We start from the raw sequence: 72,089 nt of genomic DNA on the forward strand, positions 1-72,089 counted from the left end.
GCTTCCAGTTCTCTGAGAAGGCTGAACGCTCAAGACCGCCATAGCCGAATCATCTGCGGCGATGGAGGGTGAGGAAGCCACCCCGTCAACACTCCAGCGACCAGCTCCTCCCCAGGCTGGAACTCCTCAGGGTTGGGGAGAGCACTGGTTGGTGCAGAGGAGATGTGATGACATCTGGCAGATGTGGTTGACTCTAGGTCCTCACTGTGCAGTGGAATGGTGGTAGGCGTATGGGCTGGCCATCGATTGTCTGGTTCGGATTGGGAAGGTGGTCCGACATTCGGACTGGGTAAGCCAAGGTCTTCGGAGGTGAAGGCCAGATACAGCAGGTCAGGTCGACCAGCAGGTCCTCCTGCTGGTGGTTGGTGTCCTCCAGTCGGTTGACCCCCTCCGGCATGTTCCTCTCCAGGAAGGATGAGACAAGCTGGGCTTCTTCCAGTCTCTGTCTGGCTTCCGCTGTTGGGACAGGTGCTTTGCAATGTACTCTTGCTCCCGTAGAGCCAGTCGAGTCCGCTCATCCAAGAGGCGATGTCTCTCGTCTGCGGCTCGGTCCTCTTCGATCTGCCGTTCGATCTCCTGTAGAGCCATTAATCGCTGCCTCTCTCTGAGTACAGCGACTTGTGCTTGACTGAGGCTAATGACTGACGGCTGCGACCACTTTCATGGCTCTCATAGAAAGTAGAAACCCTCAGTCGGTCTGGAGGTTCTCGAGAGGTGACTGGAGGTTCTCGAGAGGTGGCTTGGCAGGTGGACCATGTGCAGGCAGTTGTAGTTGAGGGTGCTGCCGCTGCTTAACCTCCCCTTTCACCTTGGGTACTGCATTCTCCAGTATAGGGAATTCTCTGGTCTCCTCTTCACCTGCCATTGGTTCAGTCACATCCGTGACATCACGTTTAAGTTTGGGAGGCAGGCAGCAGTGGTGATCTGGGCATGCAGAAATGAGTGCAGCTAGGCCACTTTTATAGCCTCCCACACCTGTGCGTGGGCCAGTGAACAACCTGCTATTGAATCAGGCTGGATTGGATTGATTTGGTGTCGGTGCATATCCATGAGCCTTTTGACATTACTCATTATAATGTTTATTGTTATATTCATAGTAGTAGGCTAGTGGTGGTGGTGGTCTAGGGACTGTGCTAATTAATTAATTAATTAATGTCCAATCCAATAATGGTTACACTGCTCTTCTCTTCAGGTGCTCCTCTAATATTTGAGAACATCGAACTTATAAGAAAACAATAAATAAAAATCACACCTGTGTGAAGTGAGGGGTGCTAATATATTAAAGTCTAACTCATGTTGATTAGGTGATGTAATGGTGGGGGACCGCATGTAATTCCGACGGAGAATTAGTCCAACATGCGTCTGCCCGTAATGGTGATGTAAAACAAACTTAAATTCCACTAAGAATAAAGAGACAATGTGACGTAATGAGTTACAAAATTACGTAAGTTTTCCCTTCATTGTCAATGGCGTTTATTAAACAAACATTGAACTAAAGAAAAACATTAAACCTATATAGGAGGGGCTAGTGCCCCTCAAAAATAAAATAATATCTTAAAAGCCTTTTGATATATAATAAAATCACACCCGTGTGAAGTGATGGGCGCTCAAATCATTGTAGGCTATATACATCATCAACATCGTCATCACAATTTTGCTGTATATATGGAACATAGCCTCAATTCCACCTTCTTAAACTAAATTGTGTTGTGTATATGGAACATAACCTACTGTGAAGCTGTTCACAAAAAGTTTACCTATATCTTTGCTACTACAGGGAAAACATGCACATGTACATACCGGTATGTTACTTTTTTAGGGGCGCTAGCCCCTCCTATATACAGGTTTAATGTTTGTCTTTAGTTCAATGTTTGTTTTGTAAATGCCATTGACAATGAAGGGAAAATCATAATGCAAACAGTGCCTCATTACGTCACGTTTAATGTTTGTGTTGGCACCATTTGTTTTACATCACCATTACATCACCTAATCAACATGAGTTAGACTTTAATTTATTGTTAATGGCATTTAATGTTTGTGTTGGCACCTTTTGTTTTACATCAACATCATATTATTATTATTATTTTTTCCCCAGATAAAGTGTGTGTCTCACTCGGACTGTACTTCGACACAGCGGTGTGACGCTAGACCCTCGGAGCTTCTACATGGGAACGACGCGGCTCCAATGTGGATCTTACTTGGACTTCATGTGATCAGCCTGTTACATCAGTCATCTATGACACAATGATATTTATGACGTATATGACTCCAAAATTGATCAGATTTACTTCTGTATAATTAAATTCAAATATAATATAAACATTAAACTCAATGTTACTCATTGAAAACACATGTCCCTGCTTCTGATGAATGCTATTGTCCTAACGAATGGGGAGACCTTCATTATTTTATTTCATGCACAGACTTCATGGATTTTATGCATGAACTTACATGACTCCTTGGTACAATATTACATTATTATAACTAATCGAAAAATGAAGGTCTCCTTCTCACCATTCATTAGAAGGATAATCAGTCACCAGAAGTAGTAGGTATAAAGTAACCCAAAGGTCATAGTCAAGGTCATAGTCATTATGTAATGACCTCATCGTGAAATTACATCACAAGATTGTTTTATATGCAGCTGTTCACCTGATAACCCCATAATAGGTGTTCTGCATTGGGAAACTGCTTAGAACAGGAATGGATGACAGTTCTCGAACTCCACTGTTTACATTTGGGGTTGTATCAGACATTCAGTACGCTGACATAGATGACGGGTGCGTCCATTCAAACCAGCGATACTACAGAAACAGCTTACAGCTCCTACGAAATGCACTGGACACATGGTCCACGTCAGCTGTCAAACCGAAATTCATCCTTCAGCTCGGAGATATAATCGACGCTGTCAACAAGAAAAATGAGACATCGGCACAAGCCCTGGACACATTGATGAGCGAATTCAGCTCCAGTCCTATTGAAGTTCATCATGTGTGGGGAAACCACGAGTTCTATAATTTCAGCCGGACCGCATTGTTCAGCTCAAAGCTCAACAGCTCGACCCACTGTAATGAGAACAATGGTCCCCAAACAGGTGATATCTACGCCTACCACTTCAGCCCCGTCCCTAAGTTCCGATTTGTTGTCCTCGACCCCTATGATATGAGCCTTATTGGGAGAGAGGAGACGAGTGTAGAGTACAGTAATGCACTGACACTTTTAAAGCAACACAATGACAACGAGGACACTAACCTTCCTCCAGAAACCGAAGGTCTGGAGAGAAGGTTTGTGAGGTTCAACGGAGGGTTCAGTAAGGAGCAACTGGATTGGCTGGACAGTGTTCTGACCTTGGCCGATGAGAGGAGTGAAAGGGTCACTGTCGCTAGTCATATCCCCGTACACCCCAGCTCCACTACGCCACTCTCTCTAGCCTGGAACTATGATGAACTGTTGACCATTCTACACTCCCATGGCAGCGTGGTCTGTTACATGTGTGGACACGATCACAACGGTGGATACCACAGGGACAAGGATTCAGGAGTGCACTACCTCATTTTAGAGGGCATGGTTGAGACTCCCCCCGGCAGCGATGCTTTTGGCACGGTCTCTGTTTATGACGACAAAATGGTTCTGAAAGGCAATGGAAGAATCGCTGATAGAGAGATGCTGTTTCCATGATGCCAGAACACTTGGTGGATTTCCGTAGCCTCTGTCAAAAACACATTGCAATGTCCAGTACATTCCTACCTATTATCATGATATTTGGAAGTCAGACTATGACATCAGTACTACAACGTCACAGTGTGACATCATGGATCTCCATAATGTCACAGTATTAGTGGATTTTTGTGGATTTATAGATATTTCTGGACAACCTTCCCTTCGGCCTGGAGAGGGGCATACTTTTTTACCCGCATGTATTCAATAGCAATACCAACGGCAGAAGCAACCAGCCACGTGTACCTGTTCTTTAGGAGCAGCTAGCGCTTCAGTCTATTGCTCAGGGAGCAACACGAAACCAGGAATAGCCAGGGATCTAACCTGGAACCTTCCGCTTTGGCCTCTCGATCTACTCTACCTCCTAAGCTGGTGGACCTGCGCTGGGGTGACCTTGATTCTGAAGTGCTAATTTTCAAACTACAATGACAGGCCAAAGTCTGTTAGTCTTGGCCAGCAAATGAATGGCAACTATTTGTTTAAGTTAATTTCATGAGTTGTTATTAATTATTAATAATGCCATTGTCTTGGAAACAGTATTAATTTACAAGTGTTGCAGAGAGGTTGTGGGTGTTGTTTAGTACTTCGGATAGACATACTGGGAATTCAGTTACTACTACTAAATATTTTGAGAATGTAGTTTGATCCCCAAATCTAGAGGGACTGAGGTTACTGCCTGCACAGAAAGCAAATGTTTTCTGTCATAAATAGACAGGTTCATAATTTGATTCTGTTGCAAATATTCTGTTTCACTTGTAGCCCCCAGCCAAGACCCAGCCCGCAACAGCCCTGCCAATCGGGCTCAGCCCTATTGGCACGACAGGTTGCACGTTGGTCTGGCGAGTGGGTCAATCCCTGCTTCTGCGCAATGCTACACACTGTTTAAAGACTATATATTGTTGTTAAAAAAGGAAATGATCTACTTAGAAGTTGCAAGCACAGTTTTCAGCTGGGACATCTCTGTCCAATGTCAATCAATCAGTTATTCAACCTTGGTGTTTTTTTGTCTTTGTTTACAAGCTGTGAAGCAGTTTGTTTGATTCATGAATGAAAGATATGATTAATTCAAATGTACGTGGTCACAGCTCTGTACCTAGGCTACAACAAAAAATCACACTCGTGTGCATTGAGGGGCGCCCACTATGGCTGCCATGCGATTGCAGATTCACTGGCACTATGAGACATGAATGCAGTGTGCAGTGTATAAAACAAATGTTGGTCACATTAGTGCCCAATCAGGGTCATTTAGTGCCCTAAAGTTTAGGGCACTAAATGACTGTCTGGCAGCCAAGGTGGACATTTAAAATGTTTGTTTAGGGCCTAAACAAACATTTTAAATGTCCACCTTGGCTGCCGTATGACGTTATTTCAAAATACATTGGAAGGGCACAGCGCCCCTCAAAATGGGAGACCAGACTAGTTTACAGATTGAAATATATTTGGCATATTCGCAAATGATGAAATATACAGAATAACATATATTCATCTGAGCATGTCTGTTGAGCATGTCTGTTTTTTATTACTTTGGTCACAAACAAGCCTATTTCATCACTTAATGGCTGGATTGCCACTAACCTTTCCTCTAGTCTGTACTTGCACACATTCTCAACCAAGATATATAGTAAAAAGGGTTCCTCCATCACTCAAAAAAACGGAACTCAAATGCCCAGCTCACACTGCACCTCCCATACAGCATTGGCTATCACAACCATCATTTTGAGTCAACATTAAAACAATTCAAATTGCCATGTACAAATTTAGAACAATATAATGTAATTAAAAAAGGCAGACCAGACAATTTTACCGGTTTAAATAAGCATATTTAATCACAAATGAACAACAAAGAATATTATTAATGGAAACATACTTTTTTGTGTTATCCTTTTATCCAAAATGGCTGACCGTACCTCGTGCTATTTACATACATTTCGGTCTAATTAAGTATTCAATCAACCGATAAATTATTTTCATCTAATGTTGGCTGTCCGTCCATTACTTTGGTCACAACCAACATCAATTATTGGCTGGACTGACATGCAATTTGCTATGCAAGGATGTCTCCTTGGTGTGGGTGACCCTGCAGTGTCCTTTCCTCTGCCACCATTAGGCCAACATGTATCCACCTGCACACATTCTACTCTCAACAAAGTTACCTTGAAAACTATACAGGCAAATGTGCTGTCTACATGGTTCACCTCCATGTGCCCCTTAGGATGGTTCCCCCAAGGACTGGTTCTCAATGTTGGGTTCAGAAACCACCAAATGGGCCTTTACGGGTCTGCAACTCAAAACCAAGTTTAAATAAGCACTAAGGGTTTTACAGTGTATATTGGAGTTCCAGTAGTTTACTTGAGTGATTCTCAAACTTTTTAATTTCAAGGACCCCCAGTTTGATATGCATTAGTTCACAGACCCCATTTGATAAAGTTAATGTAACTCTAACACACGCACGCACACACGCACACGCGCATGCACGCACGCACACACACACACACACACACACACACACACACACACACACACACACACACACACACACACACCGTTTAGAGTTACCAAATTGTACTAGTTCACACAGTAATGTATCGCCATCTAGTGTTCGCAGCATGCAAATGTAGTCGGCATGATATGCGGGGATAGCCTCTTGCAGTAAATGTTTGTGTCCGCGGGAGACCCTGCGGATAGAATCCCGGGTGAAGAATACCCGTCAAAATGGCTGCGAGAAAGGTATTTTTTTCCTTCTCCCCCCCTCATTTTATTTGTGCACAAACAATAGCATCATCCAATATAGTTTACAAAATATCAACAAAAACAAAATTATCCTGCAGCAGAACTCACCGGCATAAACTGTCCAGTGACCAGCTTTGGAAACAAAGGAACTCAAATTCCCATCTGGCACTGCGCCTCTAAGAAAAATAATACATACAAATTTGAAATTTGAAAAACAAAACAACAACACACCAAACGATTAGATTTTCCTCCTACAATTGGTTTATTGCAAGTAATGATTATTATCACAACTGTAGTGTAAAACAAAGACCTACTGTATGAGTCATACTCTCGCGTGATCTCGCTCTTCCGGAAGTGAGAGCATAAAGCGAAAAGGAGCTGTCCAGGGTGCTGATGGGGTGCTGATTCGGTAAGTAGTGGCTCTCTATAATTTATTTCACATTTCAAACATTTCAAGATTTAATTCTGTCAGTGTTTGTATCTACTGTAGTTTATAAGAGCGTGCAATTAGAGTAAAAGCCTTCCTAGACAACTAAGGCTAGACAAGAACATGCATAGGCTATCCTTTCAAATTGTCTCTAGCCCAAAGCAATGAGTGATGAAATAGTCAGCATTACCCCAATATATAGAATGAAGTTACCAATATTAATTTGTTAAATTTCCTCTTGTGAGCTCTTTCTCTCTCTCTCTCTCTCTCTCTCTCTCTCTCTCTCTCTCTCTCTCTCTCTCTCTCTCTCTCTCTCTCTCTCTCTCGCTCTCTCTTTCTCTCTCTCTCTCTCTCTCTCTCTCTCTCTCTCTCTCTCTCTCTCTCTCTCTCTCTCTCTCTCTCTCTCTCTCTCTCTCTCCCTCTCCCCCCCAGTATTGCTCTGTTCCATTTCTCTCCTCTCTCCATGCATGTTCTCCTTCATTGTATCTAATCTGCATCTCATTCAGTCTATATCGGGCGAGTGTACACTCAGACCGACAGTGATTTTTAAAATCCAACTAATATTAAATGCTAATGCCTTAAAACCATGTGAACCATAGCATCCCTATTCTAGTGCAAACATTCTGGCAAAATTACAGATCTACATTTTGGTCTGGAGGGGTAAAAAAAAAGGGATGGGGGCCTACTTTAGATCCCATGGGTGAACGGGTTTAAGTGGTTAACCTTTATCGATCACCCGCTTCTTGTCAGACACCGGCAAGATGGATACACGTCTGGAGTTGTCCAAGTTCCTACCCACCGATGCCCAGAACGACAGCAGCAGCAGCCTTCCAAATGGAGACACCAGCGGGGCGCCACAGTGCAACGGCGTCCCAGAACACAGGACCCACCTCCGGGTGTCAGAGGCCCACGGGCTGCAGCTCCTGAGCGTGCTGCGTTCATTCAGGGAGAGAGGGCTCCTGTTCGACTTCACCATCAAGGCCCAGGAGCACAGCTTCCCCTGCCACCGCTGTGTTCTGGCATCATGCAGCGACTTCTTTAGGTGTGTGTGTGTGTGTGTGTGTGTGTGTGTGTGTGTGTGTGTGTGTGTGTGTGTGTGTGTGTGTGTGTGTGTGTGTGTGTGTGTGTGTGTGTGTGTGTGTGTCTATTTAGTAAAATAAATAGTGTGATATTTGATTCGATCCATATCGCTCAGCCATAATGTATGCATGTGTAAGTACATGAGAGGGAGGGAGGGAGAGAGAGGGAGAGACAGCTGCAGCGATGAGGTGTTTTGTAATTTGCTGCATCACGCATCAAAGTGACTTGCGACATGCAACAGATAAGCCATCACCAATATGAGAATCTGTATGTTGTGTCTGTATAATGTAGGTTGCGAGTTTGTGTGTAATTTCATTATACTTTTCTTTTTTTTCCATTTCCATTTTTTTCCATTTCCGGTCTGCATCATTGCCACATAGTAATGCACTGACTGCCTACCCTTTCCTCATCCTCAGTGAATGCCACAGACGAATAACAGTCTAAGTCCACACTATTGATCCTTAATGTATAAATGATAGATAAGGGTTCAGGACAACGAGGCCTTTTCGTGGAGGGGTCAGAATGAAATTTGGACTTAGACTGTTTTTCGTCTGTGGTACTTAACACTACTCAAAACAGGCACTGCAGGTTGGAAGCTTAGAGTATACTCTAAGGTTGGAAGTGGTTTAATACAGTGGTTCCCAAAGTGGGGTCCGGGGACCCTCAGGGCTCCTTGAGGGAGTTCCAGGGGGTATTTGTACACTCTCAGAGTTAAATGAACATTAATTTTACAATATAAATTGGGGTCCCAGAGATAGAAATGCCATTAAATGGGGGTCTGTAGACTATTTTGCATGTCAAACTGGGGGTCCTTGAAATTAGAATCACTGCTAGAGCCGTAAAAATATTCTCTTATGTCCCTGGCATATCTTTTCAAATGGGGGTCCGTGGGCTAATTAGTGTCAATTTGGGGGTCCTTGACATGAAAAAGTTTGTCATTGTTCCACATTTAGGGCCATGTTTGAGGTGGACATGCGTGAGCGTGACGATGGCTCCGTGACTCTGGGGAACCAGCCTCCCTCGGCAGTGGATTTCTTTCTGGACTTTGCCTACTCTGGAGAGGCCATCATCACTGACAGCAACGTGGACATGCTGTTCCAGCTCGCCTCCTTCCTTCAGGTAAAGAAAGATAGGCCTGCAAACATTGATTATTTTCTTAGCCATTATTCTACCAATTACATTTTCGATTATTTAGAACAATCAAGAAGCAATGTTTTGTTTTGACTGGTCCTTACCCGTTCAAATATATGAACACCAAAGTATGTACAGTGTGGGTACAGCGATGTAATAGATCCTATTATTGATATTATTGATGTATTTTGAGTTGTAATCAGTCTGGTGTCAGAGGCACTTGCCCGTGGGGTGCATATGTTGGTTAGACATACCAACCATGCATACAGTAGGCCTACGTTGCTTAGACATACCAACCATGCATACAGTAGGCCTACGTTGGTTAGACATACGGGTTACACCTGACATGTGCTGCGGGTTAAAAGTAACCTGTGGCGGGTTAAATATCACTGTGCCGTCCGTGTGCGGTTAGGGTTAGGTTAGGGTTTTGGGTAGGGTGACAGGGTCTCGGACTCAGACTGTAGGTATGTATGGCTATAACCAAACACATGGACCCGCAAGTATTACAGGAAAGGTGCAATTCTGGGGAAATTGCCAATTGTGGTTGGCTCGATGGCACAGACGCCTTGGGAAATGTAGGGCCCTACCACTGATTTAGCTAGCTAATGACAATGTCAAGTCACCCCTGTGAACATGTGTAAGTAATTAGGAGGGGATTTTTCCCTATGGATGAAAATGGAATTGCTTTGGGCTCTCTGTTGATTAAACCACCCTCGACATGTGAATTGGACATTCCGTTGGAAGGCGTTTTCAGCCGATTCACTAATAAATTAATTATTAATCAATACTTTGTTAAATGGAAAACAAGGGTGTTTCAGACATTCATTCATTTATTCATTCATTCATTCAGACATTGAGTGAATTATAGTTAGATAGTGGTCTTATCAACCACTTAAGCTTTTTTTTTTCTTCTTTTTTTACATTTAACTTTTTTGGGGGCCCTTTTTCTCCCCGATTGAATCTTTAGGCCAATGACTTCCTCCCAACATACACTTGGATTATTTCAATAAACTACTGCACCACTAAAAAAACCAAATCAAATCATGCATGTGAATCTCGGGGTTCAGTGACAAGCCTGTGACATCTTTCACTACGACCTCAGTCATCTATGACACAACATAATACATTTGGGCAAGGACCCGACCAGAGCCCATTTGACTTCTGTTACAAAGATAATAAGTACAATATTTTCTAAAGTAAATTATTAGAGGGCACGGTAGCGCTGGCACAGTCAGTAGAGCTGTTGCCTCACAGTTAGAAGGTCCCAGATTCGATTCCCGCCGGTGACGACGCTGTAGGGTGTATGCGCTGGGGGTGTGTTCTCTCCTCCGCTTATCAGTGCCCAAACCCTATTGGTGGGGTTGGCGAAAGGCCCTCACAAAAAACATGCAGTAATCCTGGTCTCTATAATGCCTCCCTCTGGTCAGTCGGGGCGCCTGATGGACGGGAAAGGAACTGGTTGGAATAACATGTTCCTACCCGGGAAACCAGGTGATACGAAGGAGCCTGCTCATTGAAGGAGGCATGAGCTCAATTCGGGACTCTCCCCAGGTTGGCAGAGGGAGGGAACGTAACGCCCAGGACTACAGTTTAGGCATTTGCCACCAGGTGAAAAAATGGGTTACAAAAATCGTGGGATAAAGACATTTTTTTGTATTAATTACTCCTCTGAAGCGATGTTGCTTAATATGTGGGTTTAGTCTTTCCATTGTGTCTGCACTCAGGTTTCAGTTCTCTCCAAAGCCTGCAGTGAATTCCTCATCGGAACCCTGGACCTTTCTAACTGTCTGGCACTGCTGGGTTTGGCTGAGGTATACGGCTCTGCATCCCTCCTCCAGAGAGCCAACGAGTTTGTGGTACAAAACTTCCACGAGCTCTCCGCAACCCAGGACTTCCTGGATATGCAGGTGTGTGTTGAAAATGTCATAATAAAAAAGCAGGGGGAAAAAGAGAAATATTTAATGCAATTATACATTTGAGTTCTGTCCTGGCCATACACATACATTGTGTTGTTTGTAGAGATTTCATTTATTTGTAGCCACTTATTAGTAGCCACTTATTAGTTATTAGACACTTATTATGTCATAAGCACTTTTATAGTAATTTATTTAGTCAAGAACTCAAGGCAAATACAAGCCCATGTTTTTCATGTTGAAAAACATTAATGCGTTTAAGGCCCAGATTTCTAATCTCTGCCTCTCTTGACAACATATTCCAAATATGATTCCAATCCGGGAGTTGAAAAGTTCCATTTGACTTAGAACAAGATCAGTCATTGTGGTTAGCTTAATGGTGCATTCATATAGTGCCTTTATCTACAGTGCTTTACAATGGGATTTACATTCACACATACAGTTGGAGGCCATCGATATTGTCCTTTTCTTTTTGCTGAGGTTTGCGTGATCTGCGCAAAAGGACAGTTAACCCATTTTGGGCGGGAACCCCTTTTGGTGTTTTAAACATTGTTATAATTTAGCTATTGAAAAATAGCAGATCTACAAGCTCATAGCGCGCCACTGAGTGGCGCGCTACGAGCTTGTAGGTCTGCTATTTTTGAAAAATCGTGAAAATATTTATTTCAGAAAACTGGAGGATTTAGAAGGATTTTTTTTTAAATTTGAGGTCAGGCCTAAATGGGTCAAATGATAAGGGACAATATCGGTGGCACCCAACTGTACACACTCAGTGGGGGAATCCATGCAAGGCACCAACCCACTCATCATTTGTTCTGTAAGAACAATATTTTGTTTTCAGAGCAACCCCTACTGTAACTGCTTCAGTGTCTTGCTCAAGCACACTTCGACACGAAGCAGGGATGGATTCCCTCTTCCTTGAGCCACTGCCACCCACCAGATGGCTTGTTCCATCTGGTGTAAAGTGCTTTATCTTTGCAAAGCCATACATCTTTAACGGCCCAACTGTCTTAGAGAACAAAATATTACAATACCCTCCTTTTTATTGCGTCACAAACGGCTGGACTTTGTTGTGCACACTGCTAGTACGCTAATAACGTAGTATGTACCCCCACTTTATCACGTATGGTTTATACTTGTTTTTATATATTATATTTATATTAAGTCAAAGGGTCTCTTTTTTCCTTTCTTTTTCCCATTTCTTCTTCATCATTATAGCAATTGATTACTCCCCATACACATTTCTGTGTATTGTCACTGCTGTTGTATCCTACTGGCTCATGCAGTGAGGAACCCCCACCGGGAGGACATAGAGCCTTTGTTCTACTCCACCTGCCTAACACTCCCTTGCTGACAGGTGCCATGCCAGGCCGTGGGAGTAGCCTGCAGTACGTGCAGTGACAAATATCACCCTCCCTGGCCTGGGTGTGGTCCAGTGGTCCAGGCACCTAGGCACATAAGCGGCATGGCAGTGCATTGCGGGTTTGAGTCCGGTTCCCGGCGATCGTTGTCTTTCCCCATTTACTATCTATCTGCACTTAATTTATAAATAAAGGCAGAAAAGCCCGAAAAAATTCATTAAAAAATCACCCAAATTTGTTCATATAGCGGATGCACCTCGGTGGTTTACCACTGCGTCACACGCACCGATCAGGTTGATTGTTGTTGTCATAGATGTTCTTTTCTTTATTTCTTTTTTGGACAGTTTGGCATCTGCACTGTTTACAGCTGAAAGTCAGTGAATTCGAAATCAATGTTTTTGCCTTCTGTGAGATTCTTGTAGACAGCTTTGAAGGTCTCAACTTTGGGTTCTACATTGCTCTGTTGAGCCTTGTCCAGAGAGACCTTGATGACCGTGAGGTGACCGCCGTGGTCTATCTTCTTAATCCTGAACGACTTCCCCATGATCTCGCTGGGAAACACCAGGTCCTCCAGAATGGCGCTGTGCACGGACGTCAGTGTACGGCTCCTGGGGCACTTCTGTTGATTATTTGTGCGACTTGTCCTGGTTTGTTTGGGCAGCATCGTCCTCTTTGCGATGAAGACCACATACCTTCCACTGAACTTCTTCTCCAGCTCTCTCACCAGACGAACCTGAATCTTCTGGAAGGACTTCAGCTGAGGCACAGGAACAAAGATGATTATTGCTTTCCTGTTACCACCAACTTCAATTTCCTTTGCACCTTGGATGTACAGTTCTCTGAGCTGAGCCTTCATATCAGAGTTCATCTCCAACTCCTGGAGAGCCTGGGCGACCCCAGACTCAAACTCGTCTGGCTTTTCGCCACTCGGCTTCACAATTTTGGGTTTGGCACTAGACATTGGCTCTTTCTGTCAACGGAAAAGGAAGTGGAAGACCCTCGCGAGCTTTGCATTTATTCACACTGATGCAATAGGTGACCTATAGGTGTCATTACTTACCTGTAGATGACATATATGGGCATGATTATATCAGGGATCTCCATATGCATATGGGCATAAAAGGGACAAGGAATGACACATACGGAGATCTCCATATATGGGCATATCGGTCGGATCGGAGGTGCGACACAGGTGTGAGGGCTGTGTGCGGCCCAAACTCTAGTAAAAAAAAAAAAAGTCAGGTAATACTTGATTTAACTATGAGAATAAATGTAACTGTTAGGGGTTCAGTGTCTTGCTCAAGCACACTTCGACACGAAGCAGGGATGGATTCCCAGCCACTCTTCCTTGAGCCACTGCCACCCACCAGATGGCTTGTTCCATCTGGTGTAAAGTGCTTTATCTTTGCAAAGCCATACATCTGACCCAACTGTCTTAGAGAACAAAATATTACAATACCCTCCTTTTTATTGCGTCACAAACAGCTGGACTTTGTTGTGCACACTGCTAGTACGCTAATAACGTAGTATGTACCCCCACTTTATCACGTATGGTTTATACTTGTTTTTATATATTATATTTATATTAAGTCAAAGGGCCTCTTTTTTCCTTTCTTTTTCACTTTTCTTCTTCATCATTATAGCAATTGATTACTTCCCATACACATTTATGTGTATTGTCACTGCTGTTGTATATCCTACTGGCTCATGCAGTGAGGAACCCCCACCGGGAGGACATAGAGTCTTTGTTCTACTTCACCCGCCTAACACTCCCTTGCTGACAGGTGCCACGCCAGGCCGTGGGAGTAGCCTACAGTACGACACAGGTGTGAGGGCTGTGTGCGGCCCAAACTCTAGTAAAAAAAATGAGAATAAATGTCTTACTACAGGTGAATGTGTTGGACGGGTGCCTGAGGTCGGATGCACTGAGCATGCCCGGCGAAGAGGCAGTGGTGATGTCACTACTGCGTTGGATACGTCATGATGTCATAGGGAGACGGAAGCTGTTGCCACGACTACTGTCTCTGACTCGACCGCATCAACTACCTGCACCTGCACTAAAGGTACATGTCAACATACAAAGTGTGTGTGTGTGTGTGTGTGTGTGGGGGGGGGGGGGGGGGGGGTAAGTAGGGAATTCAGGTAAGTGGTATAGCATAGGCAACAGTCTTTTCTCTTTGCAGGGGGGCAGGGGGACCAGCGAGGAGGAGGAGACCAGGATGATCCAGGGTGGTAAGTGGTTAACTTAGGTTCTCGTCAATAAAGCCAAATAATGAGTTTAACTCAGGTTTCTTCTGTATTCAAATGTAAACTCAAATTAATCAATTCCTTTCTCAAACAGGGGTGGTGGGCAGGTTCTACCTTTTATTTATTCATGAAGGTGAATAAAGCCTGGGTAAAGGTGTTTACCCAGGCTAGGATGGGACTGCAAGGTTCGCTGTTCATCTCAGTTTGAGATGACTAAAACATGACTAAAACTAAATGAAAATGTATTACTAAAACTAAATACAAAAATCACATCCGTGTGAAGTGAGGGGCGCTAATATATTAAAGTCTAACTCATGTTGATTAGGTGATGTAATGTTGATGTAAAACAAACAACACAAACATTAAACGCCATTAACAATAAAGAGACAATATGACGTAATGAGGCACATTATGACGTAAATGTTCCCTTCATTGTCAATGGCGTTTACAAAACAAACATTGAACTAAAGACAAACATTAAACCTGTGTATAGGAGGGGCTAGCGCCCCTCAAAAGTTCAGTCAAAATCAACAATGTCTCCATCTCCCTGCAAGGCCCTGCGCGACTCAGACGCTCTCCTGCGCGGCGACGAGTCGTGTCTCGCCCTCCTGTCGGAGGCCCAGGACAGACAGAGTCAGCACGCCGGGCTGCTCTCCGACGCACGCCCCGCCACCACACAGACGTACATCTACGTCCACAAGACGGAGGAGAATGGCGAGATCCGCCACACCTTCTGCTACTGCCTGGAAACGGACCACTGGAGGGACCTGGGGACAGGCCAGCAGCAGGGCCCGGGGGGACAGGGACAGGGGACAGGCCAGCAGCAGGGCCCGGGGGGACAGGGACAGGGCACAGTGATGGTTCCCGACCCGTCCGGCTCTTACCTCACCAGCTATGCTGAGAAGGTAGGTGAACCTTATTGACAGTTTGACACAGCACGTTGACAAGCACGTTTTTGCGAAAGCTCCATCATTTCTGTTGTTTTCAAGACACAAATTAACAGTGACTAACTATTGTCCTATAGTGAACCTTACTATAGGTTCAGGTCGCTATGCGGCCACTCAAAATAGTCTGATGTAGAAGCTTGTTGAGGGTTTGTAGATTTACATCATGAACTCTGCACTCAACAGCACCACACTACATGACATCATGCACACCTCATATAGGACCGCAATGGAAACAAGATGTAAGCTTTTTTGTGTTATCCTTTTGAGAGAGAGAGAGAGAGAGAGAGAGAGAGCAGAGATCAATAGGAACAGAGAGAGTGTGCGTGCGTGCGTGCGTGCGTGCGTGCGTGCGTGCGTGCGTGCGTGCGTGCGTGCGTGCGTGCGTGCGTGCGTGCGTTCGTCCGTCCGTCCGTCCGTCCGTCCGAGTGCGTGTGTGAACGAGAGAGTAAGAGAAAGCAGGTCAGGGCTTTAGAACGGCTATTTTCGGCGAAGAGGTTTGGCGTATATAGGCACAAAAGAGCAGACCAAGTACAGAGTCAAAGGTCATCAATTAACTAAGTATAGAGGGCCTCCATGGATGAATTAAAAAATAACTGATGAAGGCTGGATAGCTGAAACGTTTGTCCTTATTTGTTCAAATATGAAATAAACTATTTGAACCGCAGTCAAATAGTCAGGTGTGTGCGACCCACTACCTTTATTTTGATATGTTTTGAACGGGTAGCGCACCTATAGTCAGAGCGTGGTGGTCATATGAAGAGGAATTAAAACATAAAAAATAACTAATAAAAAGAATACGACTTCCAAGATCCCACAAGCTATACTAATGACTACTAATCTCCTATCCCCTAAGATGTTTGTGACGGGTGGTTGCCGGGGTAACTGCTGCCGGGCGGTGCGCCTCCATGTGGCCGAGCCGTTCCATGACGCCACGGACGAGGTGTGGTGCTACTGTCCCGTCAGTGGGACTGTCACCTCCGTCCCTGCCATGTCCAAGCCCCGCACCATGCACACCGCTGTCACATGCCTGGACAGAGTGTACGTCATCGGGGGACGGACCGGGGGCTCCAGAGGAGGGGCTCTAAGCTTACTAGAGGTAACACATACTATCGTCTCTGTCGGATGGAAGCCTCATATGTCCAAAACTGTTACTTTTCAGGATTCAAAAGTAGCAAAAGGAGCTGATCTGCAAGCTCAAAACACGTTGCTTCGTGCTGCGTTTTGAGCTTGTGAATCTGCTACTTTTAATGCATTTGTGTGACGCTGTAGTATGAACAGAAGAAAAAGAAAAAGAAAAAGAAAAAGAAAAGAAAAAGAAAAAGAAAAAGAAAAGAAAAAGAAAAAGAAAAAGAAAAAGAAAAAGAAAAAGAAAAATATGGAGATGCAACATTTCTTTAAATTATCTCCGACAACATATAATTATACTGTAGGAGCAAATCATGAGAACACAATAAAGATCATATAATCCGTTCTGTTCTTCTGTTCTCATTTAGGTGGAGTATTATGACCCTCTGTCTCAGACCTGGCACTCTGCAAGGTAATTATACTTTAGATTTTTTCATTACTATCATAATTATATTAAAATCGCCTAGTGAGTGGACATCCTGTTAATCCATATCTGTCCGTTTGCCTTCTCCTACCACACCATGTGCATTTGCCTCCACACTATAATAATGTGTTTGGAAATCTACTAAACTACATTTCATGCTTGCCAATTTCAGATTTACCGTACACTGTGTATGTGTACATTATTGTGCAATAATAGCCTTATACTGCTACATTATTGGGGGTCCATATACGATCATTGGTCCGACATGCGGAAAACGACCGGATTAAGGTTGGCGAACATGCGTTAAGGTTGGCGACCGGATTAAGGTTGGCGAACATGCGCTGCTCCGTGCTTGCGGTTACTCCAATATGTGGCTTTATATGGCTGTCCACCCACCCAGATTGCAGATGGCAGACATCATCAGATATCATCATCATCATCATCATGCAGGCACCACTCACTTCACATGAGTGTGATTATTTTTAGTTTAGTTTAGTTTAGTTTAGTTTAGTTTAGTTTAGTTTAGTTTAGTTTAGTTTAGTTTAGTTTAGTTTAGTTTAGTTTAGTTTAGTTTAGTTTAGTTTAGTTAGTTTAGTAAACTGGGTTTGCCTGTTTAGTTTATTTTTCTAGCCCCTCCAACGTCTGGCTTTCGGAAATTACGTCATATGACAGACCTTTAACTCATTGACTAATAACCTGTGTCAGTGCGCTGCCCACAGCCATCTACTACCCTGAAGCCACGGTCTGCGGCGGCATAATATACACCCTGGGCTCAGAGGTGGAGATCACCGACTCCTTCAACCCCTCCCTGGACTGTTTCTTCCGCTATGACGCCAAGCAGGACCAGTGGAGCCGCCTGGTGGCCGAGTTTGGTAACTTCTTCCACGCCACGCTGGTCAAGGCGGTGTCCAGCGACGACACACTGTACCTCTGTGACCTGTCCACGTACAAGGTGAGTCATGGTAGAATATTGGGCCTCATGCACCAATAAGTTCCTAACTCTTCCTCTTACATTTCTTCCTAAGTGAATTCTTAAGAGAAGTCCAGTCAGATTCATGACATGTAGGCAGAATTGGGCCTCATGCTTTGATGTTTTGTTGTTTTTATGTTTTTATGATTCCTGTTTTATAACCTGTCTGTAAAGCACTTTGTAACTATATGTTTGGAAAGGTGCTATACAAATAAAATGCATTAATTCATTAATTAATTCATGCGGCAACTGTTTTTAAGAGTTATTAGGCTATTCTGTGTGTGGCGTCACTGGCGTTCATGTGATCTATATACATTATTATACATTAATACCACGACGCAAATGGAGGCAGATAGGTACTCATTCAGCAAAGGCACAATAGTCTGTTTAAATTATTATGTGAAACTTGTATTGGCTGCAGTGTGTCAACATGCTGAGCAACCTAATAATTCAGCTCTGAATGCAACTACATAGCCTACAAAATAAATACAAATTCAAACCAGTGGAATTTGCATCAGCATAACATAAGCTAAGAAGTTGACACATTTTCTTCTTTTATTCATGTGTGTGTTGACATGCTGGGCACATACATATATTTTTTTGAAGTTTGGGGACTATTAATTGATTCAGCATGAAAACTAAAGCATTCTAAATACATATACGCATGCCTTGATCACTGGTACGGCACCCTCTGAGCGGACTTGGAAATGAGCGGATTTTACGACCAACGTCTGCCCAGTTCAAGTTGATGAATTCCACACATAAAATGGGAATGCTCGTATGCCCACAATATGAGTGTAAACGGCGTTGTGAATCTGGCCAAAGAGAGGGATAGAATGTGGTGCTGATAGAGACTACTTAGCGAGTGTGATTTATGGTCTAGAGGTGCCAAAACAACTGGTGGATCATATTGGTTTGACACAGAGGGGTTCTGGATGTTTAAACAGCATGAGGTTCTTTCTCCACCCAGGTGTACAGTTTCTGTCCAGAGACATGCGTGTGGAAGGGTGAGGGCTCGTTCGAGTGTGCAGGCTTCAACGCCGGAGCTGTTGGCATGAGAGACCGACTCTACATCCTGGGTGGAGACTACTCCCCTGACGAGGTCACAGATGAGGTTCAGGTAAGAGGAAAAAAAACAAGAATGACACAAGTATCATTAACTGTCAGGTGAAACAAGCACTGTCTCTGTTGTGCATCTCTCCGTCCATCCCCTATTTTATTTTTTAAATGTGTATGTTTCTGTGTCACAACCTCCCGGCCGTTGTTTTAGTTGATTTCCGACGTTCTTCTGTTGGTTTAATCACTGTGTTTTGTTATGGCTTTCCTGTAGCTCCAGACATTTAGCTCATAACATTAGCTGTTGTCAGTCACAGTGGCTCCTCGCTGCGGCGTTGCAGTGTGGGAGCAGACTTCCGCGTTATGTCGTGTCAGGGCTTAGGACGCAGCCAATCATGACTAGGTCGCTACTACGCGAATTGGCTGGCGGCGTTTCACAGTATGGGGTCAGACTCCCATTGGCTTAGGGGGCAGCCAATCATGACTAGGTCGCTTACATTTCATGAGCTATATGTCAGGTTTCACCTGACAAAAATACTCTTGTCTGAAGTGAGGGGCGCTCTTATCATCATACATCATCACATTCCGTGGTACACACAGACACACAAACAGGAGTTTTAAAACCTTAAATTATTTTTGAAATAATATGGCTGCAACACACACTACAAGACAATCTTATAAATTTCTCCAATCTAATCCAACATAAATTTCCCTAATTTTTGGGTTAGGGTTAGCATTTTAATTTTGATCTCTTTTTTATGGGTAGCGAGTACAGCCAATTGTTTCCGTTTTTATCATAATTAATAATAACAAAAACAAATCTACATTTTCAAAAAAATAAATATCAAATAGTATTTTTGAAATAGGGCTCAAGTGATTCATTCATAATATATCTTTGTATTAAAGTTTGAGTTTTAAACTTTTGAGTCTCGAGCTGAAACAATACGAGCTGAAACAATACTGAAACACTACACGATTTGTGATTGGTGACCTCAACCCATCTCACGTGCACGGAGACAATGGAGCCGGTTAAACTGTCTGCTGTGTCTGGGAAGACACGTTATGGAGACAGTCGTGTTCTTGCCACATATCCACAAGCATCAGCTGTCCAACACACCACACCTTGTTTCAATCAGTCGCCATGTCAAAAGTCCTCCTTGTAGACTTGTCACGTCCCACTCGGACGGCAGTGATGTACGGTAATCATGCAGATACATATCAAACATATTTTAAATTCAGGCCGGCCCTGATCGTCTGTGAGCAATTCGGGAGGCTTAGGTTTTATCTTTAAACCCCTCACACTTGGTTGTAGATCAGCTATTTTCAAAAGATGGCATGCCCAAATATGGAGTGTTGTGTTGTGATGTCAGGACAGGCCAGCTCCATATATGGACCCTGGGCAAGGGCCCTGTCCAGTGGACAACTGTGGGTCCGACAGACTCGACACCGGGCACTGCACTCCATGTGGGGGTGTGGAACGCGTGTGTCAAATTTGCATTTATTGATATAGATAGATTTTGATGCTGATACCTTTGTACTTTTACTCAAGTACAGTTTGAATTCCGGACTTTTACTTGTAACGGAGTATTTTATTTCTCCATTACAGTATTTATACTTTTACTTAAAGGTAGTGTAAGTGATATTTTTTGGTTAAAACAAAGAGTTTTTTGTTAAAAGGTTAAATATTCTGATAGTAATCATTGCTATAGAGTAGTGGTGCATCCAATTAATCGATATGGCAATACATCGATCGGACATCCGGACGATAGGTGAATTGATCGAGAGGCTGCTGTATCGATACGGCAATAAACGGCATGAATTATCTGGGTAACGCAGTGTTGACAAACGTACCTCTGTTTAACGTTATCAAAGCCCCCCTTGCACGTTGCAATGCACTCCCTTGTCTCTCCAGCTCTTTAATAAACAGAAAAAACATTTTCAGATGGGTAAGCTATTTTTGTCTCCACCAGGCCGAAGGCATGGGGAGAGAGTATGTTTTGCACTCCGTCCGTGTGTGTGTGTCCGTCCGTCCGTCCGTCCTTCCTTCCGTCCGTCTGTGTACAGCTAATCTCCGGCACCGTTAACCCGGCCGATGCCAAACTTTGCACACACACTACCTGGATGCCAACGATGAACCTCTGCCCCACACTTTCCAGAACGGCCTGTTATAGCGCCACCATGAGGCAGCTTTTCACATTTATTACCTAAAACTGCACCAATCTGCGTGAAACGTTGCATGCACACTCCCTAGAGGCCAAGGACAAACCTTTGACCTGCATTTTCCGCATCTGCCTTTTATAGCGCCACCAGGAGGCCGACTTTTGTAAAACACATTTTTTGATATTACTCCTCCAGATTCTGTCCAAAAATCTCACAAATCGTTACATGACCATATCTCTATGGTCATGTGCTCAAGTCGGATCTGTCTGATATTTCATATTCCATCCTAATTGGCTATAATTGGCTTTCACAGTTTGCAAGATTGCCCCGTTTTGAACAATAGCCTCAAATCATGAACGCAGCATGCAATTTACGTGAAATCTTTCACACATTTTCTTAGGCTGAGGAATATATCCCACCCTTTTCACATTGGCCTGTTATAGCGCCACCAACAGGTTGATTTTTGCAAAACACATTTTTGGAACAAAATGCCTCAAATCATCCAATTGCCATCAAAGGCGTATGAAGAAATGGCTACAGAAATACATGATCTCTGTAGTCATGTGATCAAGACGAGTCTGTTGGATTTCTCAGATTGTACACTGATTGGCTAACATTGCCTTCCAAAGTTTTCAGGAGTGGCCCGTTTTGTACAAAATTCTGCACATGTCCTGCTCATCCAGAATTCTATCCTCAGAGATGCTATGAGTGATCTGGCTCTCCTCAACAAAATGAAGACAATTGTTGCAAAAACAAATAAAAAAAACATCCTCCTAAACATTTTGCCAAACATCACACACACTCCTATCCTCCTGGTGGAGACCTGTGCCCGGAAGGGCACTTTTTCTAGTTTTATAGTGTTCCTGTTCCATATTTATCTGCTCATTCCTTTGTGTCATCACATAGTCATACATACAGTTCCACTTGTGTAATCTGTATCCTGACTGCGTTCTCTATCCTGATTGGAGAAAATAGCTATCCCAGTTTCAGTTTCTGAAAATGCATTTTCTGTTTAATGAAAAGCTGGAGAGACATGGAGACTCCTGTTACTGAACAAACACTCTATAGCAATATTATAGAGCTTTTTAACACTTATTTTAACCAAAGAAAATCAGTTACACTACCTTTAAGTAAATTAACATTTGAGTAATTTTCCCCCACCACTGAATTTGTGCACGACTCACGTTTGTCACCTTGTCTCTCGTCATCACCTGTGCAGGTGTTCTACAGGGGGAGGAGTCAGTGGGAGGAAGTGGCGCCCATGCCCCGAGCGCTCACCGAGTTCCACTGCCAGCTGATCAGCTTTAACCGATACAGAGACCCCTGGGGGGAGAGCGGGGATGCAGCATGATGCAACACACACACACACACACACACACACACACACACACACACACACACACACACACACACACACACACACACACACGCACGTCACGCACGCACGTCACGCACGCATGCACACGCACGCACACGCACACACACATCTCTCCTGACAAGCATTTGAGCCTAATGACGTCTGTTTTCTTCTGTATGTTGGTTTGTTTTCAAGCAGTTGTGTGATAATGTATAGGATTGTTGCCCTGTCAATGTGGCCCCTCCCATGGAGGAAAGCTGAATGCATTTTTTGAATCTGCCTCAAGTCTTTATGGGTTAAAGGGAAAATGTAGACAGAAACAGTTTTTTCTCCCTCAGAGCTCTGTAGAGACACCTGAACCAAATGGTCCTGAATCATGTAAATATGTGTGAATTCTGTATGTTTTGGAAATTTGAAGCATCCACTAGTTCAGTGATTACAGATCATGGACGCCCAGTTTGATATGCATTAGTTGCATAATTAATGTGTGTTACAAGTAGGACAGTCAGAGACATGAGTGTTTTGCGGCATGGCAAATATAAACAAAGGGCTTGATGATGATTCAGCTTCTGGTAACTGCAATGTTTGAATCATATTCAGTATATGCAAAAAAACACACAGAACAGTGATATGGAAGACTGTATTATGGCAATAAAGTCAACAGAATACTTGATAACTGTCTAGAGCACATAGGTTCCCCGCAATGCTTTTTTAATTATTACAAAAACAAATATTAGATAGGGTTTAAATGGTTCATTCATAATACATTTTTCATCCCATTTACACCCATTTTGTCGTTCAAAAATCTAAATCAAAAGTCCTGGTAGCATTTCACCAGCAGCCACATCAGCAGCACAGTGATGAAGACGATCATGAAGTTGAGGAACAGTTCCTGTACTGAACGGTCCATCCTGGTTGTATGCTCAGAGCGGAAGGGGAGGAGTAGAGATTGCTTATAGAACAGAGGGAGCGCTGGCTGCCAAAGAGCTAACTGGCTGTCAAACAGCAGGAGTGCAGGCTGCAGCACAGATGGGTGGGCTTGCAGATTTGTTGAACGGTGTTAAAAGGGGCGTAGCTCCTCTTGGGTTTGGTACACAAGTCTAAAAGACATGGAGACAGAAAAATAACATATACAGTATAGCATCGCTATATTCTCGGTCACCAGAAATAGCAGATCTACAAGCTTTGCTGTTTTTGGCAAAGAGATTTCATGTAGAGGGTAATACTGAGCAGAGGTTCTGAAACGTTTCTATACCAGGAACCCAGTCTATGGGCCATGGGGCACATTTCTATACCAGGAACCCAGTCTATAGGCCATGGGGCACATTTCTAGCAGGAACCCAGTCTATGGGCCATGGGGCACATTTCTAGCAGGAACCCAGTCTATGGGCCATGGGGCACATTTCTAGCAGGAACCCAGTCTATGGGCCATGGGGCACATTTCCTGATGACCCCACACTTTTTACACAATTTCAACGTTTAAATAAAGCATGTAAGCGAAGCAAGCATAAATCAGTATGCTTGAATAGGAACATTTATTAGAAAATGCATTTACAATGCTATCTTATAAACACAGATTATAAGAACAAAAAGTGTTTCTGTACATTTGTAAATGGAAAGCATACAGTATAACCTCTATCTGTTAACAGAACAGTAATCATGTTTTTGTTTTATTTTTAAGATAAATAAAATGCATTCACAAAAAAACAAAACAGGCTTAATGTTGTGACACTGCCAGCCACATACATGTGTGAAGATATGTATTGCCTGTCCTGGTATGAGTCTTGAAAGAAAATTAAACATAACACACTGGGTGATAACGAGGGAATATATTTGTTAAAATATTGGTTATCAAAAATAATGTTGGTGGTTTGTCAAATAATACAAAATACAATACAAAATAATAATCCGAAATTTATAAACTTCAAAACCACAGTAGCAGGGCGGAAAACTTTGGTCAAGGAACATTTCTCAGGGTTTAGCTCTGAATAAATTCAGAGCGTTTGGACATGGGGAAAGCTGATGTGGCCTCCTGATTTATTAGGTTATAGGTGAGGAATGCACTTTTTTCCCCCTTTTTGCAATGCATTTCCTTTTTATTTGATGACTTTATGGATTACTTGATTTTTGGAAAATAGAAGATATACAATCTTTGGTTTGATTACTTTTGGATTAATAATAATGAATTGCATTTTTATAGCGCTTTTCCAAGTGCTCAAAGCGCTTTACAATGGTTCATTCATTCATACATTGGGAGGTGAAACGGCAAACAGTCGACGCCACGCCAGCGTCCTCACTTCCCACATTCACACACCAATGGTGGCAAGCTCACACCGACCAATTCATTGGAGGCAATGTAGGGTTCAGTGTCTTGCCCAAGGATACTTCGACATGTGGACAGGAGGAGCCAGGATTGCTTTTGGGGTGACCTTTTAGCTACTTGAGTCATTGGAGACATTGAAAGGCACTTTACGTTGCAGGATTTACACAATCGGAAATTGAACATTTTCATTTGTATACCTAACTTTTACATTTTGATTGTTCAATTCACCTTTAGCTAAGCACTGCCCTCTCCCACTTAGACACTCCGACTTAGACACTTTCCAGCCGGGCTCATTCATTCCAATGTAAATATCATGGATTTTACACATTAAATACTGGTTAATTTTTTTAACCAGACCTTCAAAATCTCTTCCAAATCTGTCAACAAGGCCTGCCATATGTACTGGAAAAATATGTGAGTTACATTTCTTTTTTAAAACAATGTTTTATCATACTGTAGGTCGGAAAACTATTGGTGGAGAGGTTTGTCTAACCCAGAGTAATCTAGTAAGAGAGTGGCAACACTAGCATTGACTCCCATTGTAACAATGGAATGTGGAAGTGCTCATTCTATCTCAATGGGATAGTTCCAATGTTTGGAACTATAGCCCATAGCGCCCTGCTTTGCGGCGAGATCAAAGTGTGTCGCCACTCTCTTGGTCTAACCCATGTTATGCTTAGCTGTGATTGGACCATAGCAGTTTGGGGAGGGGCTTAGCTATAGGTCAATTAGATTGAATTATTATATTTTGGTTGATCATAAGATTATCATCAGATACAAAGAAAGCAACAGTTGTGTTTTCCTTTTGGTCTGCAATACAGTGTGGTTACAGTAGGCCTATAAAGAATTACTGATCCAGGTACAGGACCTTTATTTATTTTAGTTCTTTAATATATTAACTATACAGATTTATGGTTCTGATTGTTATAATGGGAAGGCTACATTTTCTTTCTTTCTTTCTTTCTTTCTTTCTTTCTTTCTTTCTTTTTGTCAGAGTGCGAGGGTGGGCCTCACCATCCTGTGGTTGGGCCCCACTTGGAGTCCTGACTCATAGTTTGAGAACCTCCGCATTAAAGCATCTAGAATACAGCCCTGGGGGACCCCGGTCAACTAAGTAGATAGGCTTTAAGTGGTTAAATCATGTCTGCAGAAGACCAGCGCTGTCTGCATGAGTGCGAGAGCCTCACTGCCACTGGAATGTGGGCTGTTAATGTGTGTCTATACTGTTACGTGTGCAGTGTCTGCTTTGTGTGTGTGTGTACAGTATGTGTTATGTGTGTACTGTACATGTGGTGTGCGAATGCAATGTGTGTAGCCAGTGCTATCACACATTAGAGAGCTGATAGGCTCCCACACCTGTTGTCCACACAGCTATCATCAGTCGACAGAGAGGGGACTCAGGGGAGCACCCATAAATACACAGAAATACCACCCCAGACACGCACAAGTAACAACAACACACACACACACACACACACACACACACACACACACACACACACACACACACACACACACACACACACACACACACACACACACACACACACACACACACACACACACACACACACACACACACACACACGGAGGCCTCTGGGCTTATAGCTAACCCTCCCCAGCCTGGCTGGTCCTCATCCCCTGAATGCGAGCAGCACTTAAACTTTCCCCTTTTCAAACACGGGAGCACAAAGCGGGGGAAGCACATCAGTGAGCTGCCGATCATCCCCACAGACGGCTGAGCCAATGAACATTTCATGGGACCTATGGTAATCCATTAAAAATCCCATAAGTATTCATCTTGCTGAATTACCTCTAACACATTCATGTGTTTTCATGTGTTTACTACCGTAGTTGGTTTAAGTGGGGGTGATTTAAAGGGGCAGGACACCCCATATCACCTTTTCTAGGATTTTAATAGGGAGCAATGATATGATACAATTTCCTCATAGTCTTGTGGACTCAGAGCTTTCTGCTGTTTCTGTAGCTGTTTTGGTGTACTTCCGGTTTTTGGGTGGAAAATAAATCTTTGGCGCCACTCATTACATATTTTATCAGACCGTACGAGGGGTGCAGCGTGACATAATCGTATTTGCATTACGGGGCGGAGTCAGTCGAGTGAAACAGCGACAGAAAAGCTGTCCGCCTCAAAAATGCGACTTCTGAAATCAAAATGAAAACTAGGTATTGTAGGAAAAAAAAAAATACAGATTCCGCAACTTCATGGTATATTTACCGCTAAATATTATAAGTAGTTTACAAACAAGCCGTCAGAGTTTTGAATCGAGGATCTACTTTTCTCCTCCCGTGTACGGCACACCTGTGTGTCCTGAACCTTTAAACAATATTTATCTATTTATTTACCAGCGACAGTGCACATTAACATTTTCACATCCATACTGTTACTTTCATATACTTCATGTACAAAATATATAAGCTTACTTAAGTACTTAAGATGTCCGTTAGCAAATAAGGCACATATAAGGGACATGGAGTATAAAGTGTTACAGCTCAAAATTGTATACTTAACCACGACGTACACCTTATTGAACGGAGTCGCCCAGGGCTCAATACTAGGTCCCCTCCTGTTTTCTCTCCACACAGAATCGGGGCGCTCGGGTTCAAGTGGTTAAGAACAGTACTTGAGAAGTACTAATTCCACCCATGGTGGAAGAAGTGCTCAGATTTTCTACTAAAGTAACAATATAACAACATTATAACATCTTTCGTAAGTAAAAGGCCTATATTCACATTTGGAGGAGAAAAAAAAAAAATATATTCATGACATCAAAATACATGTCAAACTTTTTTTGGTTTGACTTCTGCAAGCTCACAAATAGCATATCACCGTGTTTTGAGCTTGTATAGATTGGCAATTCTCTGAATAGACACAAAGTAACTTAACGTAATTAACTTTTTCAAATAATTGTGGTGGAATAACGTTTTCGTAAATGAATGCCCTATACTTGATCATATAGCATCACAGAAAAGTAGCAGATCTACAAGCTCGAGCTTGCATGTCTATCTGCTACTTTTGCAATTTTTTAATTTGAATCCTGAAAAGTAACAGTTTTCGACATAATGAGGTTTCCACCCGACAGAGACGATATTTTGAAAAACCTCACTGTCAGTGCACGTTGGTTGCAAATAATTCTTTGTTCTTTGCTGGCCTTACCTGCTGTTATTTGCAGCGGATAGATGGTATCCAACTGTCCTTCTCCAACGCAGTCCTGTGTGAGGATGCAGAGAATGCTGCTAAAGTAGCCGGCCGTGATGGACCGCCTATGGGTGACATTGGCACACACTGACTAAGTGACCAATAGAACGCATTTGAGTCTCCTCCATAATGACACACGCGCACGCACGCACACGCACGCACGCACGCACGCACGCACGCACGCACGCACGCACGCACGCACGCACGCACGCACGCACGCCCCTACATAAGAGACTATAGTTATTTATAAACCATTGTTGGAGGTGGATGGATTGCACTGCAAGCGTTGGCGGATTAGATTTGCTCCAAAAACAATAGCAACTTGGTCTCATGGATATAGGGAACTGTAACAGTATCACCTGTAGTATGTGGTCTATGTACTGTATGGAGACAAATATGGACAACAGATGAACCTCAAAATTCAACATATGGCGAGCCTATATTTATTACTCTGGGGCCTCAATCTCATGTACTGTATAGTGGGTAAAAAAAGAAAGAAAAGAGAAAGTAGGCCTAATTTAATACAGTTTAAAATCTGGATAATTTTTTAAGTGGATCTTTTAACCACGTGAACCCTAGCAAGCCTATTTAGGGCATGTATAATAGGTGAGCATTCTGCGAAAATAATGTTCACACAATGTGTTGCAAGCTTATAGATCTGCTATTTTCAGTGAAGAGGGCTATATACAGACCTGAGGGACCCCAACTATGAACAAAAAGCTCCTTGGACAATGCAGGCATCGATCCCACTAACGCTAGCAAGCGCTCTACCATTTGAGCCAATTCCCGCTCTACAGCAGATTCTGCATACTGTACATTACTCTAGTACACGGTTTAATTTTTATTGGTTTTCCGTTTCCTACATTTAAATAAATATATTATTTCAAAAGATTTTAAAAAGTTTAAACAAAGACTTTTCACCAATTTAAATCAATTCCAAAATTGTTCAAAGGTATTTCAAACATGAAAGTAAACGTTTTAGAAGTAGTGTAAATATACAAGCTCACAAGCGATGCATTGTGTGCTCATAAATCTGCTATTTTTTACTAGTTTAGGTCCTGGCCAAACATCTAATTTCTCTGTTGGGCTACAATGTTTGTGAACCTCTGCTCAAGTATGCATTACAGAGATAATTGTGACATTAATGAAATTACATCTTATATTTCCTATGGGGACCCCCTGGAACCCCCTCAAGGACCCCTGCATGGGGGTCCCCGAACCCCACTTTGAGAACAATTGTGTAGCATAATATATGGTCCCAATTTAGCTGGGTTTGAGATGAGCACATTTTACTAAGCACTGAAGAGAGTTACAATTTATTGACCCCCAACTTTCATTCATTATCCACTTAACTACTGAAATCCTAGTTGACTGCAGTACCCCAGGTGACTAATAAGCCCACTCCTAAGTTTTTTCCCTCTACAGTGAACCTCTTCACCGAAAATAGTGCCACGATACGTGTTGTGAGCTTGTAGATCGGCTACTTTCACTAAAGTTCACTCCATAATAGGCAAGCTAGGGTTGTTTGTGTGATTGACTCCTATACTTTACAGTAGTTGACCAGTAGTCCCTCTATACGAGATCCTTTAGTATTTCCCTATACAGCAAATGTCTTTGTCGAGAATAGCCAATCTACAAACGCACAAAGCTCTGCGTTGCCACACATTGTGAGCTTGTAGATCTGCTATTTTCACTGAACGTCCTCCTAACAATAGGGATACAATTAAGTGGTTAACCCTGTGTGTTCTGCAGGGAACATGATATTTTGCCACCTGGCTCAAGGCATTAGGATAATCAGCACTGCACAGGGTGTGTGCATGTTAATCTACCAGCAAAACTGTGATTGTGTTCAGGGGTCATCAATATGTCTGTACACGGACAAATGTGCCCGTGGCATAGACTTGGTCTTGCCCGTGGCAAATTTTCCTTTTTAGGTAGAAAAAAGAAGAGAATCCCGCACACTGTCTTCACTTAGGTTGGATTTTATTGCAACGTTTCGGTCGTCAGACCTTCATCAGGCATGCTCTTCTTTTTTCTACCTATCAGTTCCTGTTATCCGACGCACCTGTCCTTTGTAGGTGTGCAGAAGGACTTTTCCGTATAGATTTTCCTTTTTAAACACCATTATGATGTTCTTATTTTGATCATAGACCCAATTACTGAATGTCAAGTCTCCAGGTTTTCTTCAGAATATCTATGACACTGATTTATAGTGCTCTAGCACCCCCTAGTGTCTATCTGTGCACGCCACTGCCATCATTTTGTATGTCTGTGGCAAAAATTTAATTTTGACAGAAATGTCCACCATGCCGGCATGGTGATGATCCCTGATTGTGTCGCGTGTTGGTTGTTCTCTATCATTTGTTGACACTGAGGTCACAGCAGGACAATGCGTATTATGCGAAAGATCCCCCTGAATAGTTAATCCTGGGATTTCTGGGGTCATTCCCACAGGATTTAACGGATCATAGTGGCTGCCGGTCCTTCGCCCCAGCACTCTGCCTGCACTCATCCAGTAGATCACATGGGCCTAAACACATCTGACCCAGGGATTCCTGTCGGCATGGAGACCAACGCTGGGTTGATTGAACATAACATTGCTGGACCAGAGCCCATTCTGACAGCTGGAGAGATGGGGGGGGAGAGAGACAGACAGAAAGAGACACAGACAGACAGACAGACAGACAGACAGACAGACAGACAGACAGACAGACAGGCAGGCAGGCAGGCAGGCAGGCAGGCAGGCAGGCAGGCAGGCAGGCAGGCAGGCAGGCAGGCCTCCAAAGACAAAAGGGTGTCGGCACCACCCTCCAGACATCATTGTCACATTCTGGAGCACTGCATGTTGTACAGTATGTACGTACACACAGTATGTGTGCTGTGAGCGTGCACGGCCAACAACATTAGATATGTGTGAGACAGAACAGGCAAGTGAAGGAGATAAGTCACATAGTTGTTCAGCAGCTTGACAAAGTGTCAAAGTTTCGTTAGGGTGAATGTTGAGTCCAATTTCTAGTTGGCTCTTTCATAAGATTTTTATAAGATTTGATAAGCTACTAGATTTGACGGTAACTGCGCTGATCAGAGCAATACTGAGTTCTATAGCCCCATATGTGTGCAATTAATGTTTTTCTTTTTGGTGTGACTATTCTCATGCCAGATACCTGAACAGTGTCAATTAAGCTTGGTGCGGATTGGAGCAACGGTGTGCCTCGAAAACATGTGGCCTCTGGCAGCAGTAAGACAGAGATACTTTAACTCTGATTATTCTATCAATGGATGTCAAAACATATTTGACTATCTTCATCTTGACTCTGATGCTGAGCAATTGTGACTGGGTTGTCGGGTTGCACCTATCCTGGAACATACCAGCTACTACAGCCTACCATAATATTGCAATATCACCATGTCTGTATGGTGCAGGCCGGATGGGAACCGTGAGGTTCCCAGCTCGATCCTGGGCTCCCCCAGAGTTGGTGTCCAAGTGTCCTTGAGCTAAATGCTGAACCCCTAATTGATCCCAATGTGCAGGTTGGTGCCTTGCATGGGTTCCTCCACCATCTGTGTATGAATGTGTGTGAATGGGTGAATGTAATGCATATTTGCTTATTTATTTTTTAAGAGTGAAGGGAGCCTACTGTCAAAGTGATGTCGGAAGTGATGTCGGCAAGGTAAATGTAGGCCTATATGAAAATACTGTCCCATTATGCAAGCTAATTATATATATGGTGCATAGCAGCCGCTGTGTACTGTTCATTATCTACTTAAGGACATTATTAAAGGTGCTAGGACACGGACCAAGGTGCTATAGGACAGGGATCTGTTTTCATTGAAGTCTCTCAGGTTGGTTGATGATCCTGAGTGATCCTCACACGACTGCTGCTGTTCTCTCAGACAGGGATCTGTTTTCATTGAAGTCTCATATGGGCAAAGAGTTACAGATGAGGGCCACTTGACGGGGAAAAAAGAGGATCTTCTTTGAGTCACGACTCACGAGTGCTTTGTGATAATCCCTCTGTGTCCATGCAACTCATTAGAATACCATGATTCCAACAGGCTACCACAGAAGTGTGACCTCTGACTACATCCCCTACATTTCAAACATGAAATGCCTCTGTGAATGTGCAGGCCTCTGTGTATGCAAGTGTTGACACTGCTTTCAAATGACTTCCATGATGGAATTCTCTACATGATATGAGGCTTGCCCTTTGTATAGAAAGGGAAATGCATGGCTTCACAATAATTTCAATGTGATATTTCGAACACGCGACACGCTGTCAGGCCAGAGCCTATGTGGCATGCGCCTGGACCACTAAGCCAGCAGGTGCCACATTTAATTATTAGGGCAACCACACTATTGTTATTGTAAATGTGGATACTTTGCTGCACTACTCCCACAGTTTTTGTCGCACACACTCGAGCTATATGTCATCGGGAATCGTGTGCTTGCTCATTGCTAAGAGATCCGTTGTATAGTTGAATTGATGATTAATTAATTAGTTCTCCATAGACTTATAATGGGGAAGCCCATTTATGTTTTGGCTTATAACTCTTGAACCATAGGTTGAAAAATGATTTTTGGGGGGATAAATCCCCTATTAATACTTACGCATGATCGCAGGGGTGACAAGACATTGTAATTGGCTGGCAATATCAGTGGGAGGGGCATATGTAAGCCACTTTGCAATTTTTTTAAATTGCGACCTTTCTAGTTTGTATTTATAGTCGAAAACTCTAACATATTCACAAGCAAAATACATTTTGATACTGGTAATTTTAACATTTTCTGAGAACTTGTTTACTTGTTTGCATTTATGAATAATGAATATTGAAAGCCATGGGAGTCACTCATGAAGTGCATCTGGATCCTTGGAATATTGAATGAATTGAATGTCTTTTATGGAAATGTTCTTGCTTAAATCTGAAAAAGTAGAAGATCGATAAAGGCAAAAATGGCCAACAAATTGGTGTGACAAATCATTGCTACCATGAAGGAAAATGCATATTGTCCATGGCTACTGTAATTTTGGTCAATATGACCTGACCATGGATAAAGACCTTACTACTTTTCTGGCGTGAAAGCTTTAGTCATCATCAATGGTTAGTTCTCTTATAAAGCCCATAAGCTATAGCTACTGTATAGTACATGTCTCTTTGGGACATATTCAGCTGATAATGGCATGCATTAGATTAGACCATTGTAACCTGGACGGACGGAAAAGCAATAGAAACAGCTGTTGTTATGTACACCAAATTAAGCACACCGTGAAAATGAAGTGAATGAAATGAATATGAATGAACTGGCCAACGCAGCTTGGACTTTGCAATTACTGAGATGGTTGAGGACAGGTGAGGACTTTATTAAACGACATGCACACACACACACACACACACGCACGCACGCACGCACGCAAGCACACACACACACACCTATTAGATATGTCAGTATATGGTTGAAACACCAAATAATTGATAGAAGAGATTTTTCAGGATTATATTACTAGTGGTTGTGCTAAACCACTAGTCAGGCAAACATCTAGAAAGGCATCGTTTTCAAGATGGCGTCCATGATGGAGCTGCCGGGAGCTTACAGTAAAATGCCTATGGTTTCATTGCAAACCGACCACTAGGGAGCGAGCAAAATTAGTTTGCAATGTTTTTTGAAAACCTTATGACCATACCTAACAGCATGCCAAAATTCAAGAAGCAGTTACCAAGTGCATAATTGTTATGTTTTTTACGTGACGCTGCTGGGAGCTAAAATGCCTATAAACTTAAACTGTGATTAATGTAAAACATTGTAACAATATGCACTTGGTAACTGTTCTTTGAATTTTGGCATGCTGTTAGGTATGGTCCTAAGGTTTTCAAAAACCATCGCAAACTAATTTGGCTCTCCCCCTAGTGGTCGGTTTGCAACTTTGGAATGAAACAGGCATTTTAAGCTCCCGGCAGCCATCGTGGACACCATCTTGAAAACGATGCCTTTCAAGTTGTTTGTTTTCCGTAAAAAAATAGTATGTTATTTAGCACACCCAATGGTAACATAATCCATTGAAAAATCTCTTCTATCAATTATTTGGGGTTCCAACCATATACTGACATATCTAATAGTGGTTTCATTGCAAACCAACCACTAGGGGGCGAGCAATGGTTTTTGAAAACCTTATGCGCATACCTAACACCATTCCAAAATTCAAAAAGTAGTTACGAAGTGCATAATTGTTATGATTTTTTACATATTAAATCCCAGTTTATAGGCATTTTTGCTCATTTTAGCCAGCGTGGACGCCATCTTAAAAATGATGCCTTTCTGGTTGTTCGTTCTTATGTAGCACACCCAATAGTAACAGAATCCATTGAAAATGTTTTATCAATTATTTTGGTTTACAGCCATAGCTATACATATCTAATATTTGAGTCTGTGCAAACAGACCACTAGGGGGCGTGCCCAACGCGTTTGCACAGCTTTTTGAAAACCTTATACCCATACCTAACACCACGCCAAAATTAAAAAACAGCAAAGGCCAAATCGTGGTGATTTCTTATGAGTTTGCACCCAGCTATTATGAAATTAGCCAGTAACATGTTTTTGGAAGTTGCAGCCGGAGAGGCAGCATTAGCGCCTCCCCTGGTCGAATGTTGAATTAGATTTTCCCACTGACTTCAGTTTCTAAATAGAAATTAATGAACAGAAGCAAATTTCAATCTGGCCTAAACCATATCATTATAAATGGCTCCACAGTACCTCTCAGGCCTCCTCCATAAACCTCCTGTGACACAGAACCTGCGGTCCACAAACTTGGATCTCCTCTCTGTCCCCAAGGCAGTCAAGCGAACCTTTGGGGACAGAGTGTTCAGTGTGGCAGCCCCCACCCTGTGGAACTCTCTCCCAATAGAGATTTGCCATGCTCCAACACTGGACTCTGTTAAGGCTGCCTTGAAAAGACACTTATTCTCTCAGGCTTATGGCATATAGTTGTTGATTGTTGTTGGTTCATTAGTTATTATTATTATTATTATTATTATTATTATTATTATTATTATTATTATTATTATTATTATTATTATTATTATTATTATTATTATTATTATTATGAAATACAAATAATACACACAATTTCAATCTGTACAATAAAACTTCAATTAACATCAAGACGTGGCACTATAATATAGTGTTCATGTTCATGTTTAACATGGTACATATTATGTACCATGTTAAACATGAATAGCTAACATGTCATATATTTACAGTATATGACTAGGATTACTAGCTAACATCTCCAAACATTTACGACTATTCATAGCTTAGATCTATAACACATAAATAAAACTATAAGGACAGATGAAGTCTCAAGCTCTGACCACCTCTGCAGTGGGGCCATGTCAACCGCCTCATCAGGCTTATATGAGTTGTTAATTGCATGCTATGCAGAAAGTTAAAGTAGGAATGGCCTTTAAAGGCACACGAAGGATCTTGTTGACATTGCAAGAGCATTATAGCCAAACCATTCCCATGATACTTGATAGTGCATCTTGGAAATGTGATGTATGTCCATACCAGTGGCTAATGGCTATGACATAAAAATAGGCAGGGTGGTGGGATGCTGGGTTTGGTATAGTCATCACAGCATGACTTATACAGACAGATACATTATTTTAATATTCAGTGAGCATGGTAAATACGTAGGTGTATTGAAAATTGGAATAGGCCTACAAATACTCTACTTAAGTAAAGGTACCTCAAAATTGTACATTACTTGAGTAAATGTAATTAGTTTCTTAACCACTGGTATTTCGATCTTATTCTTCACACTTCCAATGCACTTCATTTCAGGAGGAAACATAAGCTTTAGTTCCCTTTTGGGGGTTTTGATGTTTTTGCAGTCAGGGTCAGTTCAGATAGACTGGCACTGTCTTAATGGCACTGGCTTCACTTTAGGAGCACTGGCACTTGACCACTCAACTTCCTTGACAGGCCCATAAAAACGTGTCTCACCTAACGTAACATAATTTCTATTCCTTGTGCTCATCACATTTCAGCATTAGGGGAGAGCCGCCCGCCATGATTGTAACACTTAATTTGCACATTTCACTCTTTTTCCCGGTAAAAGGAAGGAAGGTACAAATAACCCGCTGAGGAGGCGTCGAGGGAGGATGAGCAGGCGTTCTGTGTCACCGATGCGGTTTCCTGTTTCACCGCAGCGGGTAGAGAAAGCATGGAGCTCGGAGTCGTATGAAGGGGAAATGGCGTCAAAGGAATCAGACCGCAAAATTCAATGTGCAGAGGATGATACAGTATGAGAGGTTATCAAGAGAGGAAAAGGAAAACGAATGAGTTAGATATTCCAGGAAGCAAAGACAGCCAGAATGCTAAATATGTTGTTGGAATGAAAGCGGTGACCAGAACAAACGTAATTTTCAGCAATCAGCATGCAGTAGCAAAGTTCATAGGGGAGAAAGTTGGAAAAATACGGTCATTGAGAATTACAAGGAGTGGGATCGTGATAATTGAATGTGTATCCAATAAACAGATGAAGGATGTCTTGAGGACCACTGACTCTAGATATGGTATTGTTTGATGACGTTGATGGTGTGGTTGAGTGTAGGAGGATGACACGGTTCAGAAAGAACTGCCAGAAAGAATATATCTAGGATATAGCCTATCAGTTACAGAGTCAGGCCATATGAACAAGCACCACTCAGGTGCTTCTGTTGCCAGGAGTATGTCCACATGTTGCTGCGGTGTGCAGAGGAGTCAGGAGATGTGGTCAGACAGAATGCATTGAAAGGAAATGTGAGGAAGAGGAAGTACCAGAGAGGTGCATTCATTGTGAAGGAAGCCATGGTGCAGGAGCAGCAAGTTGATTAAGATCAGGAATGAAAAGAGAATATATCCTATGCTGAGACTGTGAGGAGACTGGATTCGGATGTGATTGTGAATGAAACAGTACAACATGAACCTGAGTGGGAAATTAAGAAAACAGATGAACCAAACATCTACTATCGTGACAAAAAGAGATTCCTAGCGTTCATAGCAATGGTCATGAACTGTGCTGTAGAAATTCCACGGACATCAGAGAGAATACAAATGGTGCTTGATGCAGGCAGAAGGTTCCTGGGTGTTGATGACATACGTGGACAAGAATTGAGCGACACAGACTCGGTAAAGTGTCTATACCTGAAGGTCCCTGGTTCAAGTTTCACCTCATGCAGGCTTAATTTAAATGGCTTTGCACAAAACATGACCGTATTAATGCATGTGTAGTGTACTTTTTAAAGATAACATGAAATGCTTCTTTGAGAGTATTTATGTTCAATGTATGACATACTTTGTTGTGAAAATATCTAATAATCTAAATCTCACAACTTTTCAGATGGCAACGCGTTGTGAGGTTGTAGATTGGCTATTTTCACTAGTTTCAGTTCCCAGGAGACATCAAATGTCTCTTTTGGTAAATGTTTTGTGAACCACTGATCTTAGAGTTAGTGAAACAGTAGCCTGGGTTGCAGCCTGATTTGCTGCGTTCTGCGGATTTGTAAATGTCACTTCGCTACTCAGTGTACTCATCTAGTAGACTAATGTAGTCTATACTGAGTAGCGAAGTGACATTTACAAATCCGCGGAACGCAGCGAATCAGGCTGGAACCCAGGCTACTGAAACAGGGGATTGGTTCATGACAGAAGCCAAGAGTTTGATGCTCATCGACAACAGACACCCTGAGGGTGGACAAATCTCTAGCTCCTGCTGTAACTTCTCATCGAGCTTGGGCGGCCAATCACGGTCCTGGATTCAGTGCACCCCGCCGCTGTCTGCCAAAAGCCAATCACAAACATGCCTGCCACCGACTAACAAGGAGCCCCCCCCCCCCCCCCCCCCCACCCAAACCCTGGCCCTCTCTGCCAAAAGGAGAAATATGCCTGTGACCAAGTTACGAGGAGCCCCATCCACCGTACTACGCCTCCGTCTGCAAAAAACAATCACAGAGATGCCTGCCACCGAAACAAGGAGCCGCCTCACCTTTCTAGGACAGCAGCCTCATACAAGATGGTCCAAATATGGTGAGGGTGGGTGGAGATGGGTGGAGGTGGTAGCCTGGCTAATAAGCCAGACCGAATCAGCCGTTGGAGTCTGGCTTATTAGCCAGGCTAGGAATCTTTCAGTCTATTGACCTTTGACCTTCTTCAGGCAGAATCAAACGCAGGACATAATTATGTTCATCACTTGATTGAAGGAATGTCCACACCTGTGTCGAAACAGGTCATTGAGAATGATAGCTCATGGGAGTTGTAGTCCTATCAGTGAACTACAAGTGTCCACTGAGACAGGAGAAAACATCAGGAAAACATTATTACATTTTATTTACAAACGGAGAAGAAAAAAATAAACAATAAACAAAAGACCAAATGCAATCTAATGCAAACATCAGGCACACAGCCATCATAAAGCACAGAGCAGATAGAATATTTAACATCAGGCACACAGCCATCATAAAGCACAGAGCAGATAGAATATTTAACATCAGGCACACAGCCATCATAAAGCACAGAGCAGATAGAATATTTAGTCATTAGTTTTTTAATTCAACACTCATGTTAAAATCCTCATTAAGGCTTTCTAAGGCAGTGGTTCCCAAAGTGGGGTCCGGGGACCCCCAGGGGTCCTTGAGGGAGTTCCAGGGGGTCCCCAGCTAAATGATAGTAATTGGAACCAAATGTACCCTGATGGGTCTGTAACTCTGAGAGTGTACAAATGGAACCAAATGGACTCTTGGTCTGTAACTCTGAGAGTCCGCGCTATGAGCTTGTAGATCTGCTATTTTTCAACAGCTAAAGTATAACATAATGCTTAAAACACCAAAATGGGTTCCCCCCCAAGAAACGGGAGCAGATTGTGAAAATAGCAGATCTACAAGCACAACTCCTCGCGTTCTCCAGATCTAATATATACACACACTGTCTATTATACACTAGTGTGTGTGTCGACTAAAACTATGACGAAAAATGTTCGTCGACTTTTCACTGAGGAAAACTAGATAAAAACTAAGCAATAATGACTAAAACTAGACTAAATATGTTAGGAAGAGACTAGTGGAACTAAAAGATATAAGTTATGCTTGGTGCCGCGCTATGAGCTTGTAGGTCTGCTATTTTAGAAAAATCCTGAAAATGTGCCTCAAATCTTTATATATTATTTCAGAGTTTCAGTTTTTAACTCAAATCTTTGCTTCTGGGGTGTTCCTGGAACAACATATTTTCAGATGGGGGTCGGCGGCCAAATACATACAGTTTTTGGGGTCCTTGACAAGAAATGTTGAGAACCACTGATATAGAAACATGAGGTTTTTCCAGAAAAAAAATACATTTTAAAGAGACATTTTTTAAATAGTCAGGCCTAAATGGGTTAATGGCTTAAATTAGATTATTAACCCCTTCAAGCCCCTATATACTTCATCATACGACGCATAGGAAAAAATAGCTGATCTACAAGCTCACAGAGCAGGCTGAGAAGAAAAACTATACAATAATGAGGAAACGATTATGATCTGATGACACGAGAGACAAAACAACAGTGTGATCTAGTTGAGCTCATACAACAACTCAGCAGTGGATCCAGATCCAAGCCCAAATCCAACATGGAGGTTGTGTGTGAACGTGGTGTGGACTGTGTGAAGGACAGTCATGGTGTCGTCAGACACACCGTAGAAGGACAGAGTACCTGCACTGTGGTCCAGGTACACTCCTACTCTGGAGGACACACGGCCTGGGATGGGAGTCCTAATGCCTCTGTGTATGAAAGTATAACCTCGTTCTGTACACTCTAAAGACCACGATTTATCATTGAATCCAAATCTACATTCAAACCCTGTTCTGCTGATATTTTTATGTGAGACTGCTATACAACAGACTCCACAGAATCCACTCCTCTCTACCTCAGAGTACCAGCGTCCACTCAGAGCCTCTCTACTCAGAACCTGAGGCCCTCCAGTGAATCTCTCTGGGTGATCAGGATTTGATTTTGGTTTCTTCGTCACTTTTACTTTTCTGTTCCCTTTAGACAGAGACAGGAAGCGATTGGCTGTGTTTGGATCCAGTGTGATCGGACGTGAATACTGTAAGAACTGAGCTCTGGTCTTGGGTTCTGCTGGTGTTGACAGTGAAACCAGTGGCGGATTTACCAATATGGGGGCTCCCAGCAAAGCTGAGGTGGGGGGGCGGAGGGTGGGCCGCGGGCGGACGGCGGGCGGGCGGCGGGGGCCCCCCGCCTCGGGGCTCTGCGCAACTGCGTGGTCTGCGTCGTGCAATAAACTGTCCCTGAGTGAAACATCCATTCTGTTCACTGCCTCTGAGACGTTTGTCCCTTCCTCTGTGAGAATGTCCTCCAGTCTGTCCCTCATCTTGGACACGGCCACAGTCACATCTTGTCTCGACAAGTGTCTCAGAGGACGGACATGGCTGCTGACTGGGTGTGTAGATTCACTGGTGGTTGAGAGGGAGGAGGTGTAACGCTGTAGAAAACGGATGTGATCCTCTGTGAGTGAGAGCTGCTCCAGCTCAGCATGTCTCCTCCTCAGTTCAGTGACCTCCTGCTCCGCACGCCTCCTCAGTTCTTCAGCACGACTCACTTGACGTTCCTGCTGGTCTCGGATCAGCTGCATCACCTCAGATCGTCTTCTCTCCATGGAAGAGATGAGCTCAGTAAAGATGGTGTCGCTGTCCTCCACTGCTCTGTCGGCACGGTGCTTGATGGACTCCACCTCCTGGTGAAGCCCCTTCACATATTTCTCTCTCTCCTGGATTCTCTGCTGGATGTTCTGCTGACTCCTATCGACCTCTTTCTGTCTCTCGGCCCGTTCTGCTGTGGCCAAGGTCGTATCGTGACCTTTGTGTTCTTCCACGGAGCACAGATAACAGATACACTGCTGATCGGTGCGACAGAAAAGCTTCCTCACCTCGTTGTGACGAGAGCAGATGTTCTCCTGAAGCTCTCCGGAGGCTTGGACCAGCTGGTGTCTCTTAAAGGCAGGAGACTGATAGTGAGGCTGGAGGTGAGTGTCACAGTAAGAGACCAGACACTGAAGACAAGTCTTCACAGCTTTCAGTCTCCTCCCAGTGCAGAAATCACAGGCCACATCTCCAGGTCCAGCGTAGCAGTGATCAGGAGGAGCAGCTTGGAGTCCTGTTGATAGATTGATGCAGCATTTATTTATCAATATGATAAAAATATATATATTTCATTTGTCTATGTGCCTGTGTGGAATCGTAAATATAGTCCATAAGCCATATCTGCAATATTCTGTCAATAATTAGACTCTGTGCTAATTTGATGCAGGTTAAGTGGAGACACATTGACTGGTCAGAATAGCTTGGTCTCTGAGAGCAATCACCTTGGAGGTTCTCAGTGAAGTACCCTGTGGGCAGGCTTTGTTCTAAACTGTTTGAGGCTGCCTGAGGTGTTGGAGACAACATTAGCATTCTTTTGTATCAAGAAACCTTGAAGGCACCAAATGTGTTTTTCAATCTCTATGTAAAGTCTAGACTCCACCTCTGTATTCAACTCTGTTGTTTTGTGAAAAGTACTATATATCATGTCCTGTTGTAAATGAAGAGTTACTACGGTACCCTCAAATGAATACAAACAACTAAATTATTACTGTGTAGCCATCATAAAGCACAGAGCAACTGTGTCAAAAGTAATAAACACTATACTATCATCTATTTTAGAAATGTGTGTAAATATCATCTATTTTAGACATGTGTGCAAATATCATCTATTTTAGAAATGTGTGCAAATATCATCTATTTTAGACATGTGTGCAAATATCATCTATTTTAGAAATGTGTGCAAATATCATCTATTTTAGAAATGTGTGCAAATATCATCTATTTTAGACGTGTGCAAATATCATCTATTTTAGAAATGTGTGCAAATATCATCTATTTTAGAAATGTGTGCAAATATCATCTATTTTAGAAATGTGTGCAAATATCATCTATTTTAGACATGTGTGCAAATATCATCTATTTTAGACATGTGTGCAAATATCATCTATTTTATAAATGTGTGCAAATATCATCTATTTTAGACATGTGTGCAAATATCATCTATTTTATAAATGTGTGCAAATATCATCTATTTTAGAAATGTGTGCAAATATCATCTATTTTAGAAATGTGTGCAAATATCATCTATTTTAGACATGTGTGCAAATATCATCTATTTTAGAAATGTGTGCAAATATCATCTATTTTAGACATGTGTGCAAATATCATCTATTTTAGAAATGTGTGCAAATATCGTCTATTTTAGAAATGTGTGCAAATATCATCTATTTTAGACATGTGTGCAAATATCATCTATTTTAGAAATGTGTGCAAATATCATCTATTTTAGACATGTGTCCAAATATCATCTATTTTAGACATGTGTGCAAATATCATCTATTTTAGACATGTGTGCAAATATCATCTATTTTAGACATGTGTGCAAATATCATCTATTTTAGACATGTGTGCAAATATCATCTATTTTAGACATGTGTGCAAATATCATCTATTTTAGAAATGTGTGCAAATATCATCTATTTTAGACATGTGTGCAAATATCATCTATTTTAGAAATGTGTGCAAATATCATCTATTTTAGAAATGTGTGCAAATATCATCTATTTTAGACATGTGTGCAAATATCATCTATTTTAGAAATGTGTGCAAATATCATCTATTTTAGACATGTGTCCAAATATCATCTATTTTAGAAATGTGTGCAAATATCATCTATTTTAGAAATGTGTGCAAATATCATCTATTTTAGACATGTGTGCAAATATCATCTATTTTAGAAATGTGTGCAAATATCATCTATTTTAGAAATGTGTGCAAATATCATCTATTTTAGAAATGTGTGCAAATATCATCTATTTTAGACATGTGTGCAAATATCATCTATTTTAGACATGTGTGCAAATATCATCTATTTTATAAATGTGTGCAAATATCATCTATTTTAGACATGTGTGCAAATATCATCTATTTTATAAATGTGTGCAAATATCATCTATTTTAGAAATGTGTGCAAATATCATCTATTTTAGAAATGTGTGCAAATATCATCTATTTTAGACATGTGTGCAAATATCATCTATTTTAGACATGTGTGCAAATATCATCTATTTTAGAAATGTGTGCAAATATCGTCTATTTTAGAAATGTGTGCAAATATCATCTATTTTAGACATGTGTGCAAATATCATCTATTTTAGAAATGTGTGCAAATATCATCTATTTTAGACATGTGTCCAAATATCATCTATTTTAGACATGTGTGCAAATATCATCTATTTTAGACATGTGTGCAAATATCATCTATTTTAGACATGTGTGCAAATATCATCTATTTTAGACATGTGTGCAAATATCATCTATTTTAGACATGTGTGCAAATATCATCTATTTTAGACATGTGTGCAAATATCATCTATTTTAGAAATGTGTGCAAATATCATCTATTTTAGACATGTGTGCAAATATCATCTATTTTAGAAATGTGTGCAAATATCATCTATTTTAGAAATGTGTGCAAATATCATCTATTTTAGACATGTGTGCAAATATCATCTATTTTAGAAATGTGTGCAAATATCATCTATTTTAGACATGTGTCCAAATATCATCTATTTTAGAAATGTGTGCAAATATCATCTATTTTAGAAATGTGTGCAAATATCATCTATTTTAGACATGTGTGCAAATATCATCTATTTTAGAAATGTGTGCAAATATCATCTATTTTAGACATGTGTGCAAATATCATCTATTTTAGAAATGTGTGCAAATATCATCTATTTTAGACATGTGTCCAAATATCATCTATTTTAGACATGTGTGCAAATATCATCTATTTTAGACATGTGTGCAAATATCATCTATTTTAGACATGTGTGCAAATATCATCTATTTTAGACATGTGTGCAAATATCATCTATTTTAGACATGTGTGCAAATATCATCTATTTTAGACATGTGTGCAAATATCATCTATTTTAGACATGTGTGCAAATATCATCTATTTTAGACATGTATGCAAATATCATCTATTTTAGACATGTGTGCAAATATCATCTATTTTAGAGTGTGCAACATGACAACTGTTTTAAAGATCTAAAATAAAGGAATTCAAATATCATCAAAGATGTTGCCTTTCATTCACTGAAGTGACTGAGAATTACTCTCATTTTGTTACTTCAGTAAAAGTATCAATACTACTGCAATGTGGAAATAATCGAGAAAGAAAAAGTTCAGAATTAAGAATTTACTTGAGTAGAAGTACTAAAGTATTGGCATCAAAATGTACTCGAAGTACTAAACGAAGAGTACTCATTATGAATGACATGTTTCATTAGTTTTAAAATGTATGAAAAATCTATTTTCAAATGGCCGAAATATGTTTTGTAATTGTAATACAAATATACAAAGCAACTAAAGTTTTCAAATAATTGTTGTGGAGTAGAAGTAGACAATATTTGTCTCTGAGTTGAAGTGGAATAGAGTAAAAGTATTGAAAAACCAAACTTGTACTTAAGTAAATGTACTTAGTTACTTTCCACCGCTGTTTTTGTACGTACATTTTTGTCAACGTTTCATGTGTTTATGGGTTCAGTAAATGTATATCTGACAGACAGGGAGCTGTTTTTACAAGAGAACTTAAAGGTCTCACCTGTCTTCTTCAGGCTCTCCACCACCTCAGCCAACATGGTGTTTCTCTTCAGAACAGGTCTTGGGTTGAAGGCGTGTCTGCATTGAGGACAGCTGAACCTCCCTCTCTGATCGTCCTGGTTCCAGTATCGCTCGATACACGTCCTGCAGTAGCTGTGTCCACAGGGGACAGTCACTGGATCCTTCAGTAGATCCAGACAGATAGAACAGCACAACTGTTCATGATCCACTCCAGCTCCCTGCTGCGCCATTTTACTACGACTGTCTGTCTGTCTGACTGACTAACTAACCGATTGAGTTCAGGTTGGTTAAATGACGTCAGAGATAACGCTAGGTGAGAGATCCTTTCTGGTTGGTTCGTACGGACAAAGCCACGTGGAACCCTGTCCCATGTAATTTATTGGGCTGATAAGAAAAGGCTTGGCAGGAATCAGCTGACTCTCTGCTGAGGTTCAAGGTTCAACTTTATTACCTTGAGTACAGCACATACATGAGATTAAATCATTATGATTCAACAATATTTCCCCACTCACTCCAGAGAGCCTGCCATCTAGCAAATTCCAGCGTTTCACCAGAGAAAAACCTTTTTTCTTTAAAAAAAAAAAATGACTTCATAGGCTAGCACAGGCAGACTCTTCACATACTAGAGCATGTCTGAAATAAAGGTCAGAGCTGAAATCAACATGTAAATATGAAATAAATGCTTAAATGTGGTACACAAAAGGTGTAATGTTAGAGATCACAGAAGTGAACCTTTCAAGCCTGTTTACTCAACTCCCTGTTTTCTGCGAGACATTACTCTATAAGCCATATCTCCAAAACTGGTGGGTCAAACTGAACAACCAATATGTCAATTTGAAGCTATGATTACCTGCCTTCATATGACATGAACAAATTAAAATTAAAACAAAATCCAATGGCAGTCCCTCAGTCAAATTTGGTCACAGATTTCCCCACTCACTCTAGAGGGCCACAATATTTCCACACTCACTCCAGAGGGCCACTATATTTCCACACTCACTCCAGAGGGCCACTATAGTTCCACACTCACTCCAGAGGGCCACTATATTTCCACACTCACTCCAGAGGGCCACTATAGTTCCACACTCACTCCAGAGGGCCACTATAGTTCCACACTCACTCCAGAGGGCCACTATAGTTCCCCACTCACTCCAGAGGGCCACGATATTTCCCCACTCACTCCAGAGGGCCACAATATTTCCACACTCACTCTAGAGGGCCACTATAGTTCCACACTCACTCCAGAGGGCCACTATAGTTCCACACTCACTCCAGAGGGCCACTATAGTTCCACACTCACTCCAGAGGGCCACTATATAGTTCCATGCTCACTCCAGAGGACCACTATAGTTCCACACTCACTCCAGAGGACCACGTTGCATAATACTGTCGTAGCAAAAATAGCCGATCTACAAGCTCAAAACGCGCCGCAGTGCGATCCGTTTTGAGCTTGTAGATCAGCTATTTTTGCTATTATTTGAATTTAAATCCTGAATTAATTGTTGCTATTTTTTAACCTGAAAAGTAACATTTTTATTTAGTTTCAAATGCCTTTAATTATAGTTATGTTAACTTTATGAACTAAATACAAATACATTGGACATTAAAAAAAAGACAATAACATTTGAATACTACTCATTAAGCTACTAATCTAAGGAGAGGGGAGGGGAGGGGAGGGGAGGGGAGGGGAGGGGAGGGGAGGGGAGGGGAGGGGAGGAGGGGAGAGGGAAGGGGAGGGGAGGGTTTTTGCAGCAGATTTTAGTTTTAGTCTCTTAAATAGTTTGAATTTAGTTTCAGTCACATTTCAGTCACCTGGAAGGTTTTAGTGTTAGTCTAGTTTTAGTCGACTAGATATCATAAGATTTTAGTCGACTAAATCTACAGTTGATTCAGTCGACTAAATGTTTTTTGTCGGGCCTTGATGCCGTCTTAATGACTTAATGATTTCACACTTGCTGAAAATAGCCGATCTACAAGCCCACAACGCGGCGCGACACGTTGTGAGCTTGTAGATCTGCTATTTTCAGCATGCAACCAAGTCAAAAATGACTTATACTGGATCTCTTGTCCACTAGTCCCTTCCTAACATTTTAGCCTAGTTTTTATTTGTTGACGAAATTGTCAGTATATTTAGTCTTATTTTTTAGTCGTCATAGCTTAGTTTTAATTTAGTTTCCATTTAGTTTTCGTCAGGCAGTTTAAAAAAGGCAGTTTAGTTTAGTTGAGTTTATTTGATCATCTTCACAGTAACAACACAACGTATTTGTTAACACAAGGTTACAATAACAAACAGGAACTGGAGGTGATCTAAAGGAATACGCTGAAGCTGAAAGCTTATAAATGCCTGTCCTACGAACATCACAATAAAACATCCCTCAATTGGTTAAAGCAATGGAAGGAATTACAATAAACACTCCAAACAATTTAATACCACCGTCAAGACGATTCACAACCAATTGACGAGATCCAACACCATACCCCACCACCAGGTGTCACCATATAGAGATCCACCAGGATCCCTATGAATTAATCATCATCATCATCATCATCATCATCATCATCATCATCATCATCGGTTAAATACAAATTATCTTATGAAATACTGTATTTAGCCAAAAGGACATGCTTGAACAGTATCTTGAATGGAGAGATGTGTCAGCTGTGTTTCACATCCTCGGTCAAGCCATTCCATATTTTCACCCCACAGACAGAAACACACATGATGCTCCACCAACATTTTTGGTCTTAGTTTTAGTCGAGGGAAACAACACTGCATCTGACAGGTTTAGGAAGAGCTTCTGGAGTCACACAAGTATAGAAGTGTAACAATAATTATAATAATTCATTTTATCATTTCAATCATTCTATTGCTGGAATCTTTTAGCCTGGCTAATAAGCCAGACCGAATCAGCCGTTGGCAAAAAAAAAATGGTCTGGAGAGGCTCAATTGTACGCCCATTTCCTACACCAGGGAACTGGTGTGGCCAATCGGGACACGGTATGCAATATGGGCGGGCTTTGGTACAGTGACATTCAATGCTTGAGACCTTTGACTGACAGTACCTCTAACCAATTGCGTCAAAGAGAAAATGTTTGAACCCACCCCCCGGGAAACAAGATCCATACACAGCATCTCCAGACTCAAATACCACACGACAGTGTGATTTGAGTCTGGCTTATTAGCCAGGCTATGGAGGTGGGTGAAGCACATTGTCACCTTTTTCATCCCGGGGCTGTTTGCATGCCTGTAGGTTAGGGTCAGCTATTTAAAATGTTCATTTTGGCCTGGTCTTCTGACTCTCAAGTACAATCTTCTATGTTTCTATGGCTTATTGTGCATATTGCATATCGTATTTTCGTATTGCTGCGTTAGTCGATATTTTTCATCAAGTTCAGTTCAAACAAACTGTAAATAAGGTGTTACTGTTTGAAATCCTCTTGCAGACAGTCAAGCATTTCAGTTTGTATACATCAAAGATGCGAATATAATGGATGCCTTGGCCTGGAGGAGAGGTCATCAGGTGGTCTCCAACCTTCTTAGAGTGTTTCAACCCTCAACCACTACACTCTCCAGTGTAGTGCCCACGGAGGGGCACCCCTGTGCGCAGCCATCACCGCGGCGCGACCAGCAACGGGAGGGAGAGCCACTCCCGGCCAACAGGGAAGTGCGAAAAACCTGCCGGCCAGGTGCAGCAAACCAGTGTCGACCACACCCCAGCGACCGCCGCGCCCAGGGCACCCAGGGTGCCCTGCTGCGTTTCCTTGCTGCGCTTGACACAGCCAGTGTGAAGGCAAACCACAGGAAATTAAATATGCAAGAATCCCAACTTCTCCGCCCATTCGCATCGAGTCTACCGAAGTTTTAGGTGTGAATGTGACCTTAGTCACATCTGCTCTGACAACATCTGCTCTGACAAACTGATTTACTATTCAGATGATGGAGAAGGAGAACCTGTGCAGGCGAACCTTGTTGCCTATACAGTACATTGACTCCCTCTGGGTACACACACACACACACGCACGCACGCACGCACGCACGCACGCACGCACGCACGCACGCACACACACACACACACACACACACACACACACACACACACACACACACACACACACATCTTGCCCAAAATATGGAGACTAGGTTGAAAGTTTAAGTGTGTCTGTGGGTTTTATAAATATTGAACCAATGAAAAGTATTAATAAGTTATTGTGACTAAATAAGAACCACACTGAATGCATTGGAAGATTTTTCCATTTCCTGAGGTTTTGGACATAGGATACGAGGATTCCACCAGACGACAACGATATGTAAATGTTAGCTCTGCATGGTCCATATAGCTCTAATGCTGTCGCAACGGCAGCAAGAGCAGTAAGGCTATGGACCAGAGCTATGTAAATTTAAGACTGTTCTCTAGGTTGATACAATAGAAACACATGGAGGAAAGAGAAGAACAAGTTGCTTAATAAGTGCCTTTCTCCAAAGCACTTTACCATGTGTAGTAATTTCACACAGTGATGTTGTAGTCTTCATTATCAAACTAGAAAAAGTGCCCTTCTGGGCACAGGTCTCCACCAGGAGGATAGGAGTGTGTGTGTGTGATGCTTGGCCTGTTGTAGCGCCACCATGAGGCTGATTTGAAAACTGTCAAGTGGCATTTCTTCCAAAGCCTAGTGGGAATATGCATGCACAGTTTCACCACAATCGGACGCTGCGGTGAGTAGTTGTGGCGATTTGTACAAAACTGGTACAAAGCGGGCTACTCCTGAAAAGTTTAGAAGCCAATCGTAGCCAATGATGGTGCATTATGAGAAATCAAACAAACCCGTCTTGATCACATGACTATGGAGAGCATGTGTACTGATTTGCGTGAAATTTGGATAAAATCTGAAGGAATAATATTAGAAAATGTGTTTTAAATATGTCGGCCTCCTGGTGGCGCTATAAAGAGCAGAAAAAGTCCAGGCAAAGGTTTTTCCTTGGCCTCTAGGGAGTTGGCATACACAGTTATCAACAGATCGTGCAGTTGGAGGTAAAAACACGTTTCGGCCAGTTATAACGCCACCATGAGGCTGAGTTGAAAATGTTCATGTGGCATTTCTTCCTCGGCCTAGTGGGAATGTGCGTGCATAATTTCACGGAAATCACACGATGTGTTCATGATTTGCAGCATTTTGTTTGAAACTGAGCACCAATCTTAGCCAATCAGGATGGAGTCTGAGAAATCTGAAAGACCCGTTTCGTTGAATGGCTCTAGAGAGACTGTGTACCAATTTGCGTGATGTTTGGACAAAATCTGTAGGTGTACTTTCCAAAAACATGGTTTGCACAAAGCGGCCTCCTGGTGGCGCTATAACAGGCCGTTCTGGAAATTTTGGGGCAGAGGTTCATCGTTGGCATCCAGGAGTGTGTGTGCAAAATTTGGCATCGACCGGGTTAACGGTGCCGGAGATTAGCTGTTCACAGACGGACGGACAGACACACAGACACACGGACGGACGGAGTGCAAAAGATACTCTCTCCCCATGCCTTCGGCCTGGTGGAGACAATGAGTGGAACATTTTTAATTCATTGTTTATAGGTTCAATACAAGTAAATTAATGTATGATAACCCTTCCACAGGAGTAGCTTTTTCATAGTTATCACACATTTTGTCATTTTCACTTTTACACCTACAAGGGCTGAAAATAACAGGGCCAACAATTTGTACCAGCCAGACATGTCAGACATAGCCTGGCTCCAGCCCTGAATCGCTAGCCATGCCCATTAAGAAAATATGTTCTGGCGATTCTGAATAATGAAGTGAAACGAAATGAAAATTCAGACTGAGTGTCAGGCTATGTCAGTCTTGTCAGACATGCTATTAGCAGCAAAGTTTACTTAATGTACTATCCAGTACTAAATATTAACCTATTCCAAATAATTTATTTGACAAGATATACTGACAAGACACCAAGTTAAGAAACACAGCACCCTGCCTGCACCCTCCCAGTTATACAGATGATGTTGATGCAGTCAGCAGTGATTAAATGTAATAGCCAGCCACTGGCAAGTTCACCTCATTCACTCCATACCAAGTACCACCTGGCTTTGCTTTGCTTTGCTTTGCTTTGCGCAGAACTGTGACGCAGGAGCTGGAACAGATGAACCTGTCCTGGGGAGAGGCGCAACATGCTGCCAGGGATCGGATGCAATGGAGAGCGCTCATTGAAGCCTTATGTCCCATAGGGGACAAAGAGGAGTAAGTAAGACTCCATACCAAGTATGGGGTGAATGTTGGAAGTATCATTTACACTTGATGTGGCTTACTAATAGATTTGAAATAGTTTTATGGCTACATATACTTTTGCAATGTCAAGTCATTTCACAATGACAGTCTCACACTCTATAATATCATCTAATGATTAGATACTTGATAATAATGATATCAGACACGTCTCCTTCCCACTGTATAACAACCCACTGAAACGTCAAAGCCATTAGAAACTCTGTTAGATTCCCTGAAACACACAAACTTGGTTACGGTTACTGGTGCAGATCTACAATGAACTTGTAGATCTATTTCCAAATAGCTGAAGTACAGTATGTTGTATGCTATGTAATAATAATCCAAATCGGCAAAGTAACTAGTAACTGAAGTTGTCAAATTATTGTAATATTTGCCTCTGAGATGTAGTGGAGTAGAAGTGAAATGGTTGAAAATGGGGAACTCTACAGTAAAAAAAAGAATAGGCCTACATAAAAATTTGAGTACATTTTGTACCGGTAGTTACTTTACACTTCATGTAGAGTTGCTCAGTGACTCAGATCTGCAATAATAGTTATCAGTGATGGAAGAATTAAAAGTATCAATACCCTATTGTAGAAATAGTCTGTTAACTTACGTACAAGGGTACAAAGTACATTTAGTAAGTACAAGTAGTAAAATTACAAAAGTATTGGCATCAAAATATACAAAAGTACCAAATGTAAAGGTAGGCTACTGTTTATTCAGAAGGTCCATTTCACACGATTCCAAATGTATAACATCTAACTATAAATGCGCCACGTCTCTGTCTGCGTGCGTGCGTGCGTGCGTGCGTGTGTGTGTGTGTGTGTACGGTTGTAATGTCTACAAATCAAATTTGACACACGTGTTCCACACCCCCACAGGGAGTGCAGTGCCTGGTATCGAGTTGGTCGGACCCACGGTTGTCCACAAACACCACAAAAGGCTCTGGTCAGGCCCTGCCAGTGGGCCTAATTAACCCAGGTGCCCTCATCTGTGCAATTTCCAGCCTCTGCCTCAGCCAATTGATTGCCATGTTAACCCCACCCCTGCCAATTGATTACTTAAGCAGGCCACTTTTCACAGTCAGTTTGCACTCTTTAGACACAGGCAGACAGACAGATACAGAGATCTCCATGACAGAGTCAGACAGATACAGAGATCTCCATGTGAGGCACAGACAGACAGTTAAAATGGGTGCTATGACAATGGGTATTGTATACTACAGAGATCTCCATATACAGTATGGGCACAAAAGGGACACAGACATGTGGGACACAGACAGATATAGTTAAAATGGGTGCTATCACAAGTTGACAACGGGTATTATTAGGTTCCCAAGTTGCATCGTTCTCAAGTAGGCCGATGGCCGACGGGCACGTACAGGTCTAGTTTATTAAAATCCTTGGAAAATAGCAGATCTACAAGCTCACAAATTGGAAATACCCCAGTAAAGTACAAAGAAAATACCTAAGGTGACATTCACACCAGAAAGCTTTGCTGCGATTAAAACGAATCCTGCTGTGCATTGTCAGAAAGTGCACTTCGTTTGGCAGGTGTGAAGGCTCATTTGAATCCTAATGCGTATCTAAGAACCGCATTCTACTCCGAGCAAAAACGGGGGTTTCGCTTCGCTTCCAATCGCACTTGATTACGATTCGGTGCAGGTGTGAATGCAATCCGCAGTAAATAAAGGAAATGAAGCAAACAATGTGGCGGGTGAGGAGCTGAACATATGGAGACGGAGAAGGCATATTTTACGCAGCGCAAAGATGTCCCGTTAGGGTCGAATGAGGAGACTGAAGCCCTAATCGAAATTAGGACGAGTACATGAAACACATAAAAACACTGCAGTGTATTATAGCCTACACTACAGAATATTCTGTCTGTCTGTCTGTGCGTGCCGTAAACATGGAGTGCTGTCACTGTGTGGGGACTGGGGAGTAGGGACTTTCATCTCGATAAACTTGTAAACATTTTGCGCTGCTGTCTGTTATATCAGTGCGCTCAGCGCTGTTCCTTCCATGCCCAAAAGAACAGTGCGTGGCTGCGTGCGTACTGCGTATAGAGAGAGAGAGAGAAAGAGAGAGAGAGAGGGGTGGGTCGGTTGGGTCCAGTCCCAGACGGCACGACACATGCACGTTATGAGTATAATTTGAAATTTTGATCACCATAGATTTCACTGTGTAGGCTATAGTTTATGAATGGAACACATTGATAAAGGTCCCCCCTGCTGCGTTTCCAATAGCTGCGGATGACAGTGTGAAGGCAAACTGCAGCAAATTAAATATGCAAGAAGTCCCAATTCTCCTCCCATTCGCATCGAGTCTACCGAAGTATTAGGTGAGAATGTGACCTAAGTATACAATAATTGATTCAATGTACTTAGTTAATTTAGTTACACCAATGCCCAGCACTTATTAAAATGGTCTTAAAAGACCTTATATTGTCACTTTAAAAATGAGACCCCCCTTGGGCTCCCGACCCACAGTTTGAGAACCACTGGTCTATTCATTAAACCCACTAGATTTGGGTATAGGTTACTTTGTATCTGCTTGATTTGATATAGGCAAGCTGTGGTAAATGGTGCATTTATATAGCACCTTTATCCAAGGTGCTTTACAGAGAATGTGCATTACATTCACCAATTCACACAGAGTTCAGAGTCTTGCTCAAGGACACTTCGACATTAACTCTGGGGGAGCCCAGGTTCGAACTGGGAACCTTGCGGTTGCCATCTGGTCACTCTATCCCTGAGCCACTGCCGCCACAAATCACAAACCTGGACTGTATCAGCTGTGTGAGAGGATGTGTGTGCAATTAAACATGGACAATGTAATGCTGAAATGTGATGCGCAAAATAAATAGAAATGACATTAAATGAGACACGTGTTTATGGGCTGTCAAGGAAGTTGAGTGGTCAAGTGCCAGTGCTCCTAAAGTGAAGCCAGTGCCATTAAGACAGTGCCAGTCTATCTGAACTGACCCTGACTGCAAAAACATCAAAACCCCCAAAAGGGAACTAAAGCTTACATTTCCTCCTGAAATGAAGTGCAGTGGAAGCATGATCATATGAAGCATGTCGTAGAGCGATCTTTGCTGGTCACTGCTACCGCTCCAAGGATCAAGTAATATCAGATATCCTGCTATGGTGGCTCCCCCAATCGCCCAGAGGAACCAGGCCTCATACATATCCTGACACAATCTCCAGGGACACAGGACTGACATTCCAAGAACTGGGAGCAGCAATGGCTGACAGGACCCGATGGAAAGACGTGGCATCTACGATCTCGACGACAGTCGAAGGATGATGATGACAATTTTGAAGTACTTTTACTGGAGTATTTGTATTTCCAAATTTCAATACATATTTACTTTCCTCACTGAATATTTCAAATAATATATCTGACAAGTCATGCTGTGATGACTATACCAAACCCAGTACCCCCACCCTGCTAATTATGCTATTTCTATATCACAGCCACTGCTATGGACACAAACCACATTTCCAAGATGCACTATCAAGTGTCATGGGAATTGTTTGGCTATAATGATGCTCTTGATGCACGATGATGCTCTTGATGCTCAAGATGCACTATCAAGTATCATGGGAATGGTTTGGCTATAATGATGCTATTGCAATGTCAACAAGATCCTTCTTGTATACCTTTAAAGGCCATATTCCTACTTTAACTTTCTGCATAGCATGCAATTAACAACTCATATAAGCCTGCTGAGGCGGTTGACATGGCCCCACTGCAGAGGAGTTCAGAGTTTCATTTGGTGAGTGAGACTTCATCCGTCCTTCATAGTCCTATTAATGTGTTAGACATCTAAGCTATGAATAGTCATATTTGGAGATGTTAGCTAGTAATCCTAGTCATATAAATCTATTAGACATGTTAGCTATTCATGTTTAACATGACTCCGCACATAGTGCCACGTAGCTACAAACATGACCCGGGCTTTGATGCTAATTTATGTTATATTGTACAGATTGAAATGATTGTATTATTTTATTTATAATGATATGTTTTAGGCCAGATTGGAATCAGCTTTTGTTCATTCATTTATTTTTAGACATTTCAATGATGTTATGATTAGTTCAATAATTATTATTATTGCAAAAACAAGTTTTAGATTTGATTGATAGATTATTATTATTTTAAATTAGCAATACTTTTATTGTATTATTTTAGTACAGTTTGGCCATCTAACTAACCACTTCTGAATGTAACCTTAATTCATACAAGGAAATAAAGTGTAATAGAAAGGGAAAAGAAATCTAGCATTGCTTCAGTACAAAAAAAATAAAATAAACATGGCTGTAATGCATGACTAAAACAACTTGGCGAAATTAGGAATAAGCATACAAACAAACAAATGAAAATAACTAAATGGGCAAGCATCATTTCATTGCATGTGATAATAATATTGAAATGGATCACTCTTTTCAGATGTGGAACTAATGAGAATTAATGTTAATGTCTTCAAAATGATGTTTTTTTCCCACACTTAGGAGTTGCACTTCACTCAAGGTTTCACTACTGGTAGAGGGAAAAGGTGAGTGTTCACTGTTCATATTTTTTCTATTAAACCTACACTAAGATATAACCATAAGAATAGTCCTACAATGATCTGCTAAGATCTCAAGTCAGCAAAGTTATCAACACCATCTATTTGTCTGTTTACAGAAAGCCTATAGAAAGGAATACCAGCACTCACTTTTTATCTATTTATTTTTGTTTATTAAAGGTTTACCCCCAAGTGAGTGCTGGAATTCCTTTCTATAGACTATTCCTATACCAGAACCGTGCACCCGATATTCTTATACTGTAGTGTGAACTACTCAACTGAGTGCTTGCTTCTGCTTTCTTTAAATGTCTACAGAAAGCCGCCACCATGAGTACGGACGCAGAGATGGAGCAATATGGCAAGGCCGCCATTTATCTCCGTAAGCCAGAGAAGGAGAGAATGGAAGCTCAAACTTCACCCTTTGATGCCAAAACTGCAGCCTATGTGGCTGATAAGGCCGAGCTGTACCTCAAGTGTAAGATTATAAGCAAGGATGGTGCCAAAGTCACGGTGGAAACGCTGGACAAGAAAGACGTAGGTGTATATAAAATCAAATAGTGGCACAGTACAACTGTAATCACATTACATTCTGATGTTGTGCTTTTATTTTATTATTTTATTTTTAGACCAGAACTGTCCCTGAGGCGGATGTGACCCCTATGAACCCTCCCAAGTATGACAAGATTGAGGACATGGCCATGATGACCCACCTCACTGAAGCCACTGTCCTGTATAACCTCAAAGAGCGTTATGCAGCATGGATGATCTATGTAAGCTTTTCTACATGCTGAGAGCAGTACACTATTGTAGCAAAGAAAGAAAAACAGAGTACAAGTTATATCATCAACTGAAAACCATAGAAAAACAAATGCAAACAAATTCATGGTTCTGAAGTTAACTTGATCATTAGTTGATGCCACTTGCGAGTCGTGAATGACTGCTATTTAAGAACAAACTGAAGTATCTTCTGATTAATCAGATCACTTAAATTATTCTGTTTCTAATTATTACCTTTTATCATATTGACAATCAATTTCCATGCTGTAAATAACTAAGAACTGTGTTTTGCTCGAGACTTCTTCTGTATGCAATCATCTATGCACTCAAATCATGTTTTTTAATGTCCGGTTACTGTACACAGGTTGAGGCCTCGTATAAGCCCTTCTTGCCTCCTAGCTCCTAGCACTTTCCTTTATTATTTTCTTCTACGTATTTCCTATATTTCTTTGTATTGTTGTATACTGTGCTAAATAATCAAATCAAATCAAATCAAATCAAATCAAATCAAATCAAATCAAATCAAATCAAATCAAATCAAATCAAATCAAATCAAATCAAATCAAATGTGGCATGCTCAGTGCTATGTTATATGTTAATGTTCTCTTCTCCTCTTCAGACCTACTCTGGCTTGTTCTGTGCAACTGTGAACCCCTACAAGTGGCTCCCAGTGTACGACCAGGAGGTTGTAAATGCCTACAGAGGCAAGAAGCGTATTGAGGCTCCACCCCACATCTTCTCTGTCTCTGACAACGCCTTTCAGTTCATGCTGATGGGTACGTACGTACTAGCTGGACAATGTAAACAAATACATAACTATAATGGGTTTGTGCTGTATATCCATGACAAAAAAACGTGCTTTACATTTTACAGATAAAGAGAACCAGTCTGTCCTGATCACGTAAGTTTCCATCATCTCATTAAAAAAAAGAACATTGTACACAAATTCACTAAGTGCATTTCTCTGAATGTATGCGTTTATAACCAGTGGAGAATCCGGTGCTGGGAAGACTGTGAACACCAAGCGTGTCATCCAGTACTTTGCAACAGCAGCAACTGCTAGTGGAGAGAAATCGGCGGCCGATAGTGGTAAAATTAAGGTACTGTATATGTTTTTAACTAACAAATACATGTTTTGGAACATAAAGCATTTATATGAAATATAGCAATACAATTTAAAAGAATTCAGACCAAATTTTAAATTGGGTGATGTCTAAAACATTCAGGGGTCACTGGAGGATCAGATTATTGCAGCCAATCCCTTGCTGGAGGCCTATGGTAATGCCAAGACTGTGAGGAATGACAACTCATCTCGCTTTGTAAGTGTAAAATAATGACATTGTATGAGTAAACCTGCAATAATTCCACAATGTAGACGGATGCAACTAATTGTGCTATATCAAACAGGGTAAATTCATCAGAATCCATTTCAACAATGCGGGTAAATTGGCCAGTGCTGATATTGAGACATGTAAGTATGAAGTTCAGAGATGAGAAATTATATATTTGTTAATTTGAGGATTACATTTTGACTTATGTACAACCCATATAGATTATTATTATTATTATTATTATTATTAATTATGTTGTACAACCCATATAGATCTGCTGGAGAAGTCTAGAGTGACCTACCAGCTTCCTCTAGAGAGAGGTTACCATATCTTCTTCCAGATGATGACCAACCACAAACCTGAGATTATTGGTAAATGGAATTATACTGATTATGCAGTGAGAACATAAATTAACTAGAAAAGTCACAATTTTGAAAAATTGCAAAGTGTGTTTGCCGCAAACGGTTACATAGGCCCCTCCCATTAATTATTCTAGCCAATTACAATGTCAAGTCACCCCTGTGATCATGTGGAAATAATTTGGAGGGGACTTATCCCCCCAAAAATAAATTTTCTGCAACAAATGGTTATGTATTTCTTTTGCATTTGCGGCACCCCCTGTGGATGAAAATGAAATTGCTTTTTGCTCTGGGTTGATTAAACCACCCGTGACATGTGATTCAAATTTGGGATGGATTGGACGTAATTATTAATACTTTTAGTAATTATTATGAACCTGCCCTGCGATTTGACATATGGCTCAAGTTCGTGCCATCAAAACTGTGGGACAAGTAGCGAACCAAAGTTTAGGGTTACTCTAGAAAGAAGTAAAAAAAAAAAAAAAAAAAAAGTGTTACAAATTACTAGTCTGGTTTAATGAATAGAAACACATTCACACATTCATACTTTTTTCATCCCTTCTCAGAAAATTGTCTCATCACCTCCAACCCATACGACTTCCCGTTGATCAGCATGGGTCAGATCACTGTGGCCAGCATTGATGACAAAGTCGAGTTGGACGCTACAGATGTAATTGGACATTATTTAAAATTTCTAATACTCACTGTGCACTGCAGTCAGTTACTCACTGTGCACTGCAGTCAGTTGCTCTGCAAAATACATTTTCTAAAGCAGTGCTGGTTAGCAGGCCATGACCTCCCAAAATAATCCTATTTAAACTGGATTGCTAATATGAAGCTTAATCTCAATCTTCTGAACACATCTCTGCTTATTGACATCAGGACGCTATTGACATCCTGGGCTTCAGCGCTGAGGAGAAAGTGTACATTTACAAGTTCACCGGTTCAGTGATGCATCATGGGGTGTTGACCTTCAAACAGAAGCAGCGTGAGGAACAGGCAGAGCCAGATGGCACGGAGGGTGAGTTGCATCTTCAACAAAAAATGTGATAGTCTTGTATTTATTTATATTTCAAATGAACTAAGCTAAATATATTTTCAATATATTGTCATTATTTATTTATATTATACTGTTTATACTGAAGGTTATTTGGTTTACCTATGGTCCTAGATTACTAGCTGTATGCATTCGATGTATTACCTTGTGTTTACCTTGCTTAAATCGCACTCTGGATTAAGCGCCTGAATCGTAAATTGCAAATTGTATGATCATTTCAGTGGCTGACAAGATCTGCTACCTGTTGGGTCTGAACTCAGCGGAAATGCTTAAGGCATACTGCTATCCTAGAGTTAAAGTGGGAAATGAATTTGTCACTAAAGGTCAAACTGTGCCACAGGTGAGTAAAGTTACATTATTTCCATGTTCTGATTTCATACACACCTTATAAATTGTGTCCAGACTGTTTTAAATCATAATTAAAATGATCCTCCAACATTATTGTCTCAGCCGCTGAAGGGGAGGCAGAGATTATGTTTTGCACCATGTCCGTCGGTCTGTGTGCCTGTTTGTGAGTGTCTGTGAGCAGCTAATCTCAGGCACCGTTTGGCCGCGAAACTGTGCACGCACACTCCCTGGATCGTTGGATCCCAGAGCAGAACCTCTGCCCCAAATCTTTCAGATCGGCGTGATCGGCGCGCCACCAGGAGGTTGATTTTTGCAAAACACATGTTTTGATATCACTCCTAGTCCCACAGATTCTGTCCAAACATCATGCAAACCGGTACACAGTATCTCTATATCCATTAAACTGAACAAAATGCATGAACGCAGTGTACAATTTCTGTGAGATTTTGCACACATATTCGAGGAAGTAATGCCACTTGAAAATGTTCAGATCAGCCTCATGGTGGCACTATAACAGGCCGATTGGCATTTTTACCCATAACTGCACCGATTTGCTTTAAACTTTGAGTGCACACTCCCTAGAGGCCAAGGAAAAACCTTTGCCCTGCATTCTTGCTACAAAAAACAACAGCACACTGCAGAAACATGTGCAGTTCCAAGCACCTCTACTGACATGTTTGGCGCCTGCTGGCCTAGTGGTCCAGGGCAACAGCATGCCACATATATATAGGCATGCCTGTAGCGCGTTGCGTGTTTGAGTCCCGTTCATGACGACCTTTGGTGCATGTCTTTCCCTGTCTCTCTCTCCCTCTTCCCTGTCCATCTTCACTTGTATCTATCAAAAAAGGCAAAAAAGCAGAGACTACACCTTGTGTATAGAGGGTATGCGTGTGACATCATCATCAAACCTGGAAGTTATGCGGGAACGTGGCAAAAAACAACTCTCTGGCCTTGACAGCCCATCCAAATAGAGAAGTTGTATTTGATTGCATTAAACGGCGTTAAACAACATTAAACTGACTGTCACTCACTTTGCCACTCGATTTGCCACTTGATTTTGCCATTCACTTTATGCATGTGCATATACCCTCTATTGTGTATCCAACCCTAAAACCCATCCCGCTCACTCAGATCAGCTAACACAGGGAAGCTGTCAACCTTCCCTAAAGCACTCGGGAGAGACTCTTCTCCCTTCTGGCTCTCAAACTTGTGGAATAAACTTTCCATTGCAGTTAGAACTGCAGACAAACTCAGAATCTTCTCTCTTCAGACTCCATATAGCCCGTGGCACTTGCCCTAGCCTTGCAAACCTTGCAGGCTTATGCAAAGACTAAAAATGTAATTAGGAGCGTCTGCAAAATGCTTAAATTGTGTAATTCAATATAATGTTCCTATTTCCTTAGGTAATGAACTCAGTCAGTGCCTTGGCCAAGTCCATCTATGAGAAGCTGTTCTTGTGGATGGTCATTAAGATCAACGGGATGCTGGACACCAAGCAGCCGAGAAACTACTACATTGGTGTGCTGGACATTGCTGGTTTTGAAATCTTTGATGTAAGCATAGACTTGTTTTAAGTTGGAGACTAAATATATTTTGTAAGTTACACATTTACAAGAGATTGGGCTAATGATATATTTCCTCTCATAGTTCAACACCCTGGAGCAGCTGTGCATCAACTTCACTAATGAGAAACTGCAACAGTTTTTCAACCACACCATGTTTGTTCTGGAACAAGAAGAATACATGAAAGAGGGAATTCCCTGGGATCTCGTTGACTTCGGCATGGACTTGGCTGTCTGCATTGAGCTGATTGAGAAGGTATATAGAATTATTATTATAGCGTATTATATTATGTATTGCTATGGACTTGGCTGTCAGCATCACATTCATTGAAGGTATACAATTATTCTGTGCTTTAATGGACATAATGCAAACGCACACACACACACACACACACACACACACACACACACACACACACACACACACACACACACACACACACACACACACACACACACACGTATATATATTTTTGTCATTGGCACTACGTTTTTGTTGATTTGTCTCGTTTGTCTCCTTTCCAAAGCCCTTGGGCATCTTCTCCAGCCTTGAAGAGCAGTGCATGTTCCCAAAGGCTACAGACAAAAGTTTCGCAGAGAAGTTGATTGACCTGCATCTGGGAAAGAACAAGGCCTTTGAGAAACCCAAGCCTGGTAAAGGCAAGGGTGAGGCTCACTTCTCCCTGGTCCACTATGCTGGAACTGTGGACTACAGGTGAACAGAACCCTATAGTATGCCTATAATAACAGGAACTGTGGACTACAGTTTGATGAATTGAGTATGGAGGACCCCAATGGAAACAAGCCATAGGCTTTTGTTAATAAACTGTTAATAAAGTATTCAATCAATCCATCAATCAATCAACAGCATCACCGGATGGCTAGAGAAGAACAAGGATCCTCTCAACGACTCTGTGGTGCAGCTGTACCAGAAGTCTTCAGTGAAGCTGCTCTGTGTGTTATATCCCCCACCTGAGCCTGAAGGTATGTTTACTACAGTTGGTTTGGAGCATTTAGCATATTGGGAACAGGAGTCATGGCTGTACCCCAGCCAATAGGAACACAGAGGGGGCGGGACATCAGCAAATTAATATAGGATTAATAATATAATATAATGTGTTCTATCCCCCACCTGAGCCTGAAGGTGTTGTTATATCAATACTATAAAAAAAATGTCATTCTATATAACTAATGATAACTCATGATGCTAACATATAAACAGATAATACCAAGAAGGGAGGCAAGAAGAAGGGTGGTTCCATGCAGACTGTGTCTAGTGCTTTCAGGGTAAGAATATCTATTCATTGTTATCAACATATATTCCTGTAAGAATGAAGCATTATTATTATCAACATTATATCGTATATTGTAAAAATAGGGTTTATGTCGTTAAAGTATGTTTTAGAAACAATCTAAATCTGCAAAGTAAGTAGTATCTAAAGAGTTCAAATAATTATAGTGGAAGAGAAAGTACAACATTCTATCACTTTTGACTAATTACAAGCCTTTTATGTCTCAATAGGCAAACTTGCAGTTGCTGATGACCAACTTGAGGAGCACACATCCTCACTTTGTGCGTTGCCTGATTCCCAACGAGATCAAGTGTCCAGGTAAACAGAAAATAAACATTTGCCTTATCAATTCTCTCCTAGAGGCCCTAAGGAAGACCTTGTAGTACTAAGCCAGGATGCGGAAAAGGCTTTCGACCAGGTGGAATATTCATACTTGTTCCCAGTGATGGAAAGGTTTTACATTGGTGATAGGTTCATTACATGGATTAGGCTATTGTACAGCAACCCCACTGCAGCTAGGAGACTGACTAACCAGACACTGTCCTCACAATTTGCTTCAGCTCTAGGGCCCTTTGCCCAGACAATTATAGCAATGCTGACATATACAACACAGAATACACTTAAAATATCTCCCTGTATGCAGATGACATTATTTTGTATGTAACCACAATCACGTGGATTTTGGTTGACTCGTTTTGACTAATTAAATGCAACTTTGGCCAGTGGGTAACTATTTTGTTGTAATAATAATGAAGCAACATATTTACAGGACTGATGGAGAACCATCTGGTCATCCACCAGCTGAGGTGTAATGGTGTGCTGGAGGGCATCAGAATTTGTAGAAAGGGCTTCCCAAGCAGAATCCCCTATGCTGACTTCAAGCAGAGGTATCAATTCCTTTTTCCAGCACCTTTTAGTTCCAAACGTATTAACGGGAGGCACGCAAAATGACCATGAACTTCTGCAAAACAGATACAAAGTACTGAACGCCAGCGCATGTCCCGAAGGCGCGTTCATGGACAACAAGAAGGCATCTGAGAAGCTGATGGGGTCCATTGATGTACCTGTTGATGAGTACAAGTTTGGACACACCAAGGTAAACACACTCCCAATCTGGTTTAACATTATGGACAGAGGACTAAAAGTAGATTTTATGGTTGTTTAGTTACAGTGTTTGTAACATTGTATTCAGGTGTTCTTCAAAGCTGGTCTGCTGGGTGTCCTTGAAGAGATGCGAGATGAAAAGCTGGCTACTCTGGTCACCATGACTCAGGCACTCGCACGAGGTTACGTCATGAGGAAGGAGTTTGTCAAGATGATGGCTAGGAGGTACTTTGAAAACATCTATTCAATAAAATAAATAAAGTGTCAAATCACTATAATAAAATAGCAACAATTGCAGAGCAAGCTTTTGATGATGGTGGCAAGGAAAAAAATCTGCATTTACATTGCGGCAGTTAAAAATAATAATACCAACAGCAATAATAACAACAACAATAGTACAACTATAATGACACAATTATATAATAACAGCCTGCAGGCGTATTACATGGAAACCCTCAATCTGCATTTCAATCATGATCCACTGTTGTCCACAGAGAGGCCATTTACACCATCCAGTTCAACTTGCGCTCATTCGTCAATGTGAAACACTGGCCATGGATGTTGGTCTACTACAAGATCAAGCCTCTCCTGCAGAGTGCTGAGACTGAGAAGGAGCTGCAGAACATGAAGGAGAACTATGAAAAGATGAAGACTGACCTGGCCACTGCCCTGGCCTTGAAGAAGACACTGGAAGAGAAATTGATAGCTGTGGTGCAGGAGAAGAATAACCTTGCATCGGCATCGGCATCAGTAAGTAGCTACACTTGTACAGGAAATGTTGCTAATATTTCATATTGTTTATCATCTTAAAAGGCAAGACCACTTTTTTTTAGGTTTGAGTTGTATAGTTACGTTGCCATGATGTAACTCCAAAGGTGGACAAGAAATCAAAAATTGCTCCATTGATTAGAAATTGATAATTCAAAATATTCTCCTCATTGACTTACATTGTACGCTGAAACAGCTCTCAAAGTCACTCTTTCACATAAATAAACACAAACAAAGTTGATTCAGAAAAAAACAGTAGGCCTACTGGGTTTGGTGGTGATGCTCTATATTATAGAGCATCACCACCAAACCCAGTAGGCCTACTGTTTTTTTTTCTAATAATCCTGTTGAAATTACTATTTGAAGATCTGGATCTGGATCCACGGATCCAGTCCGGGTTTTCTTCCTATACAAATGGCAAAATCAACAGGAATTGTATTATACAAAAAAACTAACAGAACTGGGATTGGTGATGCTCTGTCTTGAATCAATAACTTTGTTTGTGTTTGTTTACGTACTAAAAGAGTGACTTTGAGAGCTGTTTCAGTGTACAATGTAAGTCAATGAGGATCATATTTTGAATTATCAAATTCTAATTACTAGAGCAATTACTTTAGATTTCTTGTCTACATTTGGAGAACATCATGGCAAGGTAACACAACCCAAACCTCTACCAAAGTGATATTGCCCTTTAAATCTTTTATCTAAAGTAGAATGTATAGGTAGTCGACCACCAGGCATTCTCATTGCAGACCATGGCAGAGAATGCCTGGTGGTTGAACGGCTGTTCAGCACAAGGGCCTGACCCAATTTGTCATTCTTCTGTGGGGAGGGTGAATTTGAATGTGCAACTGCTACTCACCCACGCACTACTATAGTATATCCTTTTGGAGGAGGTTTGATTAGTTTGAGCATTAGTCCGACATGCGGGAACAACTGTCAGACTACCGCTCGAACGTGTAGTGCTCACGTGCTTGCGGTTGTGGTTAGGTTAGGGATAGAGGTAGATTGTCGGTCTACTGACCGTCGGACCAAAACACGTGTCGGAACTTTGCACCCCTCCAACTTCTTCCTTGTCCTCACCTCACCCTGAACAAATTCTGACATATTCCTTTTCATTGACAATCAGGGAGATGATGCTCTGAATGATGCTGAGGAGAGATGTGAAGGTCTTATTAAAAGTAAGATCCAGTTGGAGGCAAAGCTCAAAGAGACGACCGAGAGACTGGAGGACGAGGAGGAGATCAATGCAGAACTGACTGCCAAGAAGAGAAAGCTGGAGGATGAATGCTCTGAGCTCAAGAAGGACATTGATGACCTGGAGCTCACCTTGGCCAAAGTGGAGAAGGAGAAACATGCCACTGAAAACAAGGTATAGATTATACTCAAGATCATACACTCTAGTTACAGACTTGTAAGGGTCAATCTATACTGTCAGAGTTACAGACTTGTAAGGGTCAATTCAGAACCCCTCTCCCCTAAAGGAACCCTGAGAGACCCTGGAATCCACTTCGAAAAGCACTGATTGATCCATTCCATGAAAACACATTATGTTCTGCTTATCAGGTGAAGAACCTGACTGAGGAGATGGCGTCTCAGGATGAGAGCGGCGCTAAGCTGACCAAGGAGAAAAAAGCCCTCCAAGAGGCCCATCAGCAAACCCTGGATGACCTGCAGGCAGAGGAGGACAAAGTCAACACTCTGACCAAGGCCAAGACCAAGCTGGAGCAGCAAGTTGACGATGTGAGTTTACCAAAGGGAATCAGATGTTTTGAACTTAAAGATGGAGTGCCGTGATTTTTTTCCAACCCTAAAAACTTTTCTTTTCAAAAAAGTGTACAGTATTTGTTAAAATGTTGTTTTTATGTGGACATGCCCACCAGTTCATTAAGTATGCCTGGTTTGCCTGGTGGGTGGTGATGGGTGACTGGTGATCCACCTTAACTGAAGCCACACCCACAGCTGTTATTGGATGATAAAGGGGGAGGGGTTAGGGGAGGGGAAGATTTTGTGATGTCACTATATCACTGTTTTTTTCATTGGCATGTTTGACTGTCAAGGTTTCAGCCTCCAGGAAGAAACCCTAAATACAAAGGGAAGTAATCATTGCAACCTTGAACCTTGAACCTTGCACATAACAATCACACCAAGGGGTCTAATGAAGTACTCTAACCTCGTAAACACATGAAAAACTGTAAAAGATAAATATCACGGCACTCCATCTTTAATATTATATATTGTTGTACTGATTAATAAGAACAATATATTGTTGTGCAGTTGGAGGGTTCTCTGGAGCAAGAGAAGAAGCTCCGCATGGACCTGGAGAGAGCCAAGAGAAAGCTTGAGGGTGATCTGAAACTGGCCCAGGAATCCATCATGGACCTGGAAAATGACAAGCAGCAATCTGACGAGAAGATAAAGAAGTAATGTGAACCAACAATTTGAAATGTCATGGAGAGAAACCACCTGCAGAATGACCCTAAAATATGACTATTGACTGTATTCAACAGGAAGGACTTTGAAGTAAGCCAGCTTCTGAGTAAGATTGAGGATGAACAATCTTTGGGGGCCCAGCTGCAGAAGAAGATCAAAGAACTCCAGGTATTCAGATTTTCAGTAAAATCATTAATAATAAGTAAGAGTGAATGGTTATTTTCAGATGTTACTCTAACATCATTCATTTGAAAGGCTCGTATTGAAGAACTGGAGGAGGAGATCGAGGCAGAGCGTGCCGCTCGGGCCAAAGTGGAGAAGCAGAGAGCCGATCTCTCCAGGGAACTTGAAGAGATCAGTGAGAGGCTGGAGGAGGCTGGAGGCGCCACCGCTTCTCAGATTGAGATGAACAAGAAGCGCGAGGCTGAGTTCCAGAAGGTGCGTCGTGACCTTGAAGAGTCCACCCTGCAGCATGAGGCCACTGCTTCTGCTCTCCGTAAGAAACAGGCCGACAGCGTGGCTGAACTGGGTGAACAGATCGACAACCTCCAGAGAGTCAAGCAGAAACTGGAGAAGGAGAAGAGTGAATACAAGATGGAGATTGATGACCTGTCCAGCAACATGGAGGCTGTTGCTAAGGCAAAGGTATGATGCAATGCCTGTGTATAATATCACTCTTGAGACAAACTGTTTAAAATGACTGAAGTGAAATTAAATTCTCCAATTTGAAAACAGATTTTTGGCTTTGCTTTAAATCAAAGCAATGGAGGAAAAGAAAAAAACAACAAAACAATGAATTAACATTTCCAATGTTCATTTTCAGGGAAATCTTGAGAAGATGTGTCGCACCCTTGAGGACCAACTTAGTGAAATCAAGGCCAAGAGTGATGAGAACGTTCGCCAGATCAATGATATTGGAGCTCAGAGAGCAAGACTGTTGACAGAGAACGGTAAATATTCATTTCCTCATAAAGTCTACTTTGTCTACATGGTCTGTCGATGGTACTTGAGCAAATTGAGCATATTAGACATTAATGCTTTGATCAACAGTACTTGAGCAAATTGAGCATATTAGACATTAATGCTTTGATCAACAGTTATCCCAGGGAATGTTTGAAACGAATATTCATATTTCTAGGTGAGTTTGGTCGTCAACTGGAGGAGAAAGAAGCGCTGGTCTCTCAGCTCTCCAGAGGCAAGCAAGCCTTCACCCAACAGATTGAGGAGTTGAAGAGACACGTTGAAGAGGAGGTTAAGGTGAGGAACAGATTAGTTTCCCTTTTAGTTTTATATGTTTTGTAATTTCAGTCAGCTGACGTTATTTTGACAATTTTATTTTGACAGGCAAAGAATGCCCTTGCTCATGCTGTGCAATCAGCTCGCCATGACTCTGACCTTCTGAGAGAGCAGTTTGAGGAGGAGCAGGAGGCAAAGGCGGAGCTGCAGCGTGGAATGTCCAAGGCCAACGCTGAGGTGTGTCAGTGGAGGAGCAAGTATGAAACTGATGCTGTCCAACGCACTGAGGAGCTGGAGGAGGCCAAGTAAGTCAGCAGTGTTGCAACACTGTCAGCTACCACTCACTATGCAAAATATTACTCACAATAATATGATTCCATTCTAAACTGATCAACAGGAAGAAGCTCGCCCTGCGTCTTCAGGAGGCCGAGGAGCAAATCGAGGCAGTGAATTCCAAGTGCGCCTCTCTGGAGAAGACCAAACAGAGACTCCAGGGTGAAGTGGAAGACCTCATGATTGATGTGGAGAGGGCCAATGGTTTGGCTTCCAACCTAGACAAGAAACAGAGGAACTTTGATAAGGTGATTTGACATAAATCATTTAAAACAAAAAAATCATTCTTGGCTCCTTAAAGTGCAGGTAAATGACACATTTCATTACAAATGGTCTGCAGGTCTTGGCAGAATGGAAGCAGAAATTTGAAGAGGGACAGGCAGAACTGGAGGGAGCTCAGAAAGAGGCACGTTCTCTCAGCACTGAGTTGTTTAAGATGAAGAATTCCTTCGAGGAGTCTCTGGACCAACTGGAGACCATGAAGCGTGAGAACAAGAACCTGCAACGTGAGTCTTTCTCTACATCATTCTTTTAAACTCCTTGGACGCCAGGGGGCAGTAGATACTTAGGTAGAAGGTTCCAGCCGAACTACTCTTGGCCCCGGCTCTGCGGAGGCCCAATGAGGCCTACTAGCGATGCGATCAGTGTTTTGATTAACCGGAGGTTGGATTAATGTTTTATTAGGCGCCGATCATGCCTATTTCATCTCATTATGAGCCATAATGTCAATAAAGACGGCGTGTATGCGTGCACATGGGGATTTTGGCTGTTTCTTATGTGGATACTAGCGGTGGTTTGCAACAAAGCTAAAAAATGCTATTTTTTTTAAAACGCTCAATTAACTCCAATTAATCAAACCTCGTTATCCCGATCGGGCATGGCTTCCTGCATGGACAAAGGTAGATTGATCTTGTTATCTCGGGCATGGCGTTGAAACAGTTAACAACAGTTCAAGATCAATGTAGATTATATAGGCTACACGAACTTTAGTCAAATGCACATACAAAATATTTGCTGACTGATTGATTACTTTCAATCAACTACAGAGGAGATTTCAGACCTGACTGAACAGATCGGTGAGACTGGAAAGAGCGTCCATGAGCTGGAGAAGTCCAAGAAGCAGGTGGAGACAGAGAAGTCAGAGATCCAGACGGCCCTGGAGGAAGCTGAGGTAAAGCTTTTAGCTTCTAGATGAACAATGACATTGTCTATAGTTTAGTTTAGCTTATTTTGGTCATTAAAGTATAGTTTAGCAACCCCAAAGAAGTGGTCCGGCCGTAACTTAATCCTCTGAGCAAGTTGAGCGAGCATGCTCTCTTTGTGTCGCCTGTTGTGTGCCGGACTGGTGAGTTGGCGACCAGGCTTCGATCCAAATCAGGGCGTTGCGCTGTTCGCCACATTATTTTAGATTCATTTTAACAAGTCTTACATTCAAACAGTGTAGAAGTATATTTATGGATGTTAAATGAAAAGCTCTTACAACCTTTTGATCCTGTGTTACATTTCAGGGTACTCTGGAGCATGAGGAGTCCAAGATTCTTCGTGTCCAGCTGGAGCTCAACCAGATCAAGGGTGAGGTGGACAGAAAGCTGGCAGAGAAGGATGAAGAGATGGAGCAGATCAAAAGGAATAGCCAGAGGGTGGTTGACTCCATGCAGAGCACTCTGGACACTGAGGTCAGGAGCAGAAACGACGCCCTTAGAATCAAGAAGAAGATGGAGGGAGACCTGAACGAGATGGAGGTTCAGCTGAGCCACGCCAACCGCCAGGCTTCTGAGGCCCAGAAGCAGCTGAGGAATGTCCAGGGACAGCTTAAGGTTCAAAACATACTATTTAGACACATATTATTATTACATAAAACATATTAGTTAGACACAAATTGATATTATTTATTAAACATAGTAGTTAGACACATATTATCATATATAAAACATATTAGTTACACATTATTATTATTACCCTTATTATTATTATTACCCTTATTATTATTATTATTATTATTATTATTATTATTATTATTATTATTATTATTATTATTATTATTATTATTATATAAAACAGTGTTTAGACACATAGTCAAATAGAACTGTTCTGAACAAGTCACATTCTGATGTTTCTCGTAATGTGACCACCTCAAATGTATTTTAGGATGCCCAAGTGCACCTTGATGATGCTTGCAGAGGCCAAGAAGATATGAAGGAGCAAGCTGCCATGGTGGAGCGTAGGAATGGCCTCATGGTCGCTGAGATCGAGGAGCTGAGAGTGGCTCTGGAACAGACAGAGAGAGGCCGCAAAGTGGCTGAGCAAGAACTAGTGGATGCCAGTGAGCGCGCTGGACTGTTGCACTCCCAGGTAAGTCATTGGAAAAACTCTCAACAAATGTAACATACAAGTCATGCATACGCATGCATTGCTAAACTGAATCTTCATTTTAGAACACAAGCCTTTTGAACACCAAGAAGAAACTTGAAGCTGACCTGATCCAGGTCCAAGGTGAAGTGGACGACAGTGTTCAAGAAGCAAGGAATGCTGAGGATAAGGCCAAGAAAGCCATCACTGATGTAAGTTAGGATGCCCTACCTTTATCTATTAGATATAGATATCCTCATTTCATGTTTAATATTAAGATACAATTCAATGTCTTATCTATTAAATATCCTCATTTCATGCTTCATATTATACAATACAATACAACAATGACTTTACAGGCTGCTATGATGGCCGAGGAGCTGAAGAAAGAGCAGGACACCAGCTCTCACCTGGAGAGAATGAAGAAGAACCTGGAGGTCACAGTCAAGGACCTGCAGCACCGTCTGGATGAGGCTGAGAACCTGGCTATGAAGGGAGGCAAGAAGCAGCTCCAGAAACTGGAGTCTAGGGTAAGATGTAGTTTACTTCAACACAGCTTATAGTCAATTAAATAAGAATAAATAATGTAATATTGTATAATTCAACTGTGAAGGTGCGTGAACTGGAGGGAGAGGTCGACGCTGCACAGAGAGGCGGAGCAGAAGCCATTAAAGGTGTCCGCAAGTACGAGAGGAGAGTGAAGGAGCTGACATACCAGGTACTGTATACCATGTTCACTTAAATAACCATCATGCCACTGATAAAATGAATAGATTGCATGAACATACAACTAATATAAATTCACTCTCACTTCAGACTGAAGAGGACAAGAAGAATCTTGCCAGGCTTCAGGATCTGGTAGACAAACTGCAGATGAAGGTGAAGGGCTACAAGAGACAGGCTGAGGAAGCGGTAAGACAAATATACATCTTTTTTGTGGTCGCCATGGGCAGTGTTGTGACCTAACAACACTAACATGAACATGATGCCACATAGGATACTGCATTGGCCACAGCCATAACTGAAAATGTCTTGTTTTGACTACAATTGTAAGGTGTACTTTTCAAATATTGAGGCTTTGAACCATCTCTATCATATTGTAGGAGGAAGCAGCCAACACTCACCTGTCCAAGTGCAGAAAGGTTCAGCATGAGCTAGAGGAGGCAGAGGAGCGTGCTGACATCGCTGAATCCCAGGTCAACAAGATGAGAACTAAAAGTCGTGACTCCAAGGTAAATACATGTGCAATATGAAAGTGTATTATGTTGACTGTCTTTAACTAAGATTTAACTACAGATTCATGTTGGAGATCTAATAGCATATTCCTATTTTACAGGGAAAAGAGGCTGCTGAATAAGTTCACCAATTCAACTCAA

At 41.8% G+C, this 72,089-nt stretch overlaps 6 protein-coding genes across 6 annotated transcripts in view; 3 read left to right on the forward strand and 3 right to left on the reverse strand.

Annotated features, from left to right (window-relative positions):
• Positions 1-2,703: 2,703 nt before the first annotated feature.
• On the forward strand, positions 2,704-3,678 carry LOC306932685 (manganese-dependent ADP-ribose/CDP-alcohol diphosphatase-like; the record flags this gene model as incomplete). The annotated part of the gene is made up of 1 exon (XM_079514574.1): positions 2,704-3,678. The coding sequence occupies one exon, from the start codon at positions 2,704-2,706 to the stop codon at positions 3,676-3,678; it is 975 nt and encodes a 324-aa protein (XP_079370700.1).
• A 3,957-nt stretch (positions 3,679-7,635) lies between these two features.
• kbtbd3 (kelch repeat and BTB (POZ) domain containing 3) lies at positions 7,636-22,639 on the forward strand (the record flags this gene model as incomplete). Its single annotated transcript, XM_079513828.1, has 10 exons — positions 7,636-7,916; positions 8,908-9,073; positions 10,810-10,992; positions 14,249-14,422; positions 15,161-15,511; positions 16,407-16,649; positions 17,047-17,090; positions 17,808-18,054; positions 19,043-19,192; positions 22,508-22,639. 10 exons carry the CDS (start codon positions 7,636-7,638, stop codon positions 22,637-22,639), a joined length of 1,971 nt encoding a protein of 656 aa, XP_079369954.1.
• Positions 12,721-13,320, reverse strand: LOC306932914 (small ribosomal subunit protein eS7-like; the record flags this gene model as incomplete). The annotated part of the gene is made up of 1 exon (XM_079514888.1): positions 12,721-13,320. The coding sequence occupies one exon, from the start codon at positions 13,318-13,320 to the stop codon at positions 12,721-12,723; it is 600 nt and encodes a 199-aa protein (XP_079371014.1).
• Positions 22,640-22,926: 287 nt separating the features above from the next.
• On the reverse strand, positions 22,927-28,261 carry sln (sarcolipin; the record flags this gene model as incomplete). The annotated part of the gene is made up of 3 exons (XM_079513829.1): positions 28,144-28,261; positions 23,460-23,745; positions 22,927-22,932 (listed from the first exon to the last, which is right to left on the reverse strand). Exons 2-3 carry the CDS (start codon positions 23,553-23,555, stop codon positions 22,927-22,929), a joined length of 102 nt encoding a protein of 33 aa, XP_079369955.1. The 5' UTR covers positions 23,556-23,745; positions 28,144-28,261.
• An 11,335-nt stretch (positions 28,262-39,596) lies between these two features.
• On the reverse strand, positions 39,597-45,153 carry LOC306932129 (E3 ubiquitin/ISG15 ligase TRIM25-like; the record flags this gene model as incomplete). Its single annotated transcript, XM_079513831.1, has 2 exons — positions 39,597-41,366; positions 44,904-45,153. The coding sequence occupies 2 exons, from the start codon at positions 45,151-45,153 to the stop codon at positions 39,766-39,768; spliced, it is 1,851 nt and encodes a 616-aa protein (XP_079369957.1). The 3' UTR covers positions 39,597-39,765.
• Positions 45,154-56,083: 10,930 nt separating this feature from the next.
• The window catches only part of LOC306932688 (myosin heavy chain, fast skeletal muscle-like), a 16,070-nt gene continuing 64 nt past the window's right edge, over positions 56,084-72,089 (forward strand). The window contains exons 1-40 of the mRNA XM_079514578.1: positions 56,084-56,298; positions 56,391-56,534; positions 57,161-57,317; positions 57,415-57,442; positions 57,530-57,641; positions 57,768-57,860; positions 57,949-58,012; positions 58,145-58,243; positions 58,798-58,901; positions 59,114-59,252; positions 59,510-59,628; positions 61,040-61,189; positions 61,284-61,454; positions 61,726-61,913; positions 62,067-62,196; positions 62,432-62,485; positions 62,721-62,808; positions 63,260-63,377; positions 63,463-63,586; positions 63,683-63,819; positions 64,089-64,344; positions 65,492-65,734; positions 65,929-66,105; positions 66,640-66,785; positions 66,873-66,963; positions 67,051-67,440; positions 67,619-67,745; positions 67,934-68,052; positions 68,140-68,336; positions 68,429-68,612; positions 68,705-68,870; positions 69,411-69,535; positions 69,873-70,181; positions 70,513-70,716; positions 70,800-70,925; positions 71,073-71,243; positions 71,327-71,431; positions 71,530-71,625; positions 71,817-71,945; positions 72,050-72,089. The exon at positions 72,050-72,089 is cut by the window's right edge and continues 64 nt beyond it. Of these exons, the coding sequence (XP_079370704.1) occupies positions 56,092-56,298; positions 56,391-56,534; positions 57,161-57,317; positions 57,415-57,442; positions 57,530-57,641; positions 57,768-57,860; positions 57,949-58,012; positions 58,145-58,243; positions 58,798-58,901; positions 59,114-59,252; positions 59,510-59,628; positions 61,040-61,189; positions 61,284-61,454; positions 61,726-61,913; positions 62,067-62,196; positions 62,432-62,485; positions 62,721-62,808; positions 63,260-63,377; positions 63,463-63,586; positions 63,683-63,819; positions 64,089-64,344; positions 65,492-65,734; positions 65,929-66,105; positions 66,640-66,785; positions 66,873-66,963; positions 67,051-67,440; positions 67,619-67,745; positions 67,934-68,052; positions 68,140-68,336; positions 68,429-68,612; positions 68,705-68,870; positions 69,411-69,535; positions 69,873-70,181; positions 70,513-70,716; positions 70,800-70,925; positions 71,073-71,243; positions 71,327-71,431; positions 71,530-71,625; positions 71,817-71,945; positions 72,050-72,070 (5,808 nt within the window). The 5' untranslated portion in view covers positions 56,084-56,091 and the 3' untranslated portion in view covers positions 72,071-72,089. The remainder of the gene's footprint in view (positions 56,299-56,390; positions 56,535-57,160; positions 57,318-57,414; positions 57,443-57,529; positions 57,642-57,767; positions 57,861-57,948; positions 58,013-58,144; positions 58,244-58,797; positions 58,902-59,113; positions 59,253-59,509; positions 59,629-61,039; positions 61,190-61,283; positions 61,455-61,725; positions 61,914-62,066; positions 62,197-62,431; positions 62,486-62,720; positions 62,809-63,259; positions 63,378-63,462; positions 63,587-63,682; positions 63,820-64,088; positions 64,345-65,491; positions 65,735-65,928; positions 66,106-66,639; positions 66,786-66,872; positions 66,964-67,050; positions 67,441-67,618; positions 67,746-67,933; positions 68,053-68,139; positions 68,337-68,428; positions 68,613-68,704; positions 68,871-69,410; positions 69,536-69,872; positions 70,182-70,512; positions 70,717-70,799; positions 70,926-71,072; positions 71,244-71,326; positions 71,432-71,529; positions 71,626-71,816; positions 71,946-72,049) is intronic.

Source organism: Electrona antarctica, assembly GCF_951216825.1.
Source record: "Electrona antarctica genome assembly, chromosome: 11".
NCBI classification, from domain to species: Eukaryota; Metazoa; Chordata; class Actinopteri; order Myctophiformes; family Myctophidae; genus Electrona; species Electrona antarctica.